The 72,089-nt window shown below is 34.1% G+C and overlaps 1 long non-coding RNA gene across 1 annotated transcript; it reads left to right on the top strand.

Moving 5' to 3' along the window:
* Positions 1 to 19,269: 19,269 nt before the first annotated feature.
* On the top strand, positions 19,270 to 54,210 carry LOC124080493 (uncharacterized). The gene is made up of 5 exons (XR_006847734.2): positions 19,270 to 19,420; positions 33,518 to 33,633; positions 37,879 to 37,949; positions 41,760 to 41,850; positions 54,082 to 54,210. It is a non-coding gene; the product is annotated as an uncharacterized LOC124080493 (long non-coding RNA).
* Positions 54,211 to 72,089: the final 17,879 nt, after the last annotated feature.

The raw sequence follows: 72,089 nt of genomic DNA, 5'->3' as shown, positions 1-72,089 counted from the left end.
ACAATCAAAACACAGTAAGAGAAAATGGCATTATAATCAGGCTTTAAGTGTGTTTTTGTAAAATCAACTTCCTGATTAAAATACAAATAACTATGAAAGTATGTGGAAGCATAAGTGGCCTGATGTTCCCTGCCATGTGCAGGATCCGATAAAAAGGATTTGGGAGTCTTCTTTGAGTCAGTCCTCATCACAGTGTGGGCTGGACACACATCCTACAATCCAATCTGGTAAAAGAAGTGAGTTAGGGCACAGTTGTTTGTCACAGTGATAGATAAATATTTATGAAAGTGGGATTTTAGCATTTAAACCTCTTTCAAATTCAATATTTCAAATACATAAATAATGTACATTCACTACAGAAAATTGGAAAATATGGAAATGAGAGACAAGAAAACCTTCCACATTCTCCAGTACCCACAGGCAGCTCCTTGGACAATTTGGTGAAGTCTCACTCCATTTTTAAGCAATTCCCCCTTCCCTCACATCCATAGACACACGACCATATTTATTCTTCGTGTGAAGGTGATCTAAAGAAAACACCTTAATTCTGTGCTTCAGTTTCTTCATTTATGAATTCCTTATATCAGAAGAGTTTTAAATATTTATATTAACCCTCTGGGTTTTTTTCCCCATCTCTCCTAATAGACCCACAAGCTTTGTATCTAATTTCATTAGCAGGTTGAAATTATATTTAACTCCCCAAATGGAAGTAATCATAATACAATTGTATTTCACTGCTTCTGCCCTATTGCAGACAAGAATCTTCTGCTTTCTTTAAAATAGGTAATAAATAACACCTATTTCCAAAGTTTTATGATGAGTATTAAATAAATTTATTGATGTGAAAGAGTTAGAGAAATAACAAGACTATACTATGAATTCAACAAATATTAGACAGTTATTTTTGTTGTCATTGTTACTATTATCTTTCACATTGCCCTTATGTTTTTTTTTTTCTTTTTTACACCTTACCAGGACAAAGAAAGGAGGTAGAATGGAAACCGCATTCATATCAGAGAAAGCAAATGGTATAGGAAAAGAGTGGTGTTTATTTCACTGTAATTTCATCAGAGTAGGAGGGAAAAATGTTGCATACAGACATCAAGAAACAAGCCCTAGTTGTGAGCATGCACAGAAGTATTAGGCTCTAAGATATTTTAAAATATCATGTAAATGCAAGATTACAAATTATCATAATAAATATTGTGAAACCTCTCAGTGTTCATTGTGTAACCAAAGCTAATATTTTCTATTCAACTCAAGAGTAAAATAAATAACTTCATGGAATTTTCAGCATCTTAATTAATCTAATTTCATCCATAAAATATATGAGTCAACTTGGCGAGGATCAAATGCAATTTTATTTATCAATTAAAAATTTAAAAATCCAGTTGACTATTTTTAAATCATGTAAGAGTAAAAAGAAAGAAAAAAAAAGAATTATTGCTTTCAAAGGCATCCTTTCTGCTTTTCCTACTCAAAAATGGCTCTGATTAAAATTTTTAGCTTTGGCAAGCAGTTATCCAAAAATATGATCAAACGATAAATAGATGAGAGATTCATGACTAAAACCCAGCTTTCTGCTGTGCTTTCTAAGTAATATTTTTTAACCAAATTTGAGTAATTATTTTTTACAATGCTGACTGATGTGACTAATGTTTGAGCAGTCTCTTAAAAAAAACATAAGTGGAGGAGGAAATGCTTATATTATAGGGATCCAATGGACAAAAATACATTCATAATTAAACAACTTACCATTTATCTTATTAATATATTGTCACTGGTTGGGTTTCCCAGGAAGCCAACTCAAAGACAAAGGTGAGGGATACTCTTGCATGGAAGGGAAAGAAAAGAAGCAGCGTGAGAAACTGAAATGTATTATAGGCCAGACTTCAGCCTTGGCTGATTCCACATTGAGCTTTGAACCTAAAATGGCCTTCAGTGTTTCCCCATGTCTTTATACTTACAATCCCAATCAGTCACAGGATATTGGTCCTCCCTATAAAAGTGACTTTGGATGCGGCAGCTCTGTCTAACCAAGACAACTTCTTGAAGGCACTGAGAGCTAAAGGTTAGCAGCTAATAGCAAACCCAGTATCTATCTGAACAGGCCTTTTCTTGAAGAAGAACCTGTTATTTTACCAGCTTCATGATCTGAGCAAAGTATCCATCACATACTCTCTTATGTTTATTTAGACAAATAGTGTAATTTCAGAGCAAGATTTCAAGGAAAAAGTTCATGAACAAACTTTTCCACTACTCTCTCCTACATGAAATTGTCTTAAGGCCAAACTTTTGTATCTTTCAGAGTACCTTCACCTCCTAACCAGACTTATACACATATACTTTTAAATTTCGTTTTACACTTGTCTTTTTGTGTGCCAGTTTCCTCCTTTAGAGCAGGGGTGGTGTCTTTATAATCTTTATGTCCTTATTATCTACCACAGAAAGAACATTTTAATAGTCACTCAAATGGATATCTATTAAAGAATGAATGAACAAATGGATAAAATTCTTGCCTCTTTAGCTTATCATCTTAAACCTTAGATGTGTGGTATTTCCCAAAAGTTCACATGTGAGACAATGCAAGAAAGTTTTGAGTTGAAATGATTAGATGATGAGAGTTGTAACCTGATCAGTGGATGAATTCACTGATGAGGTTAACAGGATGGTAACTAGACAGACTGGGTGTAGCTGGAGGTAGTGGGTTTTTGGGGGCATAACTTTGGGGTGTATATTTTGTCCCTGGTGAGTGGAGCTCTATCTGCTTCCTGATTGCCATATCCTGAGCTGTTTTCTTCTGCTACACCCTTCTGCCATGATGTTCTGCCTCACCTCTGCCCCAAAGCAATGGATTTGGCCATTTATGTAGTAAGACCTCTGAAAGTATGAGTGCCAAATAAACATTTCCTTTTCTAAAATTGTTTGTGTCAGATCTTTTGATCACAGCAGCATGAAAACTGACTAAAACATGGATTAACACAACTCCTACAATTTATAAATTTTGTTAAAAAAAAAAGACTCTGTCTTTATTCCATGTCTGTTACCAAGGACTGGTTTAAAAAGTTTTACAAATAGTCATTGAATGGATGAATGTCAATTTAATACTACTAGATGGGGTAATGACATAGGCTGCATACAAGGGACTGCATGATTTTCAGATTCACCATACTACTAGAGACTTCAGGAAATCTCAGAAAAACTAACATCAACATTTTAATATTGCTAAGTATTAAAATAGACACTTTTATTATTTTACAATATTAGTTACAAATTGTACCAATACAATACTTTTATTGAATCTTATGTAGAAACATATGGATTCCTATTTCCATAGTCACAGACAATGCCTGCACTCACACAGACATTCAGCAATTTTTATAGCCTGAAAATTATGTGGTTTAAATGTAATATATCATTCATCGCTAATAAGAAGCGTGTGTTGTTTTCATCATCATTATTTGTAGGTGAAAAATATTTTTGAGACTCCAGGGATTTTAGAGATTTACCCATGCCTACATGCAAAACTGGAATTCAAACTGATTCATTAGTACATTTTACTGCTTCAACCATTCACCAGTACTTTAAAAATTGACAGATATTTACAGATTTGCTTATGATATTACCTGTACATATTTTTATATTCAGAATTTTTAAGAGTACATTATGGGGCTGGGGATGTGGCTCAAGCGGTAGCGCGCTCGCCTGGCATGTGTGCAGCCCGGGTTCGATCCTCAGCACCACATACAAACAAAGATGTTGTGTCCGCCGAAAACTGAACAATAAATATTAAAAAATTCTCTCTCTCTCTCTCTCTCTCTCTCTCTCTCTCTCTCTCTTTAAAAAAACAACAACAAAAAAGAGTACATTATGTCTTAACTTAAAGGACCAGTAACTACATTTTGTACAAATGACACCTTGCTCATTGCATTTCCCAAAGACATCTGCAATTCTTGTTCCCTATCTCATGCTCTTCTGCAATGTGAACTTGACTCTTCCCCATCAAGTGTAGAGTCTTTTTCTCTTGATCTGTAAGACCTTACAGAGCAATCTCTTGAGACAAATAAAATGTGCCTGAAAGGATAACACATGACTGCTAAGGATGGGTCAGAAGGAGCCTTATAATTTCTCTCTTGATGTCTTGGACTACCTGCCCCTCTGAGTATTCCCTTGCCAGCTGCTTTCTTCTGCATTCCTTTTTGAAAGACCGAGATTGCATGGAAAGGCCACATGGGATACTTTGTTGATAGTTACAGCAAGCCTGGAGGTTGACTTTTTCCTCCCAGGCAACACATAGGTGAGTGAAGCAGTATCCTCCAGATTATGCTGACTTTAGCAACACTATATCTCTAGCATAGAATTTCTTCAGGCCCAGATACAACTGAGAACAGAGAAATCATCTCAGTTCTTCCCTGTATTGATAGATATTTTATGGTTCCAAAATTAGTGTAAATATTTAAATTGCAGATACCAGATATCTCAGCAATAACAGCTTCATCTTCCATTACTCAAGTATCAGTAAGCTTCCTAAATCTACCGGCCAACAATCAATTGGGAAAAAGTACTAGTTCCAAAATATTCCCTAAAATATTAACTATCCTCTATTGCATATATACCATCACATAAATTTAACTCCAGAGTGCATAGATTCCAAAATTATTTAAATAAATAATGGAAAAATTCCACAGTGATTAAGTGACTCAAATTACTGTATCTCATATTGGTGATATTAAACAATTCTCCTATTTTCGATTGTATTAACTCAAAAATAGGAGATTTAACTTTAAAAGTCTTGTTTCTTTTTTGAATAACTACCTAGCTGGCTAGGGACTTTTATTGCTTTATAGAAACAACAATATAGACATAATATCTATGGGACTTGATTTAAATTAGATTTATGATAATGTTAGTATAGTATTTGACTTAATTGCTACTATTTAAATTTGAAGATCCAAATAATTTGTGGTGAGCACAAAAAAGTGTTTTTTTAATAATGCAGAAAAGTCTTCTCATTCTTATTTTGCAATTTATTGTATCTTCTTATCAAACAGGCGGTTCCCTAAAAATCTAGTCATAATGTGGTGCAGGTAAACACAAGTTAGAAGTTAACATCTATGGTTTTCTAATGTCTTTCTTGTCTAGAATGAAATATGGATAGATTTTATTCCCCATTTAACTCAAATTGATTTAGTGGAATAAATGTATTGGGTTCTGGAGAAAAGAGAAGAGGCTAAAATTTCTAGAGTTTGACAATCCATTTCTTCATGTATAATATTCCTTGAAATATTTTTGGCCATAGTTATCTTCATCTGTTTTATCAACATTTCAGGATTATGATTTGTTTATTACATTGGATGGACTTTTGGATTCTATCTATCCTTCCTCACCCAGAATGTGTTATGTGCATGTATGTGTGCTTATGTATATGTGTGTGCAAATATGTATGAATAATTATGCAAATGATATAGTACAGTATATAATTTATCTCTATTTCTATCTTCCAGAATTTCATAAAACATGTTAAAATGGATATTAAAAATCAGAACTGAGAGTAGTCTGCATAGATCAATTAAAATTAAAGTACATTTTAATTTTAAAGTGATATAAACCTTTGTTTATATCAACATTTTCTTTATTATTTCATTGCTTAGCACAAAGTCAAAGAACACCTTGAAATATTTAATTCTTCAAATGATAAAACAATTATTAATTAAATACCATTCACCTTTAATTCATATATATATATATATATATATATATATATATATATATGGCTTCTTGATTCTAAAAGCAGGCTAAAATGAAATTCTTGATACATTTTTTTTTCTTTCTTTTTGTTTTAACCACAAAGTAGTCAGGTTAGTAAGAACTATAAACTGATGGGAAATAAGTCAAGCCCTGGATATAGTTGACGCTCAAATTAAAAGAACAATTTGGCAATTGATCTGCCATCAGGAAAAGAAAGAAGAAGACAGGAGAAAGCCCAGAGTCTGGAAACAAATTTGTCTTTCTTAAATGCTCACTTTCTAGTGTCTCTGGTTTCTAGCCCAGTTTGTATCAGAAGGGATCAATTTTTTCCCCTTTTCCCTGTTCTACTTTTGCACTGGTATTGTCTGAATCCCAGAGTGAGCAGCAATACATCATCTTGCTTCAACATCTGCTAGAGCCCCCTCTCCTCCTAATCTGCCCAGATCCCCAAAGCCTTTTCCACCTGCTATAGCGCCAAATGCTCATTATAGCATACAGCTACGCCCTTCACTGTCCTTCCTTCCAGATCCTCAAGGTTAACGTGGAACAATGACTATTATTAAGTGGGGGCTTTAGGAATATGAAAGCAGACTGGGCAAGGAGAAAGGGGGAGGGGCAGTGGAAGCACTGGGGAAAATGCCAGGAGAGCTGGCAGGAAAGAGCTGCTAGAAAGCTGTGGCCAATTTTCCAGTCGAAACATGAGTCACTGAACAGAGATGCCCTAGAAATAAATAGCTTCCCTGTTCATTGCCCAGTACAAGTTGAGACCACACCCTTTAGTGGTTTTGTGTCAAAGCACTTTTGGGTATGGCTTTGAACAACAAGTGGAGAAAACGAGATAAAAATGGCCAGTTTGAGAAGGCTGGCAAGTCTAGAAGTTGTGTTTACTGCTTGGCCAACTGCAACTTGTAAGCAATTGGAAGTTGTTTGGCTTCTTTTTTTCTTCATACCAACAACCTGTTCCTTCTGTTTCTATGATCAGACCAACAACCAATGGAAAATTTGAGGCACGTTGGATTAGACTGCTTAGAAAACAGGGAAAGTGGAGAATCTCTCTGACTTTCTGTATTCATCTTGGATTATCAAGAAACTTGAAACTTTTTTTTTTTTAAGATTCTAATTGAGGGTAGAGGTTGGGGTGGGGAAGGAATTTAATTTAAATTTCCTCCTTTGATGACTGTGCACCTCACTTCCAGATGCCATGCTTGGTGCAACCAATTTCCTTTTAGTTTGTAGGAGACATTTTAAGAAGTTAAATGTTTTCCTCAGTGACATTCATTGGGATGATTTTGATAAACCACAAGAATACTGGCTGGCCTCTAACTGAGCTGGCCAGCTCTGTCTGGACATCCTCTCCTATTAGCAGACCACTGGGCCATATCCCCAGCAGGATCCAGTTACTTCCTGTAGCTTTTCATCTCCTCAAGGAAGCATAAAACCGCAGGTTTCCCCAAAGGCCACTAGTAAAATTCTACTTGCTTCTACTATCCAGAAACCCAAGGAAGTGAGTCACTATTCTGTAGCCACACAATGTGCAGATCTAAATAATGCCCAGGCCACCTAGCTCAGTCACTGCTCTAGCCAACATACTGGAGCATGGATGAACTCTCATGAAGAAAGTCTGCTGAGAGTAAAACTGCATGGGCTAGATAAGTCTAGCTTATCACTTGCTCTATTAAATGATAACACACCTAAAGTGTCGGACTTCCACTAAGAGGATTGTAATACTTCCTTTTCCTTTTTTTTTTTTAATTCCAGGTTTGAAAGTTACAACTAATTTTGGACAGACAGATTTTTGCTTTGTTTGTTTTAATTTGCCATTAAGAAACAAGAAAGGCACTTTGAGGGATAAAAGTTCCTCATTCTAAGTTGAATTGCAAAGATACTAGACTTTTTCTGTAGCTTTGTGAAGGATACAAAAGTAACTAGACTAATTAAATCACAGACATTTCAGGAACATTAATTGAAACTCCTGCTGGTTTATGATCTTTATTTTGAGATTGAGGAGGGGGAATTAAATGCTATATGAAGTATTTTATGTGGGAGTGGCTTTATAACTTATAAATGAAGGGTAGTAATGGTACTTTACCTTCCTCATAAAATTATTCTTAAGATAAATGATAGAGGTTGGTAAAATACTTAAAACATAGTACCAATTTCATTTGCTATTGTCCTTTAGTCTATTCAACTTGAGAACCATTTAATTTTTTTCCAAAGGACTCCTTATTTTTTCTCCTTCCTTTCTTTTTTCTTCTACTTCTTTTTCCTATCATCATCATCATCATCATCATTAATATTATTTTGTCATCTTTTATTTTCATTATATTTCTATCCAGAATTTACAAAGAATAAGATTCTTTTCTATTTATTTAATAAACTTTCATAATTTTAAGATAGGCTATAATAGAATGTTAAGCTATAAATACTCTAAATTAGGGGGAAAATCAATGACTAAGTCTTATTCAGCTTAGGCTGCCATTTTTTTTAATGCCATAGACTGGGTAGCTTAAACAACTTAAAATTTATTTTCTTACAGTTTGGGAGAGTGGAAGTGGCTGATGAAGTCCCTCTTTTTGTTTGCAAAGTATGACATTCTCTCTGTGTTCTTACATGAGGAGAAGGAACAAGCTCTCTGGTGTGTCTTCTTCTTTTTTTTTCTTGGTTCTTCTTAGTCATACACAATAGTAGTATTCATTTTGACATAATTATAAAAGCATGGAATATAATTTGCTTTAATTCAGTCCCCAGTACTTCCTTTTCCCCTTCCCCACGTCCCTCCCCCTATTCCCTTCCCTCTACTGTACTGATCTTTCTGCTATTTAATTATAGTTTTTTTTTTTTTCTAATAGTGTCTTATGGATGTACTCTATGGTGAGATTCAATGTGGTACATTAATATATGTACATAGGAAAAGTTAGGTCAGATTTCTTCCACTGTCTTTCCTATTCCTGTCCCCCCTCCCTTCCCTTCATTCTCCTTCACCTACTCCACTGACGTTTCTTCTATTTTTTTTCTGTGTGTGTGTATGTGTGTGTCACCCATCCCCTTATTTAGGATTAGCTTCTGCATCAGAGAAAACATTCCACCATTGAATTTTGGGGACTGATTAATATTACAAGGGCACTAACCCCACTGGAAGGCCTGCATGCTCATGATCTCATTTGAATCTAATTACTTCCCAAAGGTCTCATTTCCTAATACTACCTTATGGCCAGTTAGAGCTTTAAAATGTGAGTTTAGGAGGACACAATTGAGTCCATAACAATCAGTTGTTTGTTTTTTGTTTTTTTTTTTTTAATCTGAGGCTTGATTCCATCAGCTTGATAGCAAACATTTCAATAACTAGCAAATATGACCATCAAGATTCCAAATCGTCAGGCATTTTGACATTACAACTGTACTCTGATTAGCAATACCCACCATAAGTAAAAAAATTTTACTTCATCTCTAAAAACTTCCTGCAGATAACTTCTCCAACTGAATGTTATTCCCAATTACCAGTTTGGCATGAGTTTTGATCCTTTCTCTCTACTCTTCTTATTGTTTCTATTGCCCTTTGGTCAATTTTATTCTATCCAGATTTACTCCCCACCTGGCAATCACTGTGTCCTACTCAGCCTTAATCAGAATAGTTTCTTTATCACCATTTAATTACCCTGCAAATCTTACCTTCAATTCAATCCAAAACCAAAACATTTTTCTGGGATGCTTTCTGTCTGCATGATCTCATCAAAGCCTTCAGGATTTTTTTACCACTTCTTCCCACTTTCCAGGAAAGTCAACTTTCCCTAAATCTTCTCTTCAGATTCTTCTCCAAAGCCTCTCAACATGCCTTCTCTGGTTTCTCTTGCTCCTCTTATTAACCTGAATCCAGGCATTCCTCTAAAACCCTTTGCCATCCCTGCTTCCTCATCCAACTCTCTTCATTCATAGGTCACATCTCAGGCATCTTAGAAGCCAAGGTCTGGGAGAGGGTCAGGCCTGGGAGAGAAAAGTACAAAGAAAGTTTTTAACTGGTGACAATGAGAACACTTCAATAATAACGTCAGTTACCTTTGGCAGCCTACTCTAGTGATTCATGGTCTAGCCTTTCATTTCAATTAGCACTTTCTTTTTATACTGCTTCTCCCAGTATAAAAAGGCTCAGGCTCCCCCTGCACTGCTGTATCACAATCACACTGCTGCAGCTAACCCACTATCCCAGTGCCATTTGCATGTCTCCTAAATAACATATGCATAAAGTTGATTTTGTTAAGATTTCCTCTTTTCTTACCATCTCTGTGGATGTCATAATATTAGTAGTTTTATCACTCTTCTGGAAATATGAGCTCAAATCTCTTTGATATTCCTAAATTCTCCCTTATGGTATGGACACATATTTAACACTCATGATCTCCGATTCTCCTAGAATATTTTTTGTAACCAATAGCTTCATTTCATTCCTATCAAGCATATTTTGTTCAAACTTTTATTTTACTTTATAAACAATAGTGTATTCTCTTCCTAAATGATTCTCTCTGGACTACTCATTCCTATCTCCAAATTCATTATTGTAAACCACTTATTTTCTCATCTTTTATCCATTTCTATGGAGCCTCACAACTTATCAAACAAAACCTAAGGCTCTACCCAGGCTTTCATGGCCTACCACAAATCAATTTGTGCTTCATTTTTATGATGCACCATCTAAAAGTTACCTTTAAAAATCCTGCAGTAACACAGCCAAATCCTACCTACCATTCTTGAAGGAATTCACTTAAATCACATACTGGCGAAGCTGCTGCCTTCACATGGTCAACAGGCTTCCCAACTTTTCCATTTATTGAAATTCTCTTTTCTTCAAAGGGTAACAAGGATGCCAATCATCTTTGAAATCTTCCATTTCTCCCTGCCAAAGCTTTCATAGTCTCTCTCACACACACACACACACACACACACACATACATGCACACTTTTAAACTTACATTCCTTACCACATTGTACAAAAATTACTTCTGCCCCTTCTTTATTTCCTTTATTTCAGGGGTAACTTTCTGACCCCTCTGTGGAGCCAAATCTTAAGTATTTTCTCCCTTCTCTAGCACAAAACAAATTGTCTAGTTTTGTGAATATTTGTTTAAATAATCTGTGTTGTCTTCTTAAATATCCTCAGAACAAATATAAAATAAAATAAAGTAATACTGTGAGAACTTCTATACTTTTAATACTAGTTGTCATTTCTTCGGGTATTGACAACTTAAAATAATCATAATACTGCTAATGTTTAGAGGAAAGAACCTTCAGTTTTTTGTTTTGTTCTGTTTTTTTAAAACTCTAGAAAAACTAGGGATAACAGGAACATACCTCAATATTGTAAAAGCAATCTATGCTAAGCCTCAGGCTAGCATCATTCTGAATGGAGAAAAACTGAAGGCATTCCCTCTAAAATCTGGAACAAGACAGGGATGCCCTCTCTCTCCACTTCTCTTCAACATAGTTCTCGAAACACTGGCCAGAGCAATTAGACAGACGAAAGAAATTAAAGGCATCAAAATAGGAAAAGAAGAACTTAAATTATCACTATTTGCAGATGATATGATTCTATACCTAGCAGACCCAAAAGGCTCTACAAAGAAACTATTAGAGCTAATAAATGAATTCAGCAAAGTGGCAGGATAAAAAATCAACACGCATAAATCAAAGGCATTCCTGTATATCAGCGACAAATCCTCTGAAATGGAAATGAGGACAACCACTCCATTCACAATATCTTCAAAAAAAATAAAATACTTGGGAATCAACCTAACAAAAGAGGTAAAAGACTTATACAATGAAAACTACAGAACCCTAAAGAGAGAAATAGAAGAAGATCTTAGAAGATGGAAAAATATACCCTGTTCATAGATAGGCAGAACTAACATCATCAAAATGGCGATATTACCAAAAGTTCTCTATAGGTTTAATGCAATGCCAATCAAAATCCCAATGGCATTTCTTGTAGAAATAGAGAAAGCAATCATGAAATTCATATGGAAAAATAAACGACCCAGAATAGCAAAAACAATGCTAAGCAGGAAGTGTGAATCAGGCGGTATAGCGATACCAGACTTCAAACTATACTACAGAGCAATAGTAACAAAAACAGCATGGTACTGGTACCAAAACAGGCAGGTGGACCAATGGTACAGAATAGAGGACACAGAAACCAATCCACAAAACTAAAACTATCTTATATTTGATAAAGGGGCTAAAAGCATGCAATGGAGGAAGGATAGCATCTTCAACAAATGGTGCTGGGAAAACTGGAAATCCATATGCAACAAAATGAAACTGAATCCCTTTCTCTCGCCATGCACAAAAGTTAATTCAAAATGGATCAAGGAGCTTGATATCAAATCAGAGACACGCCGTCTGATAGAAGAAAAAGTTGGCTACGATCTACATTCGGTGGGGTCGGGCTCCAAATTCCTCAATAGGACACCCATAGCACAAAAGTTAATAACTAGAATCAACAAATGGGACTTACTCAAACTAAAAAGTTTTTTCTCAGCAAAAGAAACAATAAGAGAGGTAAATAGGGAGCCTACACCCTGGGAACAAATCTTTACTCCTCACACTTCAGATAGAGCCCTAATATCCAGAGTATACAAAGAACTCAAAAAATTAGACCATAAGAGAACAAACAACCCAATCAACAAATGGGCCAAGGACCTGAACAGACACTTCTCAGAGGAGGACATACAGTCAATCAACAAGTACATGAAAAAATGCTCACCATCTCTAGCTGTCAGAGAAATGCAAATCAAAACCACCCTAAGATACCATCTCACTCCAGTAAGATTGGCAGCCATTATGAAGTCAAACAACAACAAGTGCTGGCGAGGATGTGGGGAAAAGGGTATACTTGTACATTGCTGGTGGGACTGCAGATTGGTGCAGCCAATTTGGAAAGCAGTATGGAGATTTCTTGGAAAGCTGGGAATGGAGCCACCATTTGACCCAACTATTCCCCTTCTTGGTCTATTCCCTAAAGACCTAAAAAGAGCATGCTACAGGGACACTGCTACATTGATGTTCATAGCAGCACAATTCACAATAGCAAGACTGTGGAACCAACCTAGATGCCCTTCAATAGACGAATGGATAAAAAAAAATGTGGCATTTATACACAATGGAGTATTACTCTGCATTAAAAAATGACAAAATCATAGAATTTGCAGGGAAATGGATGGCATTAGAGCAAATTATGCTAAGTGAAGCTAGCCAATCCCTAAAAAACAAATGCCAAATGTCTTCTTTGATATAAGGAGAGTAACTAAGATCAGAGTAGGGACGAAGAGCAGGAGAAGAAGATTAACATTAAACAGGGATGAGAGGTGGGAGGGAAAGGGAGAGAGAAGGGAAATTGCATGGAAATGGAAGGAGACCTTCAGGGTTATACAGTGGAGGGGGTAGAGAGAGAGGAGGGGAGGGGAGGGGAGAGGTGGGGAGGGGGGAGGGTGGAGGATGGGAAAGGCAGCGAAGCACAACAGACACTACTATGGCAATATGTAAATCAATGGATGTGTAACTGATGTGATTCTGCAATCTGTGTATGGGGTGAAGGTGGGAGTTCATAACCCACTTGAATCAAAGTGTGGAATATGATATGTCAAGAAATTTGTAATGTTTTGAACAACCAACAATAAAAAATTAAAAAAAAAAACCTAATATATATATATATATATATATATATATATATATATATATATATATATATTTTGTTTGTAGCATGAAATGATATGGACAGTTGTATCCTTCTGTTCTCTAAAAGTACCTATGTTTGCATGTAAAATGTGAAACTATAGTTTTTTGCATAATTATATTTGTGCCTGTATTAGAAGGAATAAAATTTTAAGAGAATACTTTTTTGGTTAAGAAAATATGACTAACATTTCTCATTTAATCTAAAAAGGCATTAGTCCAGGTAATAAATATTACATCAATGAAAACAATTATATTCATGAATATAATACAAATTGAAGAGTCAATAGTGATTAATTACTTTTGGTAAGAAATAAGATTAAGGTTTTAAAAGAACTATCAATTAATAAAAGCTGCTATTCCCCTTTTAAGACTTTAATATATTACACATAAGACAAAGTTTAGAGATGGGAAATACATTACTACTACTAGAAACTAGTTGTCATTTCTTGCTTGGCACAAGCAAGGTGATCACCTATAATCCAAGTTACTCTGGAAGTTGAGGCAGGAAGATCACAAGTTCAAAGAATTCTCTAGGTATAAATGACAAAATCTTTCTTTCCCTTAGTTCCACAAAAGTCCAAGAAATTTCAAGTGCTATGAAGAAAAAATTTTGTAAAAGTTCTTGGTTAAAAAAATGCACTAAGGCCTTATAAAAGGAGTTATTTGAAGGAATTCAGAAGATACATCAAAGGACACACATGTCACAAAAACCTATATTTAATAATCTTTTGAAAGAGAAAAGAGAAGCTTGATGCCGCAATGGCAGCTGTGGGTGGCCATGCTTGGGGGATCCCATGAAAGGCCTCGGTTGGCTGCAGCAGGTTTCAGTGAGGCTGACAGGATATTTCCATGTCTGTTTCCTCTCAGTTGACACCTTCTGGTAAAGCTTCCTGTGTGTGGCTAGAGTTCTCAACTACACCACCCACAACAAAGTTCCTTGATTTGAATTAGGTTTCTTGGAGTGGGGTAGTAGGAGTTGGACTTAACACCCAGGCATTCAAGAGGGTAGTGACAGCCATAGCTATTTAGTTTAGAGAGTCTCATCATTGTCTAAAACAGCAGAGAGACAAACAAAAAGTATAAAGAGAAAAATATAAATCCATGAAAAATAAGTAGAGAACCTTGAGTTGGAAGGCCCTTTTTTTCCCCAACTCTGTTATTTTGCAGATGAGGAAACAGAAGCTGAGAAAAAGTGAATAATTAGCCCTAGGAAGAATCACAAGGTGAATGTAGGCTTCCTGACTTTTAGTCACACAACCTCATAGGCTGACTTCTCCGGAGAAAAATCATCACACCAGTGTTATAATATTTGATGCAGTTAGTAAAAACTGCTTTTTCCCCTTCACAGATTCTTTTCAAAAGAGCAGATTGAAAGAACAAGAAAGTATGTGTCAAATTAAAAGGGGCTATAATTTGGTTACATATAATTGAATTCTTAGAAGTCTGAAAAGAATCTGTTATATATATGTATATATATATACATATATATATATAATTTCTGAGCATTAAAATTATAAATTATGGAGTGAAATAAAATATATTTGAATTGCCATTGGAGGTCATTAGGGTAAGACTCATACATTTAATAAAATGTCCTCTGTCTAAAAATTAGCAGTTTGTTTTTCTTTATGTGCTATTTTCCCTAATGAGAGCATGTGGGGTAAAAAAGAGTTGGTAGAAATTATCTTTGGCATATGCTTGAAAAATCAGCTTTGCCATGCACTTGAAAAAATGAAGGGGAAAATCAGAAAGAGTATGATGTAAATTATCTTTATGGCTGTGTCCTATGAGGCTTTGTTTAAACATCTTCAGGCCAACTGAGACCAGTCATTAAATAAACTCATATGTTAATACAATAAAGGCAAAATGATTTTAAACTTCAGTGTTACCTTGATTTTTATAAGTATTATTTTCTCACATTTCAAAGGAAATTTTAAAAGAACAGTAGAATCTATAATTAAAATTAATTTTGAGTAAGTAACTAAAAGCAAGATTCAAATAATCTTAGCAATAACACTTTAGTTTAGTTGTCCCATCACCAATTGTTTAGAAATTGGTGATTTCTGGATTATGATAGTAGCTAGTCACCATAATGATAACCTAGTTGGAAGGTCTAAGTTTTTGTTTAGCAAAAATATGTGGTGTAGGGAAAGGAAAAGACTCTCAAACTGAAGCACAGGAATTTGTGAAAAGTTATGATCAAATATCTGACTAGTGAAATGAGATAGGATGAATGGTTCTAAAACAGATATTTGATATAAACTGGAATGGGCAGAGATTGGAAGGAGGAGAAATATTATCATGATAAGACATATGAGCTTGAGAATTGAACAATTGGAAAAGAAAGAAAAAAACCGTTTTTGTGAAATTACAGTTAATAGAAGGTAGAACAGTATGCAGAAAGAATAATTAAACACCTAGCAAGTGGAAACCCAGAAAATAATAAAGCAAAAATTCTCTATGATTTAAAAACTGTAGATGTTTATTTTAGAGTATGGTTTTTGTAGAATATTAGGGAATTCAATCTTTTCCTGAATATCATGGTATAAATGATAAAGATAAAAAGACAGTTCAGAGGTGTTCACAATAAAATTTCACAGGCCTCATTCAACTAATTCATAAAACTCAGTAATCCTCACACACTTTTAGCTATTATTCCTTCATCCTGGTCAGTTCACACACACACACACACACACTTGATGCCACTAATTTAATTCCAGGCATCCACAAAGGTAAATTAAATCCTAAACCTTTTGACATTTCCAGACAATCAAACTACTGCCTAAGACATGTGAAATGATACTATGAGGAGAAGCATTAAAAACCTTACATACTTAATTCAGTCTCCAAATGGTATAAAGTACCATTTAATAAATTATGCCTCAGGTATACATTCAAATATTTGAGATACTACAAAACTAAAAAAAAAAAAAAAATACTAGTGTTTTACTTTTAGTTGTGCAAATGATGGATGGATAGATACAAAATAGTTCCTTAGACATGAGAATTCTTTTACTAAGATGGGACTAAATGAAATTGCACATCACTGATATCTACTAACAAAAGTCATGTTATTATTGTCCACAATAAGCATGTATCAGCAGTCATAAGATCAATACCAAATGTGTTTTGCCTGGCCAATATTTAGCCTTTCTAAGTCTAGTCTCCTTTGTTGAACAAGGCATGATTTCCACCCAACCCTTCTTTCAACTTCAGCTATATATGGGCCCATCAAAATAATTTTCTAAAGAAAAACAATTCTCTAAATATGGTACAATTGTAAAATTCATTGTGCTTAGGGATTAGATTTGTTAAATTCAGAAGAAGAGGGGCGCTTGGCACTTGCACATTACTGGAAATTCCCCAAACAGACAACAAAAGCTCAGTCAGTTTAATCAAATTATCAGCTTTTCCTCAGTCTGTGTTTAGTCTGTGTTTGTCTAATGTCCGGGTGCATATTTTCTACTTAAGAAAATCAATAAATCTGCTGCTTTTTAAAAAAGGCACATTTCAAATGCAGTATACAGCGTATTGCACTATCTGATCCAGCAATCTGTCTGCTTCTGCCCCACAGAAGGAGTGAACAAGAAATATGCCTGGTGGGCTGATGAGATGGTTTAGAAACTCCTATTAGAAGTGGGCAGAAAATGATGCCATTGAGATGAGCACACTACTCACTTCAACAAAGAAGTGAGGCACCAACTGCACACCTGAAATTTCTTTATAGTCTCTTGAAGAGTTATAAGCATCATGGGCAGGTTTATGACATCTTAGCAAAGAAGCAGTTAATTTGATTTCTTGGGTAGAACACTTATCCTTATAACGTTATTTCATTGACATACTCTTACTTATTGTATGTATTTTGTGGTCCAACAGCAGTTTTCCCTTTATTAGTTTTGTTCTGTAAATATTTGAGTTGTCAGTCAAATAGATAATATTTAATTTCCCAACCATGAGAAATGATCATTTTGCTCCAATAACAATTTTTCATATCTTAGTTGCTCTCCAGTTCTCTGCTGTTACCTTTTTATTTGCAGAAATACTTTATACAAAAATAAGCACTTGTTTATGTAAATTATCTTACATAATTAATAATTTTGATATGTAAAGTAAGTTTATATTTGTTTTACAAAGATTATTAATTAAAAAAATCAAAGTGCAGTTTTTTTTTCCCCCTCAGGTCTAACCAGGGAGAATTTAGAACTTTAGTGGTAAAAATTTTGTTTATTTGCATAGATTAACTCTGACTATTTGAATTAGTAAAGGTTCCCACCTAGAAGGGTGGATCTATATTAAATAAAATTCAAAACTCATTAAGAAGAAAAACTCTTTGAGAATAATATAAATCCCCCCTGTTGATTGAAACATACATACTTACCAAATAATAGATGCTACTTTTCTTAACTATCAATAAATGATACACTGCTAGAGATAAGTTTTTGCATTAGAGTTTTTAGAACTTAAGTTTGCTCACTAGTGATCCTTGGAAATGAGCTTGTCATACATGTCTTTAATCTCAAAATCAGCATTGATGTCTCTAAATAATTTAGTTTGAACAATTACTGTACACCAGATTTGGTTGCAAGAGAGATGTTATTTATTCTTTCTCCTTCTGTGCTTTGGCAATGAAAAGATAGGAGGAAATAGCAAATTCATGAACCCAATGAATATGTCAAATATTAATAATTGCCCAAGTAATTTAAAAGACTTTCATTGATGCATGTGTTTATGTTTATAGGGGATAATGACTGAACAAGTTCAGTGACAGAAACAGCACACCACTTAGAACAGCATCCTGAATCAGTTTTCCCATATTGACAAATTTTGATTAGCTAACTCCCTCCCCACCCCCCAAAATAAAGGGCAAATGTTTCCTTTGTTTATTATAAAAATGCAAAAGTCACTGTCATGAAATAAATTTCTTGCTTATTTCTAAGGACTTGGGAGGAACATTTCATTTTTAGTGTGCAACTCTTCCTGGATTTGTTCTGCTTTTTCCCTACTGTTTATGCGAAGAATTTCTAGTCAGAGTAAAAAAAAAAAAAAAAAAAAAAAAAGGTGTTGCTTGTGCAGAGAATCCGTTTAGTAGAGCAGGCTAATAGGCTGACCAGTCATTAACTAAAACACAGCTGGGAAGAGGCTATAATCCCCCAATTTCCTTCACAAATGCAGTAAATAAATATTCAAATGAAGCAGTGCACAAATTTGCATATGTGTTAAACAAAAGCCCAGCTGAAGATTTGATTTTAAAGCTCTGCTAATGTAGAAAAGACCTACAATTCCTCTACCTGGAGAGTTTGTGCTTCACAAATGTCCCCATGTTTCTCCCCAAATAGAATTTCCTTTTACTTCAAGAATTACCTTAGAAATTTCTTTTTTTTTGACCCTCTTTAGCTGGTTCATTGAACCCCAGTTTTTAAAAGAGAATAAAAGCCACCTATTATTTTAATTTTATCCCCCCCCCCTTTTTTAGGTGTTTTCACCTTGAATATCTTTATAATATTTCATTGGCACACCATTCTGCAGGTTCATGGGCAGTACTCTCTTTTTGGACCCCAGAGCAAGACATACTTAGGAAAGAAAACTCAAAGGCTTTACTATGGGTACAACTGATTTGTTAACCCTATGGCTTTTAGGAAGGAGATAAAGATCAGCTTGCTGAATTCCTCAGTCTGTCCTTTGAGATTTCAACCAAATGATGTAACATAGGATGCCGTTCTGGTTAATTATTCCTTAGAATGAGCCTCAATATCCTTACAAATTCCCCATTCTGCCTCTGCTTTCCCTCTTCTGCTCTTATTCCGTGATTGTAATTTCTAGAGTTAGATTCTAGGGCACACCTGACCTTAGGCTCTGCTGGGTTGCTTATCCTGAAGCAGTGTGAGTCCCTCCCAAGGTGAAGAAATATAATTAGAAGAAAAAGAGATCATTCAGTGAGGAGCCTAAGGTAGGACACAAGGGGTTACTTTCTCAGGGAAAAAATAGATTGCAAAAAAAAAAAAATTAACTGATTCTAAAAAGGAAAAAAAAAAGACTTCTGCAGTTAAAGAAAGCAGTATGTCAAAAATTAGCAAGGTAAATTGACTTTCACTTGTTTTCAACATTGCTTGTGATTCTTAGCAAGTCTGACTCTCCTCTCCCTAAGTGGAGAAAGAAAAACAGGAAGACAGTAGCCAGAGACCCAGAGAGTTCTAGGTTAAACTGAATTTGTCTTTTTTTTTTTTTTCTTGTTTTAAGAACTGGGCTTTCATTTTATACACACACACACACACACACACACACACACACATCTATCTATCTGCATATAAATATAACCATTTTCTATATATTTTTTTCATGCTACATATAAACATTTTCTTACATTTAGGAATCATACAAACTCTCAGTAAAGTGAGTTGCATAGATTTGAGGTTTGGATCTCATCATAAAGAAACAGGTTAATTATGGCAACACTAAATCAGAATTTGGGTCTTTGATATATTTTCACATAAGTAATAGAGAAATTAGTTTTGCCAAGCTGTACTTAAAAGCATGACAGGAATCTTTATTAGTGTCTTGTTAGTTACTTGCTAAACAACATACTAACTGTGATATTTAAAAGCAAGTGTAGCTTAAGCAATAAAGCTTTTTAGATCTGAGATAAGAATAGATTGTTTTCTTTCTTATTCAGTCACATTTTAAAAGTATACTTTTAGGGAGCAAATCCACATAAATGGACATGCTTTGTATTTGAACAAAACCATGTCAGTATATTTTGTTACCCTTTTATACAAGTAATTATTTTTTTCTTGAAGAAAATAAAAGTTTTAATACCATAAGTCTAGTTCAAGCATATCTTCTCATTAATGTAAAAATCAAGTTGTGTGACTTGTGTTGTATATCTAGGAGCATTATTTTGAAATGAATCTTCAAAGCTATGTATATTAAATGGCAAAGTAACAGTATGGATCTCTTTGGTTTTTCTTTGAGTCCTATTCTTCGCTCATTTCTTTAACAGGTCATTAAACTATGTTTTCCTGGTCAGCCATAGTGGACACAAGGTTACCTTATTTGATCACACTAGGCTTGATGAGAATAAGCACCCAGGGAACACCTGTTGAGTTCAGGTGCAGTTCCTTTGCACCTGCCTGCTCTCCCTGCTGAACTTTTTATGAAAAGTGGCTTAAAAGTAGAAAAGTGGCCTGAGCACTTCTGATGATGTACCTAAAAGATTGTAGTGAATCCAGTGGCAAGAGTTCATCCACAGTCACTTTGTTGCAGTTTCTACAAAAATTGTACTAGGGATGCTATTTGAAAAAGAATTATAATGCTATTTTCTATTTGCATAGGATGGCAAACTACATTTTTCAGATAAAGTCAAATGAATTACCTGTTTTGATTTTCACCCATTCCCTTTTCTTGCTTTTATTATTGTTTTTATTGTTTTAAACAAACAAACAAAAAAGTTTTTCATAATTTCTTTTTCCTTATTTTACCTTTTTTTTTTCTCTAGCGTAAGTGGCCATAAGTTACATGGAATTATGCTGTTGTGTGTTACATTGCACCTTTTTAATCAGCTGCATGTCAATGACTCTGGAATTCATTTAGGTAATCATAAGTTGTGAAGTGACAAAAACTATCAGAGAGGGAACATTTAAGTCCGTGTGGCAGGGAGATTTTCATCAAACATTCTGTCTGAACAAACGTATGTCCAACAGTCCAGTCTGAGGTCACAGCTGCCCTAGAATTTGAGTGGTTGGAGATATTTTGGGATGCTTTCATTAAAGGTACAAAGTACAGTTAAGAAACAGGCTTGGGGCGCCAGCATGTGATTATGGCAAGACAGGCTGACCACTGGGAAATTTCTGAGCCAACAAGCTGGGAGTCAGGCTGACCTCCCTGGAGCCAAGTCCACAGAGAGCACCACCCAGCACACCTTCTTAGGGGCAATCTGAAGCTCTTGGTGTTCAAAATACTCATCTGAGCAACAGATGTTTTTGTAAGACAAAAGTATTGTACATTTGCAAATGTTCTGTTTATGAATCTTCTTGCCATTCTATTTTTAAAGGTGATTGTATCCCCCCCCCAAAATACCCTTATATTTACTTTAGAGTTTTGCTGCCTGTCTCATGGTGTTGGTGGAGGGGGTGTGGGGGGGTAGTTGTTGCTATAGAGCTCTAACCACTATTCAAGAGTGACTTACTTAGCCGACAACACATTACCAAGAGCTTACTCAGGGAACCATTATATAAAGCAGGTATTTTTAGAATTCTTACATTTAATGCCATTTAAAGCTTCTGGGTAAAATTTTAATTTCAATTTCTGGTTAACAAACTATTTCTTTCCTTCTTAACTCTTGTGATTTTTGCTTCTTTTGCTACTTGTAACACCCAAACTTAATTTCTCTCTCCTGATTTTTAAGCACTCTGTTTATACAAAGCATGGAATAGTTAAAATGAAAAATAATTTAAAGAAGGTGTCATTTGATAACCATGACAACTCAGAAGCCAATAAGAAGAAATTTGGAATCTAATATTTGCTATATGTCAGTTACCTGGCAGAGTTAGAGCATGGTTAAAATAGAATAAATATTAAGAAAATAGGAAATATTAATATGATAACTTGAAAAGAAAAAAAAAACATGATAAATTTGCTATCTTTCACTTTTTATCATCTTAAAACATCTTACAAAGTCTTTCTACCTGAAAACACAATATTATCCTCTGAAATTCCTATAGTCATCTGTTCTCTGCCCTTTCTACCACTCCCATCCCAAATACACACAAAAATACCCCTCCAAGATGTTTGGATTAAATAACATTGTGTATGTTTTCTTTAAATTACAGAAAAATAAAAGAGAAATAAAATGCTAAACAGGTAAATTCATTATGAATAAATTATATTTAAACATTGACTCAGGGTGTAAGGGATTTCGATTTAATTCGACTTGATTTAAGTAAAGCCCTTGAGCTTTTACAATTCAAAATTAACATTTCAAGTTTGGATGCTATTAATAAGCAAAAGGTGAATTACACATCAACCAGGACAGACTAAGCTCAGAACAGTACTGACTGTGATTGTCAGATTTCTTCGAATGAGACAACATACCAATGATAATGAAAACTAAGATTTCTCCAGAAAAGAAAAATCTATATAAATAAAGTCCTATTTGCTGTTTCTTAGTCTGTCTTCATGTGGGGACATGTGCCTGTGTGTGTGTTTATGTGCATGTGCCACACATTTGCCTCTTCTCTAACTTATTTCCTCTTTTATTGTTTTTTTTTTTTTTTCCTTTCCTCTTTTAAATATATCTTAAGGTCTTCTCCAGCAATTCCAGGCCATCTGTCCTCACCGTACCAAATAAGCATTCATGGACACATGGCTGCCTCCTCCAGACTGACAAAGGCTCTTTAGTACAGAGAAGAGAAATGACCCAGCAGCAGTGGTGAAGAGGCCTAAAAATATTTAAAGTAAAAAAATAACAAGACCCACCAACTTTCTCTTTTCTTGACACCCCCTCTTATCTTAAGTTTATTTCATGTTTTATCATTGGAATCTGCCCTTACAGAATGCATTTGCATAATTGCCTACCAAATTAGATATAAGCTTATTTTTAAAGGTGAAGAATCCTTATATCAGAAAAAGAAATTAAAAATGTTTAATTTCCTTATAAGAAATGGCTGCATATATTCTCATGTAGTACAATAGGAAAGAATTTAAAAGACAGAAAGGTGATAGATAATGTATATGAAGAAACTCCTGAAATTTTTACTTCTATAGCAGATACAAGAGGTTTAAGAGATATGGGTTTTTTTTTTTCTTTTTTTTTTTCGTAGCAGTTTAATAAGAATGCTTCCAATGAGAAGATTGCTTTTAAATAACTTACATAAATTCTAAGATAGTTAAGACACATAGATTTTTTTTTTAAAGTCACAGGATTAAAATTTTACATAAAAGAGGCTGACTCATTTTATAGTTGACCAGTCTTTGATTTTTTGCATGCTCTATAGAAAATCAACTTGTTTTATTCCCAATGAATATTGTTTTCTTTTATAAATTTGTTGATTTATTAAAGCATTTTATCTAATGAAAAATATTTTAATTGGATGTAAATTATCACTTTATTTTTTCACAACAGATGCTGTGTGAATTACATGAACTTATATGAATTTCTGAGCTACTCATAAGTATTCAGAAAACTGCTGAAACCTGTTAGCTGAATAGAAGATAAGATATCCCTATTCTCTTTATGAACCAAACCTTGCATATGTAAAAATCATTAGGCATTTTTTTCCCTTGAAACTTAAGAAATATATTTATAAGCAAATGTCTCTTCACTCCTATACCTACACTATATAGGCTTCCACCTATATTGCAAATTGATGTCTTCTGTGACTTGAGTTTTTTTTTTTTTAAATAATGGCTAAATACTACCTATCATGTATCTTATGTTAAAAGAAAAGAATCCTACTTATAGTTCTTATTATAAATAGATAAGACCTTCATAAATATTTCCTTAGTGTGCTTTTGGCTTTCCTTTAGTTAGCTATAGTTAACTTTCTAGAAGGTAAAAATATTCTTTAAAATGTCCATAATAAAGAATTTCAGTAAATTTTAGAAAGAAAATAATTTCTTTTAAAATGGACCTTGAATTATGACACCAAAATTACATTATCCCATTGGTATAACAAAATGGTAATCAGGCTTTTAGAGAAATTATCATCTCACCTATCTGAAACACAAACCAGGATTTCTAGTTTCACAAAATGTATATCATGGTGGATATGCTAGTAAACTGGACTTGCAGGGACTCTGTCATTAGTGTGTAGAGTGGGTGAAGGAGATGAGATGGAGAAGAAGGAACTGAATTTAGGTGGTGCTAAATTTCATTAAGAAGCAAGTGTTCATCAGTGTGTGTCTTACATTGTTGAATGGTTTTTATAGAATGTTTTCCCCACTTTAAAAAAGTCTAGTGGGTGTTCAGTAGGTTCTTTTGTTGTTCAATCTGTCAATTAGAATTTTGCAACAAATCTTAAAAAGAGGAACAAAGTATGATAGAAAGTTCTTACTTTAAAACTTAGAAAATGTGAATGCCACATTTGTGGCATTGTGTATAAACAAAAGAGGAAAAATAACCACAGATTTTATATAAGTTTAAAAAGAAGAAGCATGGTGCTCTCTGAGAGCCTTAAGGCTGGAATTAGAGACAGGTCAAGGACCTATGTGAGAAGAAGGCAAGATCAAAGCAGCAGAACTCCACAGATAGTAGATAAAATGTCTATACATTTATGGTTTCATTTTGGCTGACAAACCAAAAGAGAGAATAAATTACAGCTCTAACTCAGACTTTTCCCAAAACCTAGATAAATGGGTAAGGATCAAGGGCCTGCTTCATCTCCAATATATCAAACCATTTAAAAGAAAAGAAAAGGATATGGGAAGAAAGACCAGGAAATGCACACGTTTGCTTTTGAGGATCAGTTCAATCCTTCCTACCTATGATTTAAGCCCAAACCAGCTGTCCAGCATATAGGGCATTTCTTGTAATTATTTTTCTCATTGATTTTTTTCCTTATTATTTCTTTTCTCATTCGTTTTAGTTTATCATGAAAAATTTCTAATGATTTTGAGTGGGTGAAGATTTGGAACCATACATCTTTTTCTTAATTTCATAGAAAGAAAGCAATTGACCAACTACTTGAAGACAATCTGCTGAACTGGACTATAAATCAGTGAAGCAGCAATTTCACCCTTTGGAAAATGACATAGGAAAACAGAGTAACAATAGGCATCAAAGCTAAACAGATCTACACTATAAATTCTTACTCCATTTGTTACCCTCATGACATCCGCACTTCTCAGAGTCTCAGCCTCCTTTCTGATCAGGGGATAATAACGGCTTTATTATTGGATGATAATGAAAACTAAACATGATACTAATATAAAATGCCAAAAGATGTTTGGGGCAGAGTGGGTGCTCAGACAATGTATAGCCCCCACTTCTGCCTACCTCCACTAGGACTCCCTAGAAGCACATGACCAATGTAATCACCAGAAGAAATGAGTGCTCAGAAACTTTCTGGAACAATCAGAAATGGTTTGAGATATTTTTAGTATTGAAGTCAACATCTTAATTAAGAATCTGAACAATGAGAAGATAATTTCCATGTTTAAAAGGTGCATGTGGGTAACACTGGTAAGGGGTTTTTTCTTTTAAAAATCCCCTGCTCAAAGACGCAACCATCATGAGTTCTACAAAGGTATCAAAATTATTGTTTTCTTTAAAAATTCCCCTCAATTCGTGTATATTCAATACCAAGGTATGGACTCACACAGAAGAAAGTATGAATTTGGAATATGAATCTGTTCACATAAAATTCTAACACGATTATAAATAAAATTTATAAGTACATGGATTTGAGTAATAAGGAAATTTTTATTATTTAACAAAATAACACTGAATATATCTGTCATTATTTGACAGTGAAAATGAATTTATATTATTTTCAATTAAGGAAATTATGTCATCTATGTCAATAAATTAATAAATAATTTGAAAACTAAAAATAATTTTCAAATTACTACATGTATTTAAATGTGATATTAGCTTATTTTAGTCAATTATTTCATTTTTGTGTGATTAAACATTTTTTTAATTTTAAATTTCTAATAGGAATCTCTGTATTAATATATGTAATGAGAATGAAGATAACAATTATTGAATCCAGTGTAAAGCCATTATTTAATAGAAAATGTGATATTCTTTAAATGAGAATACATTTCTGGAAAAAAAATCACACCATACCATAAAACTTCATAAAATTTTAAAATATCCTTTTTGTAATTTGAGAAAAAAGAATTTACTTCTGATGAATAATATAAAAACATGCTTTGTCTCTATTTGGATTTTTCTGGAAGTCATAGTGGTCTTATTCCAAATAAGTCTATAAATGTAGAATTTCATTGTGGTTAAATCTGTACAAAGTATGAGCAAATATAATTTTGTCATTTGTCATAATTTATAAATTGAATAGCTCAATTTCTAACCAATCCAGGAACTTTTTTTATTACTCACACAAAAAACATTCACCATGTTTTTGTGCATTTCACCAAGTTCTCAGAATCACCACTAGAGTCGTGGTCCTGCCTTGATCACAGAACTAAGCAGAGAAACACAGAAGCCTGCTTTAAAGTGGCATGTGTTCCACTTTACCTGTATTACAAATGGTCCAGATATTCTTTGGAGCTTAGATATTCTTGAGGGAACTATCACACTAAAAATTCCAGGAGATCAACACATAACTTTGCTTTTCCCATACAGGAGAAGCAGTCCAAATTACTGTGGAGAAAGAAGCACAAATACTTCCTCAGAATCTCTTAGATCACGTACTAATAGTCACATTCTCGTGTCCTCAGGCCAGTAAGTGGAAGGTATATGAAGGTATGTGAAAGAAAATGGCTAACACAGAGGAAAAGGCCAAGGGTTTAGCTGGCTCCTGGTGAAAACTGTTTTATAAAACTTTGGTTTGGTTTACATGATAGTAAGTGGAAACAGTTTTTTCTGGCTAGTTCAGGCAATAAGACAGTTAATCTGGACTGGTAAAGTATGAATTTGAGTTTCTGTCTGAAAAACATATAATCTGACCATAAATCAATCCATAGGCATTTTATCTAACTCTAGCTCAGACAGAAACCATCTACCCTTTTCTGAGATTTGAAAGATTATCTACATTTTAACATCAGATCTAAGAAAAGATAAAGAAAATCGTTCTTTGATTTTCTAAAAATCACACTAACAATGTAATCAGAATAGGCTGGATTATAATGAGATGTTGTCACCAAAATTGGAGTAGATGAGTACAACAACAGCACATCCCTTGTTGGTGTTACATGTTCATCACAGTAGAACTTGAGAACTCTGTTTCACTGCAAGCTGATGAAACTTCATTGTCTGGAATATTGTTGGTGGCTTCAGCTATGGAAATGAACAGAGAAGTGAATTTTCTCTTGAAGATCCCTTCTTAAAGTGACACCTGTATCCTCTCTGTACATTTCACTAACCAAAGCAAGTCATTAGGAACATGAAATGTGTTTCATTGTCTGAGGACAGGGAAGTGCAATTTAACTAGTAAACAAAAGGTGAGTTACTAGTAGATATCAGAAGAGAGAGAGAGATTAGAGGGAAAGTTGAATAATGGCTTTTGTATGTTTCCCTTGTTGTTTACAATTCCTTTCATTTTAATGATTATGTAAACACACCATATTAATGTGATTAAAATATCCTTTGAAGTTCATTTCAGACAAAAGGTAGCCCCCTGTTCCCAGACATCCATCTTCTGAAATGATTTTTCACAAAAGAACAGCACCAGAGAATAGTTGAGCTTGCAAAATTATAATTTTTTTTTTGCAATAAAAATTCTACAGTCACAGTGTATGAGTAATACTATAGGACACCACCTTCTCAGTTTATTTTTTTACGTTCTTTCAGTCTTTCAGTTGAAAGTTAGGGCTCCTGTTTATCCAAAAATGTCCTTGGATTGACATCACCATTATGGCCCCAGTTGTTATTGCTGTGCTGTTGCCAAGGCAGCCAAAATATAGACCTAGGTTCAAAGTAGTAACTGGGTGTGTAAGAGCATAGCCACTTCCACTCTCATGAATACAGCTGCTTGAATGTGACAAATGCCATTATCATCGTGGGTCTTATTACCTCAAGCCACAAGGTGCTCTCTGAACAAATGCTCCATTTTAACTGTCAGATTCTGGAATGTGTCACATTTTTCTTTGGATCTTTGGGTGATTGTAACAGCTGTTTGTAAACATTGTAAAGCCCACATTAGCTAAAGAATGGATAAGAATATTTTGTCCCAAATGTCTGCCCCCTGAACTGTGATAAGGAATCTAGCCTGTATACTGACACTTAAGCAGCAGGTTTAAATAGCAACCAGTATCAACTTCCAGTTGAATAAGTTAATAGGCATTTTCAGTTTCTGACTCAATCTGGGTCAGTTTTCTTTCATCTGTGGCCTAAGAACATTCAAGGGTATTCAGATCTTTAATGGGGGGGGGGGGGCGGGGAAGTGACATACCAGCAGGTATTTCCAACAAGATTTTGGCTGAGCAATATTTTCACTAAGAATCTAATATATCCTTATTGACAGTTAAAAGTTACCAGTGCTTGTTTAAGAGCAGTCCTTTCCTTTAGAAACAGGCACATGAACAGCTTTAGAATTTGTCATGCTCTGATCTCTTTCATTCTGAAAATACCCATGCTATTTTATGTGGTGGTAATGAGTTGGATATTTCTAGTGCTTGCCTGGGTAAGCAGTCATGAGGGCTGTTGTAATAAATAAATAGTAAGAGTATATTGCTCTGATAATAGCAACTTTCATTGAAGGATGTGAATATGCTTTGCAAAAAAAGTGATATAGAATCCTTAGAAAGGCTTTTATTAGTAGAAATGTAATACAGCAACTTTTAAATGGAACTGTAAAGCAGACTGCAGAAAGAATTTCTGACATTGTGTTTCTAATATCATTGCACTTTCAGATATCCAGGCTCTCAACCCAAGCAGTTGGATGCTAAGAAAAGTTCCAGTAAGCAAATGAACTTGTACCACATTAAATATTATGGGAAACTAGTCCTTCAAATTTTTAGATTTTTTTTTAGGTGAACCTAACTGCCAATAAATTGCATTAGTTTCCCTTTTAAAAAGCTAGGTGATATATATTCAGTTCAGATTTTACCTAGGATTGAAAATAACATTCTTGCATTAATTATCCAATTCACTTGTCTGCTCTTTATGGAGTAAGTTATGGTAGCCATTACCCTCAAAAGTTAAAGATATTTCCCATAAGTTTGCTTAAATAGAGCTCACTACTATTTTATATATAATGATTATAGCAGTGAAGATAAAACTCAAATATTTGTTTATCAAACAATTACTTTTCTTGAGAAAGTCAATCTTTTTTTTTTTTTTTTTTTTTGGTACTGGGGATTGAACCCAGGGATACTTAACCACTGAACAACAAAAAATCAATCTTTTTATTTAAAAAAAATACTTAGATAATAATTAAAATTAGGATTAAAGGCATCACTACCAAGATAAGGTGACTTATATACATACTTAAAAAAAAAAAAGACTTTCTGTTAATAGTGCCTTACCTGAAACTGTTAGGAGTGCATGATTTGGGGAAGGCTATCGAAAACATATTGAAGTTCCTCAAATCACACCATTGGTGTAGCCTTTTCTACTCCTAACTCAAATATTCATTTTACTGATTTCTAAATTAAATAGATGAGGTTTATAAACCATAAACCTGTCTTTCCAATCATGGTCCTAACTTTCACTAGCCCTGTATTTTTTGGGGAAAATTACTTCATCTCTTTCAGTTTTTTATTTTCCTTCTAAAACAAATTAAATTGTGCTCTAGTTGTGTCTTAGGACAAAGACTGAGATTTTGCCATGGCTAATAGAGACTTGATGGTGTAGGAGGTATGTTTTCATTTTAAATATGCAGACAAGTTTTTAAATGTTTTCTTTTAGTGTGATGTTTAGACAAATTGAGGTTCTAGTCTCAACACACACACATATACAAATTCACTTTCTGTCTTTCTTTCTCTCTTTCTAAGGGAGAATCTTAAAATGAAACTGGCAAAGCTGTGTTCCACTCTTTTATAGTGTGATGTTTGTGAGGTTTCTCACATTGTTCACATGTTTCATTGAAATAAAGATGGCACTTTCATTCGGGCATGAATCCTGAATTTCCTTGTGAAATCAAAATTGAAATTGGAGCCTAGGAATAGTGCCTGAGATCTTTTATGTCTATTTTGTCATGAAAACTATTCTTTGTTAAGGCTGTCCCTACATAAGTGGGAGGAAAGAATAGATTTTTTGTTCTATTGTCTTCTGCATCTCTTAGCATTATTCTAATATATTCTTGTATGTTTTAAGTTTTATTCTTATTCTTATGTCCCCAAGAGAACACAACTCAGTGCCCCTGAGAAGGTAGGAATTTTAGAAAGTGTCCGATTTATAGATTTTGCACACCCTCATCTATCATGCCATGTTTTCTGGAGTACAGTTCTGAGATTTATGAATGATAATGTAATAAGCATAACAATATATTATGCATCCTACATCACATGCAAATAATATCCATTCTATCAAGGGATTTTGTTCAGAGAATTTTCTATAGAAATATTTTTATAAATGGTCACCATTTTTCTAAGTTCACAGAAAAGAAGTAAAAACAAACTTTAAACTTCATTTGGTACTTAGTAGCTCTGTTCCCTTCCAGACTGCCCCATTTCCTAGTATCCTCCCACAAAAATGCCAGACTCTTCAACAGTAGATCTAAGCTTTGTTAATAACAATCTGAGAGAACGAATTTTCACTAATTCTAGAAAGTGTGAATAGCTGTTAATCCCTTAAACTCCCAAAGGTCTAAAGTGGTTAAAATAGCTGTTACTCAAAGAAATCATGAATCTGTAGGATTTTTTTAAATTTTTTTTTAGTTGAAGATGAACCCTTCCTTTATCTTATTTACTTATTTTTTTCAATGTGATGCTGAGGATCCAACCTAGTGCCTCATACATGCTAAGCAAGTGCTGTACCACTGAGTTACACCTACAGCCCCAACCTGAAGGATCTTAACACAACATAATAAAGAGAAGCTAAAAGTGTCCAGATGATATCCAAAATTTATTTTCAGTTGACACCTAGGGAGATCATATCAGTCCAGACTTTTAGCTATCTCTGGATTTTTGCCTCTACAATTCTCATAATTTGGGAAACCTTTTCATTCCTAACTTTTTGCACCATAGAATCCCTAAAAAGTCCATTTTTTATTCATTGTGGTTCCCATTTCAGCAGCTGTGAGGCACTGGTGTGTGGAGAAAGTGTGCCAGGAAAGAAAGTATTGTGCACATTGTTATTGGGTAAATCAGAAACTGTATTTGTATTCAATTAGGGGCTTTCTGGTGATAGTGCCTTACCTGAAACTGTTAGGAGTGCATGATTTGGGGAAGGCTATCGAAAACATATTGAAGTTCCTCAAATCACACCATTGGTGTATTCATTTTACTAATTTCTAAATTAAATAGATGAGGTTTATAAATCATAAACCTGTCTTTCCAATCATGGTCCTAACTTTTACTAGCCCTGTATTTTTTGGGGAAAATTACTTCATCTCTTTCAGTTTTTTATTTTCCTTCTAAAACAAATTAAATTGTGCTCTAGTTGTGTCTTAGAAAGATGCTGGTGGAAACATGATAGATGAATAAACGTGAACAGTCTCAAAGTTAGGAACATTGTGTACATTTCACCTGTTTTAATTGCAAAATATTATGAGTTGGAACAAAATGCAGTCTTAAAATTTTTCCTCTGGTTTTAAATTAGTTCTAATGTAGAAATCAGGCACAAAATTTAAGAAAGTAAAAATGTCAACCACTTTTTTTTTTTCCTGTACTGGGATTGAACCCAGGAGTATTTAACCACTGAGACAGTCAGAAACTTTTTTATATTTTATTTAGAGACAGAGTCTGGATGAGTTGCTTATGGCCTTGCTAAGCTGCTGAGGCTGGCTTTGAAGTCACAATCCTTCTCTCTCAGCCTCTGGAACAGTTGTGATTACAGGCATGTGCCACTGCATACAGCTCAATCACATTCTTAAAAACTGAAATCAACATGTAATTTCTGATTTTATAAGGTATTTGCTGGGATATTGTTTTAGTCAGCTTTTTCATTGTTGTAACAAAAACACCTGACATGAACAATTTTAGAGGAGGAAAAGGGTCACAATTTCAGAGGCCCCAAATCACAGACAGCCGATTCCTTTGCTCTGTGCCTGAGGTAAGACAGAACATCATGGTGTAATGGTTTGGCAGAGGAAAGCAACTGGGTACGTGCTGCCAAGAAGCAGAGGGAGAGTTCCTCACCAGGAACAAAAAATATAAAGCCCAAAGTGATGTCCTGAATGACCTACCTCCTTCAGCCACACCCTATTTTCTAAGGTCACCACTCAGTGAATCCATTCAAGTGGATTAATGTGGTGGTTATGCCACAGCTCTCATAATCCAATCACTTTGCTTCTGAACTTTCTTGCATTGTCTAACACATGAGCTTTTGGGGGATACTTTGTATCTTAAAATATAACAGACATCTCTATAAAATCATGTTTTAGAATGCCACAGATGCAGCAAACATCATCAATGAGAAGGTAATTTTTTCTCCCTTTTATGTCCTGTGTCTTTTACACTTGAGGTCCCAGTATTGATGTTCATTGAAAAATATTTGAACATATGTGTTAAACTAAAATTAAATTGAACTGAAATTAAATAGACCATATAAGCATTTATTACAGCACATGGTTTTGTTTTGAAACCTAAGAAACACGCTTTGAGAAATTTAAGATGTAAATAAGGAAATATTTGAAGATATTGTGTCCTGCATGGATAGAAAAGGGGACAAGAAAAAGTGAACCTTATATGTTATTGCATTGGGGTCCGTTAACATCAACAGTTTATGAAGCTAGGAAACAGCCACAATGTGATCCATTCAGTCAGATATTTGCACTTCACCCCAACAAGATGATGTATATACAAACTCAACCATCATACATCTCATTTCCTCAGATTGCAGCTCCCCAGATATGGGTGTATAGTATGCATCACAATATATACCTAATCAATAGCTCCATTTGGTAAAAATCTGAATTATAGTTATCAATACTAATGTTCCAAAAGATATCACAATTGATCTTATTCTTTCTAAAATGTAAAATATCATATTGCTCCACCAATTTGGAAAATATTTTAATAACCTTTACAATATATATTCATTGAGTAAATTGATATATACATATGTATATATATAAATAACAATCTTAAGTTATATCAATATTATCCTATCCTAAAACCAGTTTTGTTTTGTTCAAATTATTTTGGTACTTTAAATTTATCCTTATTTTCTTTATGAAGAGACCTGTGTGTCAAAGCATGCAAATTAAAAACCACATGTGAATTTAACAGACTAAGGAAATTTTTTAATCATCGCATTTCTTAGCTTAGGCGAGAACAGATTGAACAAGGTGGCCTCCATTATGTCACTTGCTAAATAATTTGGCCCAGAGAGTCAAAGAAGAACCCATTGACCTCCAAAATGAAACTGATAGTGAAAAGGTAAGTCAGAAATCTGAGTGTCACCTCAACTACTGACTCTCCCTTACTCCAACTTTTATCTTTTAAATATCTTCTACATCTCTGAATTTCATCTAGCAAAACTCTCCAGTCACCACTCTTTCCCTTGAATCACTGAAACACTCTCCTACTCTTCTAATGGTCCTTCTTTCCTGCCGCAGTCCGGCTGCAGCAAAATAACCCAGGGGGTGACGAACAACTTGTGTAGATTGATACAGCAGGAGTGGGAACCGTTTGTTGTAGGACAGGAGGGGTATATATACATTCCACACAGCTTATCTAATTAACATAAACTCGATATAGCAGTCAACCAATAAGGAATCTCCACACTTAATGGCTCACTGGCATTACTTCACAAACCACTCCCTCTGGCAAAATGCTAGGCGTCATCTAGACTTGTTTACAGACCCTAACACTTTCCTTTCTTCCTTCCTCCCTTCCTTTCTTTCTTTTCTTTTCTTTTTTTCCATTTTTTGAGACAGGTTATAAGTTGCCCAGTTTGGCCTGAAACTTGTAATCTTTCTTCCTCAACCTCCCAAGTCCCTAGGATTACAGCTGTGCACTGCTTCACTTGGCTCCTAATGGTTTATTGTGGTCCAGTTTTTTGAAATCAATTTCCCCTGTTTCAGTCAAATAATTTTCTGTAATATCAAACCTCTTCCCTCAAGAAAGGTCTCTTATATGATTTCTCTTGGTCCTAAGGATATAGGGATCCATTTATTTTATTTGTTCATATTAGACCTTGCCTTTTATGTGGGTGATTTTCCTCAACTTCCTCAAGATTCTTGGATGGCTATTCGTGCAAGTGATAAGACTATATCGAAGGGTAAGAAGATAGCTGACATAACACTGTGTTTGCTTTTGTTCAGTACTATTTCCCCGTGAGGCCTCTCACCTGAATGAGAAGGCTGACTAAAGGTTCTGTGTAAGTGAGGGAAGTCAAGGGAATGTTTTGATAGCTAGTCTCTTTGAAGTACCCATGGGAAAAAAGCAAGTTACATAGCAGGAGCCTCCCACAGTCTCCTGTATTCTGCAACCAAAGGGAAGTGTTCTTCTGCCTTTTATTTTAAATTTACCTTTTATGTGTGTCGGTTAGAGTTATGCTAAGATGTGCTTCACTTCTCTCTGACTCCAGCACCTTGGAAATATGACTTTGTTATATATATCAGTCCCTTGCCCACTGGATTCATTGATGATACACTTATTTGCTTTCCCTGGTATCCTAGTGTTATTCATTTTAATGTATCATTCTGTCAATTCAAAGAGACTTTGAGACAAAGAAAATACAGGCAGATTTGAGAATAGTTCTTGGGTATAGGCCTTGGCTGGCAAATAGTAGCTTTTGTATTTTTACTTGTCTGAAGGAAGAGTTCTACTCTGTCTGCTTTTTGAGAAGTGGCTTCCTAAGTAAGGACACAGGAATGTGTCCTAGCCTTTTGCTGCTGCTATATCTGTTGATTGATCTTGGAGGTCTTTGATGACTGTTGTTAAATTTTATCTTCTTTCGTCTCCCTATTAGTCATATTTTATTCTTTTGCTGCCTCCTGAAATTTCTTATAATATTTTGATTCACTGATGAAGTGCTTCTTTTTTTTTCCTTTCCATAGTGTCATTGGTATGATTCATTTTAATTTGTCATTTCTGGAAATTCAAAGAAATCCTGAGAATAAAGAAATATATTAATATATTTGAGCTTACTAAATCATCAGAAGCTTAATTTGCCTTTTTTTTTGTTTTGTGAAAAATGTTCTGAATAAATTAATCATTAAATTTTTAAATTGTAAAAGACATAATTGTAATATCTAAGAGATCTCATTTTTTTCCTCCGTCTGTACTGGGGATTGAACCTAGGACCTCACACATGCTAGGTAAGCACTCCACCACTGAACTATATGCTCAGCTCAAGCTTACTTTTATTACCCTTAAGAAACTTTAAAAAACATTTTTTTCTATTAATTTACAAATAACTTTATCCATTTAAAACAATAACTCAAGAATCAATTCATGAAACTTAATTGTTTGACTATACTATAATCAATAAATTTAATGTCTTTATAAAGATTCTGTTTTGAAACTGAGACATTATTTTAAGAAATTTCAATTGATTATAAACTATCAATATTCAATAATATGAAAATCAGTCAAATGATGCAAAAACATACAATTTTGATACAAAATATATAATGGGTAATATTTTGAAATTTTTTCAGCTATTTAAACAAAACCTTATTTGCTATGCAATCTTCAGTCAATCTTCCTGCTGGTTATTTCCATCATAGTATATTTTCGATAATCACATTTTTAAGTCAATTGAAATTATAGTAACTAATGAGGATTAACTAAATTATGTACCTTTCTTAATTCTCTTAGCAAGTAACAGATGACCAATAAATGATTCAATGAAGACTTGAAACCCATCATAATGTTCTCATAGGAACTGATTATTATAAAGAATTCATGGTGGTAAAGAGGAGAAGCAAAAATAATAAAATATATGGTGTCTCTCTTCTCAAAATGGATACAAATATTATTGATGGATACAAAACATTTAATCATCATTGAAATCTAACCTTAGAAATTAATCTCCAGTTCATACATATATTTACATGTATTTCACACAGAAATTCCATTAAATATGTCTTCAGAAAACTCAGAGGATTAGCCAAAAAAAAAAAAAAAAAAGGTTTGGGCTGGGGTTGTGGCTCAGTGGTAGAGCACTTGCTTAGCATTTGTGAGGCACTGTATTTGATTCTCAGCAACACATAAAAATGAATAAATAAAATAAAGGTATTTCCATCTACAACTAAAAAATGTTTAAAAAAATGGTTGTGTGTTAAGAAATGACTTTTAACTAAAGGTGAAGTAAAATTATACTAATGTTATTTTCAACAGTTTGTTCAAGACACTGATTCCTTTAAAATGGCCCTTAGTCCAATTTGCTATTTCTTTCGGCTGTTTTTCATCTTCAGTACCCCTATATTTCTCAGATGCTCATATTTTCATCTCTGTCTACTTCTGTCTCCCCAACCTCCAAATGAGCCCTTCTTTCCAAGACTTATCTTATCCTTCAAAGAGATCTATATGTGCAGAAAACCATTGTATTATTTTAACCCTCCTTCCTAAGGTTATCTTTTCTTCCTTCACCATTAGTTTATCCAATGTGTTTCCTTCTTTTTTTAAAATTTTTTATTTTTTTAGTTGTTGTTGTCAATACCTTTATTTATTTATTTATTTTATGTGGTGCTGAGGATCGAACCCAGGACCTCACATGCACAAGACAAGTGCTCTACCACTGAGCCACAACCCCAGCCCCTCCAATATGTTTCTTTTTTCCAGCAATTCATCAGGGCAGAGCATAAATTTCCACTGATGATTCCACTGGATTACAGTTTTTGAAAAGACAATTACAGACTTGGTTGCATGTCTCTTTCAGGTATTCTAACTCTGTAGACAAAAATTCTGCATGGTTGATGATAATTTAACTTATTCAGGACTAAAATTCCCTGAAGATAATTATAATTTTTATTACTAATCTGTATATACAAATATCTTGTAAATTATTTACCCTCTTGTATATTTATCTTGAAAAAAATCTTATCTCTAAACACTCTAACAAATGGTACATAAAACAAATATTTAAACATTTTCTATTCAGTATCTTCATGCAAATATTCATTTTAAATTAAACATACACCTGATAATGCATTTCCATTGAGTCATAATTAAAATTTAGCTGTGAATTATTGATATTTAATTTTAATCTCTGCTAATATTTATATCATTTATCACATGTTTTTGTGTTCCTAAAAACTAGACTTATTTCCCAGTATACTGTTATTATATATTTTCAGAAATCATTAAAACAGTAAGCATTTTAAGGAAAATGGGTATCTCTAACATAAATTCAAGAGGGTGTACATGATAGCTGAATTTAAACAAGGCCAGGCAAAATAGATGGAAAAGATACATTTTTGTTTCATTCATTCTGAAACTCTTCAAAATGGGATTTATTTTGTCTCATTGATGCAAGCTATAGTTCCAGATACTTGGGAGACTGAGACAGCCTCAGTAACTTACTGAGACCCTGTTTCAAATTAAAAGGAAAACATGGAATTTAATTTTAAAAATAAGGTCACTTTTTTATAACAAAATGTAGCTCTATTTCAAACTCATTCATGAGAAGTTAGTCATCAATACTATTTGAATTTCTCTATAATTTGATTTCAGGGACTTCACATAGCCTGGCAGTTTAAGATGCCTTGGAACTGGAAAAAATAAAGTTTGCTCAAAGACATGAGGTGAGTAGAAAAATAGGAATTTTGATATATTAACAAAAATTCATCACGGCCATACTTGGTAATATTCTTGAGAGTCATAGTCACAAATCTGAGAGTCAGTATTTGTATACTGCACTTTTATAAGTAAAGCATTATATAAGGTTCTGGATAAAGATTCAGAGGAATCCTTAATTCTGAGAGGTTAGAATTTAAAAATGAAAACCAGAATTCTGATATATTATTAATCACAAGAGGGGTCAGAAGGAAATTTTATGGTGTCGACAATTTTTTATTTATTCCCAATTTGAATATTTCTACAAATGTGCTTTCATTTCTTCAAAACATTTAACTATACAATGAAAAAATACAGATTATTTAAAAATTTTACCTATAATCTAACTAAAACTGAGTATTTTGCCTACCACCTCAGTCCTAATAACAGTTTAGAATAAAATTGAAAAGACTATAAATCTGAGGAAAACAAAGATATTAATTAATGCCCTTAATACCTTAAGAAGGAAATGAAACCCAATAGATTGTATGGACACCATAGAACTTCTTTAAACCACCCAGGTCTTTTCCCAGAGTCTCACACATTAAATAATTGTTCATATTTTTATTAAAAAACATTTTACAAGATGCTTTCTAAAATTTTTTTTTATTTTGAAATAATTTTAGATTTCAGAATTTTGCAAAAATAATTCAGTGAATTCCCTGCCCCCTTATTCAGTTTCTCAAATGTGAACATCTTACCTTGCCATGACACAGTTGTGAAAATTAAGAAACTGCCACTAGTACATTACTACTAGGGAAACTTAAGACTTCCTTCAGATTTCTCCCATTTTTACAGTAATGTTAATGTTACATGATGTTAACCTCAGTCATTGGATAAAAACAATGCTTGGTAGTCATTCCCCATGTAAGACTATTACTTTACTCTTTTCAATATTCTATTGTTTTAGATAGACATCAGTAAATTCAGCACATGTTCAAGGTGTGTGTGTGTGTGTGTGTGTGTGTGTATGCCTGTATGCTCAGCTGGGAGGAGGATTAGGGAATTAAGCTCCACCTTCCAGAGGGGGTAATACCTATGTTTAGGTAGTGCTCCCCACATATTCATGTCCACAGGGAACCTGTAAAAGTGAACTTTGGAAATAGGATCCAATATCACTGGTGTCCTTATAGGAAGAGGGAAATTTGGAAACCCAAACTGACACACTCACAAGGGAGAATTTTTTGTGTAAAGACTGAGGCATAGGTTGAAATGTGTATCTGCAGATTGCTGGAAACCACCGGAAGCTATGGAGAAGAAAGGGAGGATCTTCCTCTAGAGACTGCAGAGAAAGGGTTGCCATACTTTGATTTTAGATGTCTCTACTTCATAAACGGGCAGAGAATACATTACTATTATTTAAGTCACCCATGTTCTGGTAAGTTGTTAAAGCAGCCCCAGGAAACTAACACAGTCTTTTTACGTTGTTGGTCAGGTTGTTTTCAAGTCTTGCTTTGGGGAGATCTTTCAAGTTGGCTTTGACATATCTCCATCAAGTGCTACATTTTTATGCCCTTTTTTCTTTTATTTCTTCTGCCAATCTCCTCTAATTTATTTGTTCTCTCCCTCTATCCCTATCTTCCTCCCCCTCTCTTCTCTCTCTCTCTCTCTCTCTCTCTATATATATATATATATATATATATATATACACACATACACATACATACATACACATTTGTTTTCTTCCAAGTGTATGTTACCTTCTTCCTTCTTGTTATTTGGGTAGCTTGGGTAGCTATAGACTTTATTTGCTTCATTCTGTAAGTTTTCCTCTTCCCTGCCATTAGTCCAGAAACATCTTAATTAACTAAATAAACTTCTTTCTAGGGAAATAGAAATGAGGAGGAGGCAGTAAGAAATGTTGTAAGTGAGGGGTCTGTCAGGGCCTTTTTTTTTCTGTATCTGTCATTTAATCAATAGGTCCATGCATTTAACTGCTTACCTTTCAAAAAATATCATAGATAAACATTGACATGTATTTTTAATTTTTTTCCAATTTTCTTTTTTTCTTATAAGGATAGCGGTGATATTAGGTTTAGGATCCATCCTAATCCTACATGACCTCATCTTAATTTGATTAAATCTGTGAAGACCCTATTTCCAAAGAAGGTCACATTCACAGTTTTCTTGTGGACAGTAACATTTTGGGGCACTATTTAAACAAACACAATGATTACAACCCAAAATATCAAACAGATCTAGATGAGCACATAATGATTAAATGAATATTTAGATAAAGTAAATTCATGGGAAAGAAGGACAAACATTTCTTATAAAAAGTCTCAATATACATGTAGATATTATACTTTAGGAGGCATAGTTTAATTCTCAAATACTCCTCCCACCCACTACATACATGTAATAATTTAATAGTTGGAGGTTTACAGAATTTGTAGTTATTGCATATCTTGAAAGTGAACAACAAAAATACGTAGTAAAATTACTATGGGGCACGTATAGAGTTATCAAATAGAAATGAAGTACAATAAAGTCTTTCATTTCTTTAAGACTATTATCTTTTCCAATAATTTCGATCACCAATTTATTTTAAAATTTTATTAGAACAACTTTCTTGTAGGAAAATGAATAGATGAAATATTTACTTATTTTTTATGGCTGCCCAATTAAAAGCATGATAAATGGATTTCCCTCAGTCTGCAGGAAATTAGCAAATTAGGCATCAGGGGAGTATTCCACAAACTAGATAATTACATAAATTGACTTAAAAACCCCTCCATACTGAGATTCTCCTTGATAAGTGAATAAGTAAATAATTCTCCAAGTTTCACCTTCCTGATAAAGGAACTAAACATTATGATAGCAGTTTCACTCATAAGCTTATGAATATGTCATTTTATGATGTGAGCAGATCAATGATGAAATAGGAGGATAACATGTTACAGGAAACAAATTTCAAATTAGGATCAAAGAAGGATTTTATTTCTCACTGTTTGATGCAACTCCTACACTCAACAATTATTCCCAGTTTTTTTGCTCATTTGCCTCAAATCTGTATTCACAATATTATTAATGATAAATTAATACCTGTAAAGAATATTTATATAGAGCAAATAAAATATGTATAAAGGATGAAATTTGTTTGAACTAAAAGAACAACTTCTAAAATATTATGTAGAAACAATAAATTGGTCAGTGAATGTTATATTCACCTTGTCTACCAACTGGCAGCCTTGCATATAGAGAAAGAAATAATTATTGAATATATTTTAATATAGAGAAATGAAGAAGTATGCACCAAAGCAATTGCAGAATAGAATACAAGAAAATACTTTATATATGGTATAAGAAAGTTTGGAAAGTTTAGATTGTGCTCCAATAATCCAAGACATAATTGATGCATACAAATGACTATAAAACATAAATATATATTGCTTGAAAGTTATAACTTATTTTCTTATAGCTGATTACTTAATATCAGAGCCTCACCCATATAATGCCAGATATTTAAGTTAAACAAAATAAACACTGAGTGTTCACAACTTAAACAAGTGTACTGACTTAAGCAATAAATTGCAATAGATGTATGGGGGGAAAATCAGAATGTATAGTACTTTGATATCTGTGAAAGATGTTATTGTTCCTAATTGTCTGTTATCTCCCCCCTCAGAATATAATTCACCCCCTTTCTTACCATGCCTCTCAAAAGATAGATTTTTTTTTTTAAACCAGCAATGAGGCAAGTTTTTTCAGTGGATGGATACATATTCTCTCTAGGCATATGCTTTAAATGTGGGCTTTCTGTTTCTTTTCTCTTTCAGGACAGCATACCATAGACAGGGGCTACTTATTCTGCTGAAATATGGAATGAGAACATGTGAATAAACATGGAGCTAACATGCTGACCTAAAAGTAAGAAATTAAAGTTTGCTTCCATAAGTCAGTAGAATCTCAGAGATACTTGTTAAAGCAAAATAATTGATGAACACAAATGCAAGAGCTAATTTTACACTCACTCTTGATCTTTTAATCATCCAGTACTCCTGTCACCTTACTATTTCTCTGAATAAATGTAAGTGGAATGAAGGTGGTTGGTTTTAGGCTTAAGATACTAATGCTTCCTATTTGTTCCCATAGATGAATCCATTAGACTCCATTGCCATAGGTTATCTGTTCTGTTGAACCATCTAGACTTCCTCTGACTTTGTATCATCTTCTCTCAAATGTGGTGAAATTTAAGACTTTTAGGCTAAACTGCTTGGTTTGGGGGCTTCCTATTTGAATTTGTCTTTATTCATCACTTGTTCTTGAAGGATAACATCACAGCTAAGTTTCAATGTTAAACTTCTGCTTCTGCCAAATATAAAAACCAGAATTCTATTGGTGCTATACAGAAGGGTCTCTCAGACTATAAATGAAACCATCTAGCTAAAAGCTTGATACAGATTGTAAAAGCTTTCTACATCAAACTAAGAAGCTGATGTGTTATAGGAAGCTAGTCAGGACTTTTAAGGAAAGGAGTGATATAATCCCTTTTTGCTATTTATATGTATAAATGTAGTAGCAAATAGTGAAAAAAATGTAGGGTAGGAAGAAAATAGTGGTAGGAAAATTAGATTAGAAGCTTTTGCAAATGTTAAAATTCTGACAAGTAGAAAGTCTGAAAGCATAGAATAAAATGTCAATAGTGGACAGAGGAAAGCACAGACTTGGGCCATGTAATATAATCTCAACAAACAGTATGTTTTGCTTTAGTTAGTTTCATTCTTGACTATAACAAATGATAAAGGGATTCAATAGATACTCTTCAGGTGAAATAATGTTATTCATCAACCATTTAAAAATGTGTGTGAAGTAAAGTCTGTGAGAGAAGAAAGAAAAAATATTCTAATCACCAAGGAAAAGAAAGTGCAAAAATGGAAAGAGAAAGCAACTAGAGCGTGGCTTGAACTGTGTAGAAACACACATGCAGATGCAGTCCTTAATGTGATTCTATTGTTTTAAACTTTGGGATTCAAACATTATATTTCCCTTCACTTATAAAGGAATTAGCTAATATGACTTATTTATTATTGGCAGTGTGAGTTTGAGTATGGAACTTTAAGTGTGGAATTTTGCCTAAATAAAATTGTTATTATCACCATTTTAGGACTAGGCAGCCAAACATTTATAAGTCAGTCCAATAACTCCAGCAGGAGAGTTTAACAACAGTGAAAAAAATGATCTTCTTATTGCTCTTTAGTGGTACACAGAAACAGAAGAGACTGGTATTGAAGTCATTTATGTTAGGATCAAATCCTTTGGGTTCAACATTTGTGATATGAACCCTAGTACTAAAGATCAAGATCTTAAGGTTAAGAAAATACCGAGTCAGACTAATAATCACAGTCAGCAAAGGTTAACATCCCATCTCTCTGCTTAAGGGAGATGATGACTCATTAATTATACAGAGCAAATCTGAATACAGTTTCACACATTTCTTTATTCTAACCCATCTTTTTTCCAAGTGAGGAATGAACACAAAATATGTGGTTAAAGTTCTTTTCTTACAAAGAAAGAAACTGGGGGAAGGGGGAATCTATATATATAATTATATTGTAAATATCTAGTCTTCTTATTAATAATCTTATTCTAAAAGTGCTCTTTTGATCCCTTAATTATTTAAAATATCCTTTTTCACAAAATCAAAATGAAAACCTCAAATGTGACTGGGCAGTCACATTTATTTTGTCCCACACTAAGCCCTCCCTTCAGAATTATCAGGGGAAGCAACTGAGGCAAAGATTAAACTAGAAGGTAAAGAGGGCTATGGAGGGTGAACTTGCAGGTTCTTATGGCAATAGGCAAGAATAATATTACTGTTTTCCAATCTAATGAGTTTTATGGCCCCTAATGAAGTTCTAATTTAAATCATGAGCTCCATTTCTAGGCATACACAGGGATAGCTCAGTTTCTCAAAATCTGTATTTCATTCAGTACCAAGACAAAAAAGGCAAAGGGAGTACCTAAAATTAACATAACTTGCACAAGGCTCAAGAATTATCTCCCACTTGTGAGTGATTACACATTGGTTCTAAATTGGCCAATTAAAAATAAAAAAGAAACATCTTTGCTAGGTGCTAGGTGTATTTCCAAGACCCAAGCAATTCCATAGTTAAGGCAGTAGAAATAGTCACAACACCAGAGATATGGAAATGCCTGCTCATGGAGTGAGCTTTGTGACTTGAAAGTCAGTGGGTTCAATTCTGCAATTCAGACACATAGTACTAAGGCAGCCATGGGCATTCAGATGTTTGTAATATACTATGCAGGAAAGAAAGAGTTCATTAAAGACTTCACAATGATAATGATACCAAAGCAAATTTGTAAATATATGGAAGAATTTAATGATGGCTCTGATGGAAATCCTTGAAAGAGGAAGCATTTTACATAGAAGGATTATAGGCCCTGTGGTATGCTGAATGCCTAGTGCTGAAATTAACCTTTCCACTGGGAGAGTCTTTCCAACTGAGTGTGCTTACATTAATTTCTTTAAACTTTAATTCATAAGGGCAATATAATTTAATTCATGCTTTTTTGGCTGTTCCAGAACTTTTGCTGGGGGTGAGGTTAGTATGTCTAATTCTGAAGTTTGACATTAGAAAACTAGAATACAGATAGAAGCCAATTCTTTCATAAAGATTTCCCATCAGGATATTATTTTGATTGCCATTTCTTTTTCCTTTTTTCTCATTTGGTGTACACATATAGCAGAGAAAAGAGATGCTAATTAGTGGTCTCCTCAAACACTAACCTATGTGAATGCAAAAGAAAGATTTTTCTTATTTAAGTACACTTTTGGGAAATTTACTACACTAAGATAAACTGTTTCAACAAGATAATTAAGGACATTGTCCAGAATGTCATTCAACAAAGGTAACTCATAAAAGAGAATGTTGCTAATTACAATTGAAACCAATAAAATAATCAAAATAAGAAATAATCAAAAGAATTAAGGATTCTTAGTAATTAAGAGACTTTATTCACTAAACACATATTTATTAATTATATACCATTGTAAGCAGAGGAAATACTGTGTTGAGCAGACACATGGGTACATGCTTTCACAGTTTAAATTTCAAATAAACAGAAATAGCCAAATAAAAATAAAACAAAAATATCAAGAGGATACGTTTTCTTATTTTATATGTTTAAATGAAGAAACAAAAAAAAACTATCAAAATTAGCTACAAGCAATATTGTGTTGAAGAAATAAAAGAATTGATCTTTGTTGTACTGAAGCTATGTGGTATATAAACTCTGAAGCTTTCTTTGAAAAAAAAATTTTCTCTTTCTTCTCTCTAGGTTTTCCCAATTTCAGTATTCATGTTGTAGACAATGAGTATGCTAGTCTTTATTCTGAATTCCAGCCTTTACTGCATATTATATTTTTAAATTCCCAGTTGACAAATCTTTTGACTCAATTTTAGTGATCTACTACACAACCAATCTGGGGGAGTGGGGGGAGACAGGGGCTAGAATCATGTGACACCAACATGGAGTTTGGCAGACTTTGTTACTTGCTTATGCAATATGTATTCTTTACAAATTGATGGTTGTAATAGAATTCTAATTGTATATAAGACAACAAGTTCCCAGGCAAAATACAATATTCCTTAGCATATTTTGTGAATAAAAATTGTCATTTGTCAGGGTTCTGGTTCAATGAAACATAGCAGGAATTCTCCTGACAAGGCTTTGGAGAAAACGTTTTTAAAGGGAAAGATGTAGAAGACACATGCCCTGGGTCTTTGGTGTTGATATTCTTCTTCCTCAGAATCTAGATACAATCCTGTTTGTGGCTAGCCATCTTGTAAGCACAGAATGGCATGGCCAATGGCAAAAGTTTATGCCAAAGTCAGCTGAAAGAAAAGCTAAACAGATACTGCATCTTTAACATCATAAAAAAAAAAAAAAGCTACTGTATGAGTCAAGAACTTCTTCTAGAATTTTGTGATGTGACAAAAATGAATTTTCTGCTTAATTAAGCCATTGTAAATTGAGTTTTCAGACTTTGTAATTGTTTTTGATGCCTATTACACTGGATTTTGACTGGTAAGCAACAAAAAGATTTACATTAGCAACTAATGTTTATGACACCAGTAATCAAAATACAAAAAGAAAAAAAAAACTTTATGAAAAAATTCAGCAAGGTTGAGAATGTAGCTTTGTGGTACAGCACTTGCCTAGTATGCGTGAGGCCCCAGATCCCCAAGTCCTCAGTACAAAACAAACAAACAAACAATAACAACAACAACAAAAACTAATTGAAGTCAGTGCAAAGCATGAAGAAGGACTGTACAAAAGTACAGTACTCTTCATAAAAGTTTAGAGTATAATCCATTGTAGAATAATAATATTTACGGAATTGCTTGAATTAGTAAACATAATCTAAACATTAAACCCATGGTATAAAAGGAATATGAGTTAAGCCTAACTAATAAAAGTATGTAGTAGAGAAAATATTTATAAAATTAAGTGGAAATATTAGGAAAAAAAGAATATTTCAGTTTGAAGTGAAAAAAAATGCTACCTACTTATAAGATACGAGTCATATTCCAAAAAGAATTCAGAAAGTTCAAAATAATTAGAAAATTTATGAATAAACTTTTTATAAAAGCAATGCATATTAGGGTTAATATTAAACAACCTGAATATTAACAACAACAACAAAAAAAAAAAAACTCTATGTAAACTAGTATTTATTATTTAGGCTTAAAAATGACAAAAACTAAACATTAATAAACATCCATGCACCAAACAATATAGTATCCAAAAATATAAGGCAAATATTGTTAGAAATGTAACATTCATCAGAGAAAAAAAAGTAGAAAATTTTATTGCTCTTATTATCAATCTGTGATAGGTTCATTATACAAAAACCAGTTAAACCCTAGAGGAAGTAGGTTAGCAAGAAGGTTGGGTTTGGAATGATCGAGGTTTGCATTGAAATCTTGGGTTCAAGTCAAATACTACAAAGCTCCAAATACTCAAAAAATTCTCATTTTGGAATTAAAAAGGAGGAACAGAAAGAAGGGAAATGAGAGGAAGAGATTAAAAAGAAAAGGAAAAGGAAGAAAGGAGAGGCAGAGAAGGAAGAGAAAGAGAAGGAGAAGAAAAATCTAACACAGGTACTGCTTTTGTGGCCATTACATGCATTATTACAGTTCCTTGCATGAGCCTATCCCCATTTTACAGAAGAAGGAACATAACTTGAGAGTTAAATGATTTTCCCAGAGTCACACAAAGTGTTTTTTGTTTGTTTGGTTGGTTTTTCATATTATTCTATTTTCTTTTTCTGATACTGGAAATTTACTTTTAGATATCTTCTACATTGAAAAGTTTGAAAAATAAAGAGTGATTTTCTCATTTGGGAAAGACAAAATTTTAAATTTATGGTTAATTTTCTTGACAGAAGAGTCAAAATGTTATCATTTGTGTAAAACTTTTGACATGCACTAACAATTAGTTTACACCTTAATAATCATATAATTGTGTTTTGAGAGAAATTATTTCTAAAATTATTCACATTTGTTTTCCAACCTCAGAAGCATGAAACACAGAAAGGGATATAGCTTGAAATAAATAAAAGGTTGTGTGGTTTACATGCAAATTAAATAATTTCAGTCAAAATGTATTCCAAGATAGAAATCTTTTCACTTTTATAAAGTGACTATTTGAAAGCCTTTAAAACACTATTCTCTTCAAACATTCTGAAACAACAACAAAAAAAAATCTTTTGCCTTTTGATTGGAACTATGTGTTTCATTATAAAGATGGAACACGATGTTCTGGCTTACATATTCTCTGCAGAAGGAGGTCCTTTTTTGTACTGAATTTTTAGCATATAGTAAAGATCCAGATTGTAAAAAATTAATTTCAGGCATGACAGACTGGAAGTATATATTGAACAGATCTGGGAACAGAAATGATGCAAATGCCTTTCTCCCAGCTTCTGAAAATTATGTAATGGACCAGAATTTCAGGATAGACTTCTGTTTGAGTGAATCATGGACTCTTGATCAGAGGATGGTCCCAAAAATGACTTTTGGAAAGCAAAAGTATAAGGCAGTTTCCTACAAATGGATGTTCCATGAACATTGATTCTAGAGATCTGGTTATGTCTAAGAGTCATGATATTCACATACATTTTAATTATTAGTGATGTAACAGATCTAAGATGAAAAACATATCTCCTAAATGAGCATGAGAGGTAAAACAAATTCACTCATGAAAAGAAGGAGACCAGCAATGCTTTAAGAGCTAGAAATAAAAATCAATGAAATTGTTTTAACTCTGCAGTATGTTGCTATTATATTTAAAGCATTACACAGTTTGTTCAGGCAGAAAGATGATGGTAACATTTACATTGCCTGTACATTGCTGTATATATATTATTTAGTGTTTCTACCCCCACAGCAAATAAGAATACTGATGAAAAAAATACTTGAAAGATTCCCATATTCCTATCACTAAAATATTTAAAATATAGCAGCTGCAAAAAGTGCAACAGAATAGTGCTAGACACTTGTTATTAGGAAACTTTTACCATAATGTTTTTGATAAATGCCATATAAATCCTCAGAAGAATTAACAAATATTGGTGATTCAAATACATGAAGGAATGAGTTCATTTATATTTGTGTATATATAACTAAAATTCGGAATCTTCCTAATAAAACATAATGACTATCAACACAGCAGATGGATGGACATTTAGAAAGTTTCTGTTAAACCAACCCATTTATAAATTATTTGCAAATTCAATGCAATGCAATGCAACTCCACAATGTTTGTCAAGAGCCTGTTATGTGCAATTTTTCCCTTAAAGAGTTTCTGGGGAAGTGAGGAAGGAGTGAAAAATAAATACATCCAATAAAAATGTTAAGGGCATGGCATATCACATTATTCAAAAAGCATGGATAAAAGTGGGAATTTACAGGTTTCTTAAATGTCTGAATCCTCAGCAGAGACTTCATGGGGGTTGGCATTTTAGATAGTGCTATAAGAAAAGGCAAGAATGCAATATGGAGAGCAATGGAACAAGGCATAATTTAAGGGTGAAAGCCAGCATAAGTCACAAAATTTCCTAAAATAAAGCTCAATAAAGTCATTAGTTCATTTTGACTCAATAATAGAAGACAAAGGATCTATAAGAGAGAGTGAAAGATAGTCTTCTATTCACTCAGGATACCCAAAGTAGCCAGGGGTCATCTAAAATCAGCTTGTGCAAAGTGGATTTTCATTTCTATATCTATCTCTAAGTAATCACCTTTTTATCTATATATTCCTATTCTTCAATTACCATGTATTTAAAATGCCCTTACCTAATTTTTTGATAACAAAGTAGACAGTTACGCACACATGCACAAACATACACTGTGTGTATTTACTGTTCTCAAATATCACTTCCCAATGATATAGCCAAAGAATTTATAATCCTTCAAAACTAATTCTGTGAAATGCTTTTATAGAAAATTTTCAGATTGACTTTACTTCCCATGTCTTTAAGATAAAGTATAGGTGAAATTTTATGCCACAAAGTCTCCTTATTTAATTATAAATTCTCATCTCTATAATTATCTGAAATAAAGGTCTTTGTTATATGAAAAGGATAAGATTTGATTTATGGAAAAAACAATTCAAAAGAAGAAAGATAAATGTGCAGAAATATGATATATTGGTAAAATAGAAAAGAGAATACACATAAACTTAGCTAAATTTCTTCTATGATGAATTAAAGCCAAATATTTTCAATATTTTTAATCACAAAAATATATATATTTTTTTAAATTTGAAATTTTTAAAAAATTGAGTATACCTTAAGTTCCTATAGTTGCCTTATCTTGGTACATTTTTTTCCTGAATAAATATCTTACCAATTTTATTTCTCTAGTGTTTTTTAAGTAGATCCAAGCTCACACCTTTATTTCAAACTAAACATTTCAATTTCTACTTTTTAAAAACACTCTTTTTGCTTTTATAATTTTTACAGTGAATGGAATTTTAAACTGCAATACATTATTTGGAGGTGATAGAAGTTTATACCTATTCTTGAATCACTTTCTCTATTTACAATCAGATTAACTTCCTTTTCTAATAGTACTTCTTTATTATATTCTCATTTCTCAGTGTCAGACTACGTGTTGCCCCTCCAAGAAGTCTCTCAAAATAAACCAAATAGATGCTGTGCATCTGTTACCCCTTTAATACTCTTAAAAAACCGCATAAGAGATGTGCTGTCAATCCTATTTGCATTCAAGGATATTGAGACCCAGCCTGGTTCAAGTAACATTCCGGCATGTTGGATTCTAAAGCACAGGATGCTTTGCATGTTTTTTACTTTTTCTCATGAATGTGTGCCAGTGTGTGTGTGTGTGTGTGTGTGTGTGTGTGTGTGTGTGTCTGTGTCTGTGTCTGTGTCTGTGCGAGCGTGCGTGCACAAGTATATATGTGTATATGAACATGAACATGTATATGTGCAAATGTGTATATATGTGTGTGTATGTTCCTATTGGTTTTGTTGAAGATTATAACTAGTCTTTTTATATCTGCCTGAAGATTGGAGCATAAAATTGTGAAATGAAATGAAAGTTGTATTCATAATCTTTCCAGAGTCTCCATGGTCTTTGCATTTCCTTCATTATCTGACATGGTAACTGACAGATAGTAGTTACTCAATAAATTCTTATTGATTGAATTTTAAAAACCCTCTAAGTTTATTCAGAGAATTTTTTGAATAGAGTTACAAATGCCTTATATTCTTGTATTTTCACTCATTAATCCCCACACAGCTGCTTTAATAATATTTTTATTCTTTTAATTTTCCCCATTTTAAAGCACGTTTTAAGAAAATTTGCCTAGTGCTAAGAATAATATGTTCTGAAAGTGTCAAATTTGATTTTGTATAGAAAAAATGATTACAGATCAACAATTTTGTCACAAATCACCTTTTGTAGTAGGAAAAGTAAGAAAAAAATTTCTATAGGGATCTTATTTTTCAGTTGATACTAATTAGATTTTTTTAAACCAAGTTTAAAGCTCACACTGTTCTAGCTTGAACAGTGCCAAATGATAATCCAATGTGACATACATTTCCTATAGCAATAACATTTTGGCAGATAAACTCCCCAATGAGAAACAACGATTTCTATGCTTAGATGAAATTTGTGTTAGAACGCAAATGAAAAAAAAAAAAAGTAACAGAGTTTTTTAAAAAATTCCACAGTATAATGAATCCATTTTCCATGTTTACTGAAAGTGCCTAAATCCATAGAGAGTAAAGACATTGAGTATATAATAAACAATGCATCAGAGATTCCTCATTGTCCTTGGAAGGTTGATAGAATAACTATTATTTACACTGAAATTCATTCCTAGAAATCTTGTATCCCTTCCCTTCATTATGCAACGCTGTCTTGGACCTGGGAGTCTAGAAATGTGGAAATTATAACACTTTGACACACCATGTAAATGAGGTATCGCTGTAACATGCTATTTAAATAAGGTTTGGAACAAACATTCAGTAGGGAAGTTTGGAAAACTTATAACGAGATTACCTCATAACTTTTTTTATAAGAGTATTCTTGTATTTCCCCCCAGCCATCTTTTAATTCCAACAAGATGGCACAGTGTGCCAATTTAGCTTTCCAGCAGCAAAGCTTCACGTTGTCTTATTGTGGCAATTAGTCAGGAGCTGAGCTTGTCATTTGAGCTGCTCCTTCTTTTCTTTAGATAATATTTGACTTGGAGGCTCCTTGTCAAATGGAAATACCTGCAATGGATAGTATCAGTCTCAATCAACAAAATATTTCCCATCATCAGTTCTGAAATTGAGGCTAGAATTGGATAGCTAGTAAATGTGTCCACAGTAGTCTGTGCACTTTATTCATTACCTACATATTATTTTCAAGATGAACTAGAACACCTGGGCAACTGTATGCCCATGGAAAAAGCCTTAGGAGAGATTCAATTTAGAAACAATTTTTTTTCCAAAATGAAATATTTATTTTTAAATTACCATAGCTATAGCAGCACAACTGACTGTCCATAGGGATGAAACCTATGGATATAGAAGGGGGAAAAAAAAGAATCAATGAAAATACTTCAACCTTGCGACATAAGTTCATTATTTTTAGAATTGTGCTCTTTTAGGGGCATTTATTTACTTCTATGTTAGAAACTTCAAAAAATTAGAAATAAATAAGATGTAGGTTACAGGGTAATTAAAAACTGCAACTTCCTTTTATATTTATAAATCTCTATCAGATAGGGTGGATATAAAAATATTTATTAAAGTTAAAATAGATCTTCATCTTTCTATAATTCAAGAGCTCCCATAGGTGACACAGTAACCATTTCTACTATGTCTTATGTTCAATTGGTGGCACCTCCTTCGATTTCTATACTTGATGAATTCCAATCTTATTCCATCTTTTCAGTTTTACCCTGATACTTATTTTTTCAACCTTTTTACTGTAAATAAGCATTTCATGTGAAATCTCTTTCTCTTAAAAAAGAAAAAAAAAATATGTATATATATATATGAAAAAAAAATCAAGTTTCAACAGGCTGAAGACCAAAGAGAGCACAGAGCTATCCATGGAAGAATCCAGCCAGGGAGGCCCAGACAGTCCCTCCCTCAAGAAAAGCCAATGCATCTCCCCAAGAACTATTTCAGTCACCGTGTGCTCTCTAAATAGCCTTCTGAAGAAGTTCCCAAGGAGATTTCTTCCCAGGGCACTTGGGAAAGGTTCCTTCAATTAGGGTGGGCTTTTGGGGAGGAGTGGATGAAGGAGACCATTAGGTCAGTTTACTAAAGATAGCCTGCAGAATACTTTAATTCTGACAGTGAATAAAAGGAGAACAAAAAACATTGAAATACAACAGCAGAGAGCTTTGTGAATAACACTGTGTGGTTTTCAGCTTCAAGTCTGGCTATCTCAATGCCAATACATATTTACATCGGAATACAGAAAGCTATAGCTTATAAATAGTCTAACTTCTAATGTTTTTATTCTTGAAACTATTTCCTGAAATAGTGCCCTGTCTGTTTTGAAACTGTAACCTTTCCTATTTTCATAAATAGAGGAATAAAAGGCAAATTATCATTTCGTAACTCCTAGGCATCTTTAGTGGAGAGAGCCGCCTGTCAGTTTTACTTGCTCAAGTACTTTAAATTAAGTTGTTTTGGGAGCAAAGCAATAGAATCTAAGTCTGGTCTCTCTCCATTTGTGCTTTTCGCCAGTTTCCAGCAGAGCTGGCTGAAAGAAAGCTGAAGGGCACTGATTTAAAATCAGAGTGGCTAGGGTGAGCCGTGGCACTTTCCTAACACAGAGTCTATCAAAAACACATTTTAATTTCTTATATTTGTCATTTACTTAACAAGCATAAACTTCATTGAGCCTAGTTGTTTGCTTTGTTGAAATGTATTGGAAGTTCACATATTTTTTTTTAATTTCCCATGGTAATATTAACTAAATCTAATTTTAAGCCATTAATCTTTTAACTTTTCATTTTGCTTTTATTATATCTCCAGTTAAAGAGATAACATTAGATGTACCAGTTTTTATTATCTTGTTTTGTTCACTTGCATGTGTTCAAAATTTTTGAATACTTTTATTTTAGGTAATTGCTATTTTCAATGTAGAAATACATACCTTGTAACTCTGCCTGCTGATTTTTGAACATACATAAACATAACTATTGTACACTGAACACATTTTCCTATGAGCTCTTTTTAAATTATAACTTATTCCCTTAGACCAAAAAGTATAACATTTTTATATTTATTATGAGATAAAAAAATAATTTCTATAGACAGCCACAGGATACAGGTTCATTTGTGGTAGTTTAAATCTAAGGAAAATTCAGTAGAGTTTTCTGTTGGTGGTTTTTATATTTTGATTTACTAATTGATTATATATTATATGGTTAGTGAAAGTACCTTCAGATTATATAATAATTTTATCTGCTTTTTAAAAGTATTATATTTTAAGTGATAAATTCTGAATACATTTTCTTTTCATAATCTTGCCTGTGTATACTATGAAGCCTTTTTATCTTAACTTATATTTATTTCATTAAATTCATTTTATTTTTCAGGAAAATGTTACACCCTAAACCGTATCAATGGATTCTAACATTTTTCTGCTAAGATCAGAGAAGTCTACCCCTAAAAGGTATATGTTGCACTACTTTGATTTCAACAGTTTGCAAATATGTGTCCTCCCAGCAGCAATTAAAATTTGATGAATATCAAATTATCCCTGGAATTTTTCCCTTTGATAAATTTTAATTAATGTACTTATTATTGTAGCTTTCACAATAAGCTAATAATGATAAAAATGAGTTTAAGTGATACAAAAAGTTTTACCAATTCCACCTGAAGATTATCAGATGAAAACATAGATTTTAATAGCTGCTATCAGTCTATATTTATAGCATATCAGTTGAGGTGAGGATTAGAAATTATAAACCTGAAATTGTCAGTGATCATTATTATGATGCTTTGCTTTTAATCCAAATAAGTGAATGCAAATCTCATAACTTTAGAATTAGTTCTACACAATGCAGAAAAAAAAATCAATGGAACTAGTTTAATGAGAAATGAATGTAGTCAGTAGAAATTTAATTGAACAACAACTGAAGATAATTGAAATGACTGAGAAATATTTATGAGTGATATGACAAGCAAAAAGTTAAAAACCTCATGATAAGACAAACTCATATTAATATAAAAAATACTAACACCTTGGTAAAACAAATGAGAGGTAATTTGAAGAAAAGAATCACACATACTAATGTTATATGCATGTGGGTTGTATGTAAACACATAAAAATATATACAAGAAGAATATGCAAAACAGAAGTATTCTCTGGGAAGACAGAGAAAGGAAAATGGAAGACATTAAATATATTTCTAATATTCTAAAGTAAGTATATTAATAATTGAAATAAACAACTTAAAATTGCTAAAATTTGTCAGCTTTTACTGGTGAGTTCAGGAGTGTTGTTTTTTATTTTCTAGATACTTTTATGATCCCTATATTTAAATAATTAGCAAATTGAAAATAATAATCACAGAACTTACAAATGTTACAAATGGCTAATAACAAATACAACAATTAATAAATTGATCAACATTAGAAGTAATCAAAAATGCAATTAAAAGCAAAATAAAAATTGGCAAATAGCTATCAGAGATTTTTAATGTAGGATACTATATATTAATGAGTAGGACAATAGTCATTCTCATACAGTGCCATGGGAGTGTAAATTGGTGTAAACTTTCTAAAAATCCATTTGGCAGTAGGTATAAAGAGCAAGAAAATGATCAGCTCATTTTGATCCAATAATTCCATTTCTTGGAATCTAGCCTAAAGGCAAAAGAAGTGTAACAAAATATATTGGCACAAACATGTTGACCTTTTTTTCATTTATCCACTTAATGAAAATCTATAGAGCCCTTGTTATGTGTCTGAAATTGTACAGCCACTAGCTCTACAATGGCCATCAAGGCAGATAAATGTCTGTCATATAAAACTTGCACATACATGTGTGTACATGAATAAAGGGAGAGAGAGGAATAATAATAATTTTATTATATAAATTTAAGGACTAGAATATGTTGTTTTGATACAATATTTATAGTAAAATAGTAAACTATCACTTTTATAAAGCAACTACAATGTGCCATATGCCATTTTAATCATGATTATACACATTATATGTATCATCTCATTTAATATTCACAACAACCCCATGAGGTAGGTATTGATTTTCTATTCCTATTGAAACTAATTACTACAACCTTAGTGGTTTAATACAACACAAGTTTTTTCTCTTCAAAATTGACTTACCAGCCTGAACTCAATTTATTCTTTCTACAAGCTCTGGGGATAATCTATTCATTTCTTTTCTCTAACCACCTTCTTTAGCACTATTTCTTCATCTTCAAAGCAAACAAAGTCAGGCAGAGTCCATACACTGACAGACTTTTAGTTCTTTCTCCTGTCCTTTCTACTCCTAAGAACCCTTGCATACATTGGGCCCACCTGGATAATTCTGTATAAACTCCCCATCTTAAGGTAAACTGTCTAGCAAACTTAGTCACATATTCAACCTGAATTCCTCTCTGCCATGAAACCTAACATAGTCATAGGTTCTGGAGATGATGATGTGAACATCTTTGGAAGCTTGTATCCTACCTATATAAGTAAGTAATATGTTTAATTCTCATTTCACACAAAACCAAGAGGGAACAGAGTTTTGCTTTTTTTAATGTTTTGATTTTTTTATTGAGTTGTTTTTAATTTTGCCCAAAGTTCATAGAGTTACTTAGTAATAAATCTGGTATTCAAACCTAGTTAACCAAACCAGATCTTGAGTTGTTTGACTTCATTAGCAAACTACTAGTTCTAAATCCTCTGTAACAAAATAGAAGTTTTCAGAGAGAGATTAAAAAAAACAACAATGAGAATATACTAAAATGTTCATGACATTTACCTCTGAGCTTATGAGTAATCTTTATTCTGCTTCTTTATATGCTTTTGTAATTTCCACATTTTCTTCAATGAATCTGTTGAAACCTTTTCTGGTATTAGTTGGTTAAGCTGGTGTGTTAGCTGTTTATCACTATGACCAAAATACCTGATGTAAACAACCTAAAGAAGGAAACTCTTATTTTGTCTCATGATTTCAGTGGTTTCAGTCCACAATCAGCTGATTACAGCAGAACATCACAGTGGAAGGGTGCAGTGGAGGAAAGATGATCAGTTCATGGCAGCCAGGAAATGGGGGTCGGTAGGAGGGACAAAACATAGTCCCAAGGGCATAAATTTATTTATCTACTTCTTCCAACCATGATCCCCCTGTGTATAGTTTCCACCACCTACCAGTAGTTCATTCAGCTCTCAATGGATTGATCTACTGATGAGGTCAGAGACCTCATGATCCAATCACTTCCTGAATGTTCCACATCTGAACACTATGGGTAACACTTTGTAGCCAAACCACAATAGCTGGGAACTGTTTGCTGTAAACACCTTCCATGCATGTTCTATTTGGCCAAATGTGATGCTGTAAACATTGGAAGGTGGAAACAAAGCACTATGATTGCATTCTGATGGTCATTATCAGTTAAAGTCAATAAGAGAGAGATGCAGGTCTGCAGGTCATACATATCCCATCTGCATGTAACAGTCCCTCCTTAAGTTTGTCAAGAGCAGCCCTTTGCTCACCACCTAATGTTATCCTCAAAGAAATAAGAGCCATGAATAGTCAATAATCTTCCATAGACTTCCAGACCAGCCTTCCTTTGTCACTCCAGTTCTGTAGATGGGTGTGCAATAACTTCCAGACTTCTATGCAGGAACCAACTTACTCTGTCTCGCGGCTGCCTAGATACTTTTCTCTGGAAATACTATTTCTATTTTTAAACTTTTACAATCCTTGTTTCTTTCAAAGTGTGTAAGTCTTAATTCCTATAATAAATTTATTTTTCCTAATACACATAATATTTCTGCATGTTTTATTGAATTCTGACTGATACCATTATTGGAACTAGAACTGTGTTGTTTCCGTCACAAAAACCTTAAACTTGTAGCCTTTACCTTCAGATTGGCAGTGAAAAGAAGTGGAAGGAAATGAAGGAATTCACTGGTAGAGACTTGAAGGATAACTTGAAGTATAATTATTTGAAGCTGGAAGAAAGGTGATTCAAGTTATGTACCAACTTGCCTTACCTGTGGTAACATGGCAAATAGGAAGGGCCACTAAGCAAGTCATTGATGTGGCCAGAGAGAAAGTTGGAAGTACTCATTGATTTTTCTAACTACAAATGATAAAATGTGAGAAAATCAGCTTGTGAAGGATACTCTGATTTTTTAGGACAATTCAGTGGGATTGTACTTAGAGTGAAGAACAAGGACAGTTGTTCTACACAGAGTTGAATTCTCAAAGTAAGAAATGGCTTCCAGGTAATGATGAAAACAAGGGATCTACCAGTAAAATATCTCAACTTAAAGATGGAGTCAAGAATATACCTTTAGCCCTTTACTGGGATCACAAGTAGATTAAATGTCTGCCTCACAGACCTTCTCCACTAGACAAAATGAAAAAAAAAAAAAGAAAGAAAGAAAGCTTACTATTTTGCTCCTTAGTACTTCTATGATGGAAGGTTTCTGTGGATGTTAATGGTTTTGTGCTATAGCACCTTGACTCTCAGTCCAAAATAAAGAGTGACCCGTTTTAAACGGATAGGTGTGTATAATTCTGTCTAATGGTATGATCTTCAGTAATACTTGGAAAAGGTTACAAAGTCTTTAGAACCTTAGTTTTAAGGCCACAATCTCTTTAGACTCTCAGTTTTGTAGTGATAGAAACATTGAATGATTATATTAAATGGGAGAGAATCAGTTCAAAATTTAAAAAAAAACAAATTATGGGCTCTCTCAACTTTGCATGAGCAGAAATCAGGCTAAAAAAATTAATTGGATGCAAGAGTGGGCAATTTCCTAGTGAAAAGGAATGGTGAATCAGTGTGGACCCAGTAGGCTAGAGAGTAAAGAACCCTTAAGAACAACTACCAGAAACTGGCAGTGTTGTCCTGACTGGACCAAAACTGCAATGGACTAGTGACTTCTACTGACTCATCATTACCCCCTCACATTGGAATAGGAGTAGTCACTGAAGTTATCCTGAAATCATACCTATTCTACGACCATTTTTCTGTGATGAGCTCAAAGTCTATGTGGTGAAACTTAGTGGAAAAGTAAAGGTGATCAGCAAACTCTCAGCTTTGTCCACATGCCAGTACCTGTGACAGCAATGGGGAGAACAACCTAAAAATCTTGCTGACCAGGAATCATGAAGACCCCTGCAAACCATCCCTGCCATCTCCAAATCTTGCTTCACTCCAGCTGAGGCACAAGCATTGTGCAGAAGAGACAACCCCTCTCTGAGGTGTTCTGACTAAATTCATGACCCACCAAATCATAAACAAAATAAACTGGTTGCTGTTATAGTCTACAGTTTGGGGATGGAATAAACATATAATTGAAATAATATGTACTGCATGGTTTTTTATAAGTACTAATTTTATAAACTGTATGAAGAAATAACAAGTAGATCATAAATATCCTCTTTTTCTTTGACTAATTCATCAATTTAAATGCTAAAACTCAGAGAAGTAAATATCTCAATGTTCCAAATCAAAGGGTAGTAATTCATCTTTAATTAAAATACTGCCTACTGATAGACATTTCAATTCTGCCTCAGGGTGGAAGTCACCTTCCTCTCCTATTTTCCCCACCAATGCTAATTAAGAGCACCATTTATCTGGCATTCCCTAAAACCTGCCTGGTGATGTAGGTATCAGAGATTTCATATCGCATTACAATGGTTAAGGTGATATATTGCAAGAAATTCAAAGGTATATAATGTATGATTCCTATCCTTAAATAACCCCAAATCATGTAAGCTATTCAGTTGACTTGTATAAATATATATGCAAATACATGCTCAACAAAAGCTTGTTCATAAGAAAAATTCAATGTTACAAGGGTTCAAAGGAGACCACCTATTTGCTAGAGGGCGTAGCAATATATATTGCTACGCCCTCTAGCATATATATATATATATATATATATATATATATATATATATATGAAATGTAACTGGGATGAAACTGGGATTACAGAGGCTTTTTGTCCAAAGTAGGCTTTAAACTCACTAAGAGAAGGAATACCATGATCTTCATCTCTGAATTCCTCAAGCACCTGTCAAAGAGTTTTGAAAATTATAGAAACTCAATAATTGTTTGTTGAACAAATTATTGGATGGATTTCCAATTTCTGTGTATTCTATTGTTGTAAAAGAATCACTTGATTATCTTTTGTTCTAGAATAATAATTTGACAGTGTCTTTTTTACTACCAATTTCTCTGGGATACAGAGAAGATTGCATATAAAGCCATTGTGACAGTTTTAGATAAAGTAACTATAAAAGTAGGATTTATTATTAGACAAAAAGAGGACAAAATTCATTAATATTTTTCATGCAGCAAAGATTTTGCCACGTTTTCCCAGAGTAACAAGGGCAAATGGCTTAACATTAAAGTCCGCATTCTTTGTTGAAGGTATTTTGACAGGTTCTACACTTGTTCCTGACATTATAAATTGTAATGGTTATAACATCTGCATATGACCTGATTGAGGTAAATGGGAGCAAAATAGAAAGAAAATCTAATTTGGAATAGAACTGTAAAAACAAAAGATTAGAATAAGGTCCTTATGTCACTGAGATAAATTGTTACACCCTTTTATGTTCTACATCATGGACTTCTAACACATTCACAACGTGCATGTGTCATGTGGGCATGAGCTATTTCTCATCCTCCCACTCATACTTCCTTCCTAATAGCAAGTTGTTCCAAAATATCTTGTCAGCAAGCCTTTGCTGCTGCTTGAAGACAAACTTGATTTTGAAACCCTTTGCTCTTTGTGAAAAGAAAGAAAAATAATCTGGTTTTATTTCCAGTGTTAGAATATAAATCAGATACTTTCAGTGTCTTATGAATGTTTAAATTAAATAAAAATAAAACACAATACCTCTCCTTAATAAAACTTAAACTGTAAAACAGAAACTACACACATATAAAACATTCCCCCAAATTCTTAGTTTTCTTGATTATTTATATATATATATATATATTTTTTTTTTTTCTTAAAAGCCATTTTTTATGCTCCTGGTTTAATAAATCTATGAAGAATCATGATTTTTGTTAACATACTTTAGAGAAAAATCCCAGTTAAGGTAATAAATAACCACATGTGTTTAAACAATAGATGAGTTAAAAAAAGAGTAAACATAAATAAATAAATAAAAATTTAACAACCCTAGCTCCAACATCCTTGAAAATTACAAAAGACTTGTGATAAAACTTGAGCCCAGATATAGAACATAGCTTTTCCTGACCACAGTTTACACCTTAGAGAAATACAGGACCCTTGTATTCTGGAGTTTATGTATTATGCCACCCTACTTAGCCCCCCTTTTTTTGCATACAGTTTAGTGTTTGATCCCAGTGTCTAGCTCAGAACCATTATCAAGGAATAAGTGGTAGGGGTTGAACTGGTTAACCATCACCACAGGGCTGGCTAGTGTCATATTCTACATTGACAATACTGGAACTAGAAGTTCCAATGCAAGGAAATAGGGCAATTTTCTGCGGTGTTCATAGGATATTCTGTTCCACAAAGAAATAACAGTTCAGGGCAAGGAAAGTCATAAACACACATGCACATTAATGACTTTAAAATGTTTGTGTGTATAATTTTTTGTTGATGAATCAAAAAGACAATTGAAAAGTATGTAACTGAAAATCAGTTGAGCCAGAAAGATTCTGAAACTGGTGGGAAGAGATGGTGATAAGTGTAAAAGTAAAGGTGTAATACTGGGAGGGCTGAGAATACCCTAAGGCAGCAGGGGAGAAAAAAACACATGAGTTACAAAAAGAAAATGATTCCTACATGGGGAATATAAAAATTGAACTATTCCATAAAAAATAACTCTGATTGCAATGAAGTAGGAATTCTGACTGCCTGTAAAGCAAAGGGGATGTAAAACATGGCTTTGTGAGTTGAGAAGACATGGGAGAACATGTTAAGTGGCAATGTGGCAAAGACCATTCACACAAAATCAAACTAGTCTGTGAGCTACTGTGAGGTTTTGCTCTGTAGAAGTGGGTTAGAATATATAGATATTTAGTAGACATATTTAATTAATTTTGGATTTACAACTTTCTTCTGCTTTGCTCAATACCTTAAAACTCAAGTTGGAAAATAAAGGTAAAATTTCCTTCAAGGCAAGGGAGATCCAAGTACAAGAGAGTCTTACCCAAAGAAAATATATTGGTGATCACCAGGTATGTGAATAATATACCAGGTATGTGAATATACACAGATATATAACATCTGCATATGCATGAATATGCATGACTACATGTCATAGAAGTGCAAATCAAATCAAAATTATAATGATAAATAACTTTATACCTATTGGGATGGCTAGTATAAAAAAAGAAAGCAGATATTTTTTGGCAAGGATGTGGAAAAATTATAACATAAATTAATAAATAAAATTAGAACATAAATAAATAAGTAAATATATAACTTGTGCATCATTGATGGTAATATAAAATGGTGTAATGATTATGAAAATAGTATGGAAGTTCCACAAAAAGTAAAAGTAGAAGAACTACCATACGAACCAGCAATCCCACTTATGGGCATATATCCAAAACAATTGAAGTTAGGACCTCAAAGAGATATCTGTACTTCCATTCTTAGTATAGCATTATCCACAATAGCTAAGATATTGACCCACTCAAATGGATATGTACAGAAAATGTAATCAAAACATACAATGGGATATTATTAAGCCTAAAAAAATGAACCTACCACTTAGAACAATATGAATGAACTTGGAAGACAATGTACTAAATGAAATAAATCTTTCTCTAACGACAAAAACTATATCATTCCATTTATATAAAGTATCTAAAATAGTCAAAGTCAAAGAGAATTGAATGGTGCTTCCCAAGATCCTTGTGGGAATGGAAAATATGAAGTTGGTCTTCAAGGATAATAAAATTTCAGTTATGCAAGATGGATAAGTTTGAGATATATGCTGTACAACACATTGCCTGTAGTTAAAAATATGGTATCACGCACTTAACATTTGTTAAGAAAGTAGATGCTAAGCATTCTTAACACAAATGGGGAAAGGGACACTAGGAAATTTTTAGAGGTGATGGAGACTTTTGTTACTCTGTGGTGACGTACCATGGATATATAATTATTTCCAAATTCATTAAACATTCACTATACATATGTAGTTGTCTTTTTATATCAATTTTATCTCAATAAACAAAGAAGAAAAAAAGACCAAGAAGATTGATATACTGGCATTTATTGTAGAAAAATAAGAGCAAGATATTTAAAGCATAAAGAATTAAGAAAATAATTTTAAGATTATATACATTCTGTAATCAGATAAAAGCAAAAAATCAAGTTCCATAGTCAAGTAATGAGGTTAACATTTCTTTTGAAATATTTTCTCCATTACTGAGCCTCAGTTATTCCCTCAGTTTCACTCCTTTTTTTGTTAGAGAGAGAGAGAGAGAGAGAGAGAGAGAATTTTTTAATATTTATTTTTTTAGTTTTCGGTGGACACAACATCTTTATTTTATTTTTATGTGGGGCTGAGAATCGAACCCAGCACACCTCGCATGCCAAGCGAGCCTGTTACCGCTTAAGCCACATCCCCAGCCCTGTTTTGACCTCCTACAAATCCCTAAGCATCAATCTAGTTCTGATCTTCACCCCGTGTTTGAATGTTTGAACTTCACCTTATCTCTGAGATTCGATATTTAAGCCTCTGTCCTGTTCCTGACATTCACCTCATGGTACTCCTAAATGACCACTGCCTTAATTTGGATCTCACTCCAAGGAGACAGTAAATATTAAGGACAGTGTGAACTATAATTTTAGAGGTGAGTGATAGATAAATGTTTGTAATAAGATAATAGGAGATGCAGGATTCCTATTGCAGACATCAATTTTTAAAAAATCTTATTCATATTCTAAATTCAATTTCTTTTAGAAAAATGGATATATAGACTTAAAGATATTTACAGGTTAAAAGTAGTTATGTATGTCATGTATCCATAAGACACTAATGAGTTATTCACAACCTTGTACATGATTGCCATTGGGTCTTGCATGAGTGCATAGGTAGCAGGGGAAACCATAAGGCCAATGATGAATGCAAGATGCTCTCAGACACAGTTTGGAACAATAGCATGGAAGAGTCAGTAAGAAGAAAGGTGTGCACCAACTATTACTCTTTTCCCATGGGCTGTGTGGTAAAGAAGCGTGAAGGAATGATCAAACCAATGCATAGAGCCAAGTTCCTTTAAGGACAGAATAATGGGAAAGTGATCGCATAGAAAACTGATTAGATCAGAGCAAAGGATAAGAATAAAAGAGCAGTCAGGGTTAAAGCGTGTCTAAGAAATTAATTAGGTATGAGTTGGATTAAAAAATCCTACATCTGAGGGTATAGTGGAGAATATTTGACTTTCACCTTTCATGTGCTGAGAATAGATGATTGATGGATATTGGTGCTGGGGAATAAACTAGTAGGCCATGGTAAAACAAGAAACAGGATGTGTAATCTTTACTGTTGGCAGAATTTGCAGTTTTTGAAACCACAAAGGCCTGACTGGGGACTGGGATGTTGGTGTGATCTTACAAACTTGCTTCCTCTGCTTGGTTCTGTTGCTGATAACAGCTTCACGTTGGAAGAGTGGCTGTTTGGAGCACTGCCCTTTCTCACATTTGCCTTCTACATGCTGAGCTCTGCAATGAAAACAGAGGGTGCTAGGTGAAAGAGAATCTAGGCCTCTTTCCTCCAGGAATTATGTTGAAATGACTAGGCTTTGTAAAACTAAATAAATTGGCAGTATGTTGGTGAAGTAAAGATAAAAGTGGAAACTACAGCATTATATCAAGTTGAAGAAACCAGGACTTGAAATTGTCAAGAAAATATTGCACAATTGCTGACTCAGAAGAGGCTCAACTATTTACTTCCACTAAATAGAAAAAGCAGCATCTCATTTTCACCCTTAAACCAAAACATGTATTGCAGAAATGCCTTTCATACTAATGATGCTACTACTCTTCTGTTTTAGAAGTTCTTATGGTATAATCTAAAGAGTTTTAGGTAGGACACCAAGAGTCTTTAAGCCCTTCAATTGTTAAATAATCTAATCACTCCATTTGTAGTGACATGGGATGATGCCTTTGAGAGTTGTGATCAGATTTGCATGTGAAAACAATGATTTTGACACTAGGTTGAAGAGTAGATTGTCAGGGACTATGGAAAGATGAAATAAATCAAGAAAATATTAAAATATAGTGAGAACTGATGGTCTATAAAGAGACAATATGTTAAGGGAAATTAAGTTTTGATAACCAAAAGAACATGTGAGAAGGGATGAAGTAAAGAGAAGAAAGCAGGTTTTATAGTTTGGGTAGATGTGCCATTACTGAGATAGTGAAAAATAAAAAAGATAAGCTTATGTGAGGAAGAGATACTGAATCCACTTTGGGGCATGTTGATTTTGAATATTAAATTTAGACATGTTAGAAGCATCCAGCTGAAAGTAAAATATACGATTCTGAAAAACTATATTTGTGAGAGTTCAGTGTTGTGCCTACTTGGTGTGGTTGTGGATCACCCAAGAAGAAGAAGACAAAAAAACAGTCCAGACAACATATTTTAATTTTAACATATTTAAAAATTTAAACTATAGTTGATCAAGAAGCCAAAGACTAAGGTCTAGTTTAGATGTATACATAAAACTTCATTTAAAAAGAAATTATTGTATGAAAACAATGGGCCTTTCATGGATTAGTTTCCTTACAGTTTGTATATTCAATTGCTTACTTTTCAGAGAAAGAGGAGCAATGTACCCCTATGATGTGTATGTGCGCACATGAGCGCGCACACAGGAAGATGAGAGTGTGCAACAAAAGTTCCTGTGTGTGTGTGTGTGTATATGCACATATAAAATTCTTATAAATCAATGCACATGAGGAAATACTAAAAGTTTGTTCTTAAGGGCTAAGAGGAACACAAGTTTTTGGAGGATGAGGAAGGAAATGTTTGTTACGGGGGTATGAGTGTTTTGCTTATAGTTCTGCTTCAGTCAGTAAAAAAGTTAAAGCCACTCAATCTTTATTCACTAAGAAGTTAGCATGCTTTCCCAGTGAAAGACCATCTCCACAGCAAATAGCTGTTAAATAACTTGATTTTAAACTCCAGGTAATATATGTGTCCACATGTACAGCAAACATATTTTATACACATTTTACACATATACACATGCAATTTTTAAGTGGTAGAATAAAAGGCAAATTTTAAGAATAAAATAATTATAGAGAAGGCCCTAAACAAAAAAAACAAACAAAAAACTAGAATAAACAAACTATGGTAGAATAATCAACTTAAAACATGGTTGTATTTCTCTGGTGATAATATGAGCTCTCAAGAATTTGATTAATTTTACATGATGAGTTTAATGTATCAATTCTTGATGAATTAGAAAACTTTCTTGAAAATTATTTAAATTTTTGATGTTTACACTAAGCTTATATTTTTATAAAAGCTCAGTGTTTCCATAATTTTCCTAAGCCTAGATTGATTATTAAATTTTATGCGTGAGGTTGTCTAAAAGCTATTTAGAATGCTTGAAGAAATGGACTTCCCAATGCCAATAAATTGATTACTTAATGAATGTAAGCATTCTGGGTGACCAATAAATGACACTCATTTTTGTCCCTTTCCTTTGAATTTATAACTAATGAATGAAGAGCTAACAAGTACAGCACCAAATTTTTACTTTATTTCTAACAAAGGTTGTCAGAGGAGATGGCTTCTGTGTCAGAGAAGTCAACTATTAATATTCTAAATTAATCTTATTTGCATAGATAGTAAAAGATACCCCTGCCCACAGGAGAGCTATTCTACTGACTTAGCCGAAGAGAATGCACACATCCTGCACCCAGGCCTGAATCAGGCATACTCCGTTTTTTCTCCCAAATTTACACCTCAGGTAAGTCAATTCACTTCCACAGGAAGAGGAGGAAGAGAGCAGAGAGAAAAATTGAAGGCATTTTTTTTTCCTGCAGGAGTGAAGCAGAAATTTATGTGCCTCTTTGAAAACATGGGCAGTGTAAAACATTCCCCCTCTTCAAGGTAATGCTAATAAAGTGCATATTCCTTACTATCAGTGTATGCAAAGTCTCTTGTATTGACCTAGATGATAGACATTAGTAAAACATTATAGAGAATCATATTATTTCTGTTACTGTAAAGATGTTCAAGATCAGTTTCTTTTTCTTACTTTTCATGGTTCTAGGAAAATAACATTATTGTGTAGGGAAATGAGTGATAGTCTTCTAGCCTAGGAGCACCAAAAGTATTTTCATGTGTCTATTTGTAGTTGTTATTTAATCCTTATAATTACAGTAAGTGTTATAGTGAATATATTTAATCTTTTTTTTTGTTTGTTTTTCATTTGCCTATATTTGATGCACTTGTAGAATGCTGTTGCAGAATGCTGGTTGTAATTTCTCTGCCTTCTTTTGTTCTATTTAGAACACCATTACAAAATTTCTGAATGCCTTTTTATAAAGTCCTCAAGAAAAATAATTGACACTCTGATGAGTGGACATCAGATTGATTTTGTTTTTTCCCTACATCAATGAAAGGTGGAACTATTTTTAGAGGAAAAGAGGGAAAGCAAAGCATTATTTAAAACCCAGAGGAAATTTGACCAAAAGAGTTTGAGTAGGAAAATAGTTAACTCTGAGGTAATGATTAAAACATTCTTGTAAGCAATCAATATATTTAAAGATATATAAAGATAAGCAATTGATCTTGTCATTTGATTTATAAACATTTATTCTATTAATTTAAATGTAGACATTGTACTATACAAAGTGTTTAACAGTTCATTCATTATTTATTTTAATGTTACTAGATTTAATATTATTACTATTATATATAACCTGAAACTATACTTCAGAGACAAAGAAAATAAAATGAAAAACTTAATTTTGTGAATGAATTGCAGGATTAATATATAAATTTATGATGATAAAAAGACAATATTGGGCGCTGGCAAGGTAGACGGAACTGTGACCACCCACAGAGCAGGCCCAGCGGCCTGCTGAGGGGCAGAGCCGCCCCCCACCCCCCGCGCCTGCAAGGTAGGCGGAACTGTGACCACCAACAGAAAAGGCCCAGTGGCCCGCAGAGGGGCAGAGCTTCCAATCACTCCTGCAAGGTAGGCGGGCCTGCGACCCACCGGCAGAAGAGGAGCAGCGACCTGCTGAGAGGCAGAGCCGCCCCCTCCCCCCGCGCCTGCAAGGTAGACGGAACTGTGACCACCAACAGAACAGGCCAGACCTGCAACCGACAGACAGAACAGGCCCAGTTGTTGAGAGCCACAGCCGAAGGGGCCCCAGCAAACTTCCAGCTGCCAGCAAACTTCCAGCTGCCGGCTGATGATTGACTCACATCGGCCCCAGCAACATCTAGCTGATTGGCTCCTCTGTGGTGATGCTCATTGGGCTGTTTCCCTGCCCTTTCAGACCACGGAGCTGCTCATTGGGGGACTTTTTTGGCTCCGCCCACGTGACCCAGCCAATCGGCCTCAAGAGCAAGAGGATTGTGGGAGGTGGAAAGAAGCTTGTGTGGGAGAGAGAGGCTTGTGGAGGGGAGAGAGAGGCTTGTGGAAAGCCGGTGGTGGCAGTTGAGGCTCTGAGGGTTTTTCCTGAGAGGCTGTTTTGTTTGGTGTGTGTGGTTCAAAAAATAAAGTTAGTTTCTTTTGACAAGTGGCTCCTGATTGTGCCCAGCCAGACTGCGGCATTTGGTGGCCCGTACGGGGAGCGACTGAGGGTAAGTGAAACTGCTCGCCCCTGAGGGCAGGGCAAGAGGATGGGTAGCCATTTTAAGATTCCTCTTTTATTTTGCTTCACTTTTGTTTTAAGTTGCCTGTCCCTGGAGATGAGTGAGATGGAAGAAAAACCGCTCACATCTGAGGAAAAACTATTTACGTCTGAGGAACAGATAGGGAGAAAGGACGGATGCACATGCCAGGAGGATAGAAAGGCTATAATGACTTTTTGTTGTTCCCTTTTTATTTCATTCTGTCTTGGTTTTGTTTGGCGTCATCTTATTGGGTTGTATTATAGTAGAATTATGGGATCAGAAATTAGTAAAAAACAAACTGAAAGAGTGTTAAGTAAATTGTTAGAGGAAGGAGGCATCTCAGTAAAATCAAGAACAGTCAGGGCATATGTTGATATAATACAAAAATGTAGCCCATGGCTTTTTAAGGAGGAGTTGTTAACTATATCACAATGGAACCATAATGGTGAAGATTTAAAAAGAATAGAAAAGAAAAGCCCAGGGACTCTGCCAGTTGGCACATTGCCATTGTGGACGTTCATATCTTGTTTGCTTAGTCCAAAGCCTTCAGTTCAGACAATGGTAGAGGAAGGAGAAGACATATTGATTCAAGTAAAAGAGAAGGTCTCTCAAGTTAGTCAGACAGAGGAAAAGATTCAAGTAAAAGAGAAGGCCTCTCAAGCTAGTCAGACAGAGAAAGAAAGTGTAAAACAGAAAAAGCCATCAGGGGGAAAGTTACAACAGGAGACTGCTACTAACACCTTTCTATCACCAGAGGGTGTAAGTGTCCAACCAACAGCACCACCTCTACAGGAGACTGCTACTAACACCTTTCTATCACCAGAGGACGTAAGTGTCCAACTAACAAGGCCACCTCCATATGCTGGGAGGTCCCCAACCCTGCAGTTGATAGTTGGGATCCTGAGACAAGATCTCAAATATTAACATGCCCTGTATTTGAGGCAGGAGGGCAGTGATTTTACCAAGTTTTAAATTTCAAAACAGTGAAACAGCTAAAAGAGACTGTAACAACCTATGGTCCTCAAGCACCCTTCACTGTAAGCATGGTCGAATCCATTAACAACTTGAACATGACGCCAGCAGATTGGGCTAATATGTGTAAAGCTGTGCTAAATGGAGGACAATACCTGTTATGGAAGGTTGCCAATGAGGAATTTTGCAAGGAGACGGCTAGGCGAAATGCAGCAGCTGGTTATCCTCAGAGAAATCTAGATACGTTGTTAGGAAAGGGACCTTATGAGGATCAGCAGCAACAAATTGCATATGATCCTGGCGTATACGCACAAATTGCTGCAGATGCAATTAAGGCATGGAAGACTTTACAAGGACATGGAGGTTTACAAGGTCAATTATCTAAGGTAATACAAGGAGCTAATGAACCTTATGCTGAATTTGTAGATAGGCTTATTCAAACAGCTACCAGAGTTTTTGGGAATACAGAACAAGCAATGCCATTACTAAAACACCTGGCTTATGAGCAAGCGAATCGTTGGTGCAGAGATATCATTAGACCATGGAAACATGAAGATTTAAACACATATATTAAATTATGTAGAGACATTAATGAACAAGAGCAAGTCGTGGCAGCTGCAGTAAGACAGGCTTTAGATGCCAGAGACATTAATGAACAAGGGCAAATTGTGGCAGCTGCAGTAAAACAGGCTTTAGATGCCAGGCCAAGAACATGCTACAATTGTGAACAAACAGGACATTTTAAAAGCAATTGCCCCATTGGAGGAGGGTTTAACAAAACTAGGTATCAAAGGAGTAGAATACCAGGTATTTGCCCACGATGCCGTAGAGGGAGACATTGGGCTAATGAATGCCGTTCTCAAACCACCATAGAGGGTACTCCATTATCAAAAAACGAACAAGGACCAGGTGTTTATCCACGATATCGTGGAGAAAGGCATCGGGCTCCATTGCCAAAAAATGGACAGGGGGGCCCAATGCTCCGGGGCCCAAAACCACAAATATACGGAGCACTGGAGGAACCCAGCAACCCCATCAGGGTAGTGCCCAGGACACATTGTCCATCAGATCCCTCATCAGACAAACCAGAGGGAGCGCAGGGTTGGACATCTGCGCCTCCACCAGAGCAGTACTAACTCCAGAGATGGGAGTTCAAATCATTCCCACAGGGGTGAAAGGACCTCTTCCCAAAGGAACAGTAGGCTTATTATTGGGATGCAGCTCTTCTACTCTAAAAGGACTTATGATAAGTCCTGGGGTAATTGATCCCGATTATGAAGGTGAAATAAAAATTATAGCCAGTTCTCCAAAGGGTATATCAGTCATTTCACCAGGAGATAGAATAGCACAGTTACTAATAATACCCAGCCTACATGATACATTTTCCAGTCGTACTGTAGAAAGAGGTTCCAAGGGATTAGGCTCCACAGGTGTAGATTGGGCTATGCTTTCTTTAAATTTAGATTCTTGCCCCATGCTAAAACTAAATATTCAAGGATATGAATTTAATGGGCTACTGGATACAGGTGCAGACCTTAGCATTATCTCTCCTCAAGAATGGCCAAAACATTGGCCATTACAACAAGCCACTCAAACGCTTCGAGGCCTAGGAGTGGCAACTAATCCCCATAGAAGTGCAATGGTATTAGATTGGAAGGATCCTGAAGGATGTGAAGGAACTATACAGCCATATGTATTGGATCATCTTCCCGTAAATTTATGGGGACGAGATGTCCTAGATCAATTAGGTTTGACATTAACAAATAACATCAACCAAAATGCACCCACTATTATGACTAGACAAGGTTTTAGGAAAGGAAAAAGATTAGAAAAACAAGAACAAGGTATAGCAGCACCAATACAAATAGATCAAGGAACAGAAAGACATGGGTTGGATTTTCAGAAAGGGCCACTGAGACAATAAAAATTACTTGGAAATCAGAAAGACCAGTATGGGTTCCTCAGTGGCCCCTGACTAAAGAAAAGATACAAGCAGCCCATGACCTGGTCAAACAACAATTAGCGGAAGGACATATACAACCTTCTGTATCTCCCCATAATACTCCCATTTTTGTCATCAAAAAGAAATCTGGTAAATGGAGATTATTGCAAGATTTAAGAGCCATTAATAATGAGATGGTTATTATGGGACCTGCTTAATCAGGGATTCCTCAGTTGTCTGCTTTGCCAAAAACCTGGTATGCTTTAGTTATAGATATTAAAGATTGTTTTTTTTCAATTCCAATTCATCCTGAGGATAGTCCACGTTTTGCATTTACTATCCCTGCACTGAATCATGAAGGTCCTGATCAGAGATATGAATGGAAAGTACTCCCTCAAGGGATGGCTAACAGCCCAACTATGTGTCAAATTTATGTTAACAAAGTAATCCAGCCACTTAGAAATCAAAATCCTGAACTACAAATATTTCACTATATGGATGATGTATTATTAGCACACAAAGATAAAAACACATTGCTAGAATGTTATGCCACACTTACAAACTTATTAAAAAATTATAATCTAGAGATAGCAATAGATAAAGTACAATTAAATTTTCCAATTAATTATTTAGG

This window comes from Marmota monax, unplaced genomic scaffold (assembly GCF_021218885.2).
Source record: "Marmota monax isolate L192 unplaced genomic scaffold, Marmota_monax_Labrador192_F-V1.1 WCK01_AAM20220418_F8-fsc00018, whole genome shotgun sequence".
NCBI lineage: Eukaryota > Metazoa > Chordata > Mammalia > Rodentia > Sciuridae > Marmota > Marmota monax.
Note: the sequence above shows the minus strand (reverse complement) of the source record. Positions and strands in the feature narration are given on the sequence as shown.